This window comes from Oncorhynchus mykiss, chromosome 25, assembly GCF_013265735.2.
Source record: "Oncorhynchus mykiss isolate Arlee chromosome 25, USDA_OmykA_1.1, whole genome shotgun sequence".
In the NCBI taxonomy this organism is placed as follows: domain Eukaryota; kingdom Metazoa; phylum Chordata; class Actinopteri; order Salmoniformes; family Salmonidae; genus Oncorhynchus; species Oncorhynchus mykiss.
Window position 1 is genome coordinate 37,443,823 of NC_048589.1, and position 72,089 is coordinate 37,515,911.

General features: G+C 43.7%; 2 protein-coding genes across 3 annotated transcripts; one reads left to right on the forward strand and one right to left on the reverse strand.

The window, feature by feature from the left end:
- Window positions 1-4,036: 4,036 nt before the first annotated feature.
- LOC110505884 (FERM domain-containing protein 6) lies at window positions 4,037-56,164 on the reverse strand. Of its 2 annotated transcripts, none has more exons than XM_036962645.1 (14): window positions 55,706-56,164; window positions 27,012-27,331; window positions 26,583-26,673; window positions 23,886-23,965; window positions 21,981-22,057; window positions 21,366-21,552; window positions 19,584-19,739; window positions 19,444-19,509; window positions 19,270-19,338; window positions 14,267-14,441; window positions 13,519-13,830; window positions 10,472-10,609; window positions 10,066-10,157; window positions 4,037-7,601 (listed from the first exon to the last, which is right to left on the reverse strand). In XM_036962645.1, the coding sequence occupies exons 2-14, from the start codon at window positions 27,111-27,113 to the stop codon at window positions 7,305-7,307; spliced, it is 1,842 nt and encodes a 613-aa protein (XP_036818540.1). In that variant the 5' UTR covers window positions 27,114-27,331; window positions 55,706-56,164; the 3' UTR covers window positions 4,037-7,304. The 2 variants fall into 2 exon arrangements, with proteins under 2 accessions (XP_036818540.1, XP_036818539.1); XM_036962644.1 differs by having other exon boundaries at window positions 10,421-10,609.
- On the forward strand, window positions 28,634-31,750 carry LOC118944270 (adhesive plaque matrix protein-like). The gene has a single exon (XM_036962735.1). The coding sequence runs from the start codon at window positions 28,634-28,636 to the stop codon at window positions 31,748-31,750; it is 3,117 nt and encodes a 1,038-aa protein (XP_036818630.1).
- Window positions 56,165-72,089: the final 15,925 nt, after the last annotated feature.

The following is a 72,089-nucleotide window of genomic DNA, read 5'->3' on the forward strand; positions in this document are numbered from 1 at the left end:
CAGACAGTTGTAATTTTCCAACAACTGTTTACAGACCTATTATTTAACTTATAATTCACTGCATCACAATTCCAGTGAGTCAGAAGTTTACATACATTAAGTTGACTGTGCCTTTAAACAGCTTGGAAAATTCCAGAAAATTATGTCATGACTTTAGAAGCTTCTGATAGGCTAATTGACATAATTTGAGTCAATTGTAGGTGTACCTGTGGATGTATTTCAAGGCCTACCTTCAAACTCACTGCCTCTTTGCTTGACATCATGGGAAAATCAGCCAAGACCTCAGAAAAGAAATTGTAGACCTCCACAAGTCTGGTTCATCTTTGGGAGCAATTTCCAAACTCCTGAAGGTACCACATTCATCTGTACAAACAATAGTGCGCAAGTATAAATATCATGGGACCACGCAGCCGTCATACCTCTCGGGAAGGAGACGCCTTCTGTCTCCTAGAGATGAACTTACTGTGGTGCAAAAAGTGCAAATCAATCCCAGAACAACAGCAACGGGCCTTGTGAAGATGCTGGAGGAAACAGGTACAAAAGTATATATATCCACAGTAAAACGAGTCCTATATAGACATAACCTGAAAGGCCGCTCAGCAAGGAAGAAGCCACTGCTCCAAAACCGCCATAAAAAGCCAGACCACAGTTTGCAAATGCACATGGGGAAAAATATCATACTTTCTGGAGAAATGTCCTCTGGTCTGATGAAACAAAAATAGAACTGTTTGGCCATAATGTTTGGCCATCGTTATGTTTGGAGGAAAAATGGGGAGGCTTGCAAGCCGAAGAACACCATCCCAACCGTGAAGCACGGGGGTGGCAGCATCATGTTGTGGGGGTGCTTTGCTGCAGGAGGGACTGGTGCACTTCACAAAATAGATGGCGTCATGAGGTAGGAAAATTATGTGGATATATTTTAGCAATAGCAAAGACATCAGTTAAAGCTTGTTCGCAAATGGGTCTTCAAAATGGACAATGACCCAAAAGCATACTTACAAAGTTGTGGCAAAATGGCTTAAGGACAACAAAGTCAAGGTATTGGAGTGGCCATCACAAAGCCCTGACCTCAATCCTTTAGAAAATTTGTGGGCAGAACTCAAAAAGTGAGTGTGAGCAAGGAGGCCAACAAATCTGACTCAGTTACACCAGCTCTGTCAGGAGGAATGTGACAAAATCCACCCAATTCATTGTGGGAAGCTTGTGGAAGGCTACCCGTAACATTTGACCCAAGTTAAACAATTTAAAGGCAATGCTACCAAATACGAATTGAGAGTATGTAAACTTCTGACTCACTGGAAATGTGATGAAAGAAATAAATAAATAATTCTCTCTACTATTTTAACATCTTGGCCATGCTCTGTTATAATCTCCACCCGGCACAGCCAGAAGAGGACTGGCCACCCCTCATAGCCTGGTTCCTCTCTAGGTTTCTTCCTTGGTTCTGGCCTTTCTAGGGAGTTTTTCCAAGCCACCGTGCTTCTACACCTGCATTGCTTCCTGTTTGGGATTTTTGGCTGGGTTTCTGTACAGCACTTTGTGACATCAGCTGATATAAGAAGGGCTTTATAAATAAATGTGATATTATACTGACATTTCATATTCTTAAAATAAAGTGGTGGTCCTAACGGACCTAAATTAGGGAATTTTTACTTGGATTAAATGTCAGGAATCGTGAAAAACTGAGTTGAAATGTATTTGGCTGAGGTGTATGTAAACTTCCCACTTCAACTGTACATACTGACTAGAAATATTGGCCACTTTAATAAATGGATCACTATAATTCCACTTTAATAATGTTTACATATCTTGCATTTCTCATCTCATATGTATATACTGTATTTCATACCATCTATTGTATCTTGCCTGTGCCGCTCCAGTCATCGCTCATCCATATATTTAGATGTACATATTCTTATTCCATCCCATTAGATTTGTGTGTATTAGGTAGTTGTTGGGGAATTGTTAGATTACTTGTTTGATATTACTGCACTGTCAGAACTTGATGCACAAGTGTAACAATTGCTTAACACTAAAGCTTAAACCCTATTGGACCAGTTAGGTTCTCTATTGGACCAGTTAGGTTCGCTATTGGACCAGTTAGGTTCGCTACTGGACCAGTTAGGTTCGCTACTGGACCAGTTAGGTTCTCTATTGGACCAGTTAGGTTCGCTACTGGACCAGTTAGGTTCTCTATTGGACCAGTTAGGTTCTCTATTGGACCAGTTAGGTTCTCTATTGGACCAGTTAGGTTCGCTACTGGACCAGTTAGGTTCTCTATTGGACCAGTTAGGTTCTCTATTGGACCAGTTAGGTTCGCTACTGGACCAGTTAGGTTCTCTATTGGACCAGTTAGGTTCGCTATTGGACCAGTTAGGTTCGCTATTGGACCAGTTAGGTTCGCTATTGGACCAGTTAGGTTCTCTATTGGACCAGTTAGGTTCGCTACTGGAGCAGTTAGGTTCTCTATTGGACCACCAGTTAGGTTCTCTATTGGACCAGTTAGGTTCGCTACTGGAGCAGTTAGGTTCTCTATTGGACCAGTTAGGTTCTCTATTGGACCAGTTAGGTTCTCTATTGGACCAGTTAGGTTCTCTATTGGACCAGTTAGGTTCGCTATTGGACCAGTTAGGTTCGCTATTGGACCAGTTAGGTTCTCTATTGGACCAGTTAGGTTCTCTATTGGACCAGTTAGGTTCGCTACTGGAGCAGTAGGGAGAAATGAAAACCGCACAACTGAATCATTTAGGGGAAAAAATGCCAACGTGTATATTGTAAATAAAAATACTTACAAAAACATGAATCACCTTGAGTAAATATTGATGTGTGAAATTTGTACAATGAGCTCAATATGAATTAAATACATCAATAGTACAATAGACTTAGATATCCTGCCTATAGTTTACTAGGGTCACCCAACTCCATCTTAATCCGAGGGTCTCTCAGATGTCAACGTTCAAAGTTCAATAGCAATACAATAAACATGAATCCACAGAAAAACACAACCCAATTCACAAATACTGACTTTCCCCTCAATCCCTTCACAGCATGTGAAGGGATTAATATCCAGTTCTCTCAGTTTTATACAACTTCTCAACATTTTGAAACTTAGTTTTTCTTCATGGAAAGGCGGTAGCTATTCACGTTACGTTCCAGCTCTTTTTTTTTCAGAATGTTGGCGCCAATTGGTGTATAACTTGAGGTTAGGAGACAGACTAAGAGCATATTGAGTTTTGATTGGCTCAAGATAAACTGCTCGTCATGCAGCTTCTGACAGCTAATTTGTAATAGCTGTCAACTTAAACATATTAATAGCAATATAGTATAATATGATTGGTTACTGGAATCCCACGAGTAACGATAAGTATTCAACATTAGTTGACCTGCGTTACACAAGCATTAACATCTGCTAACCATGTGTATGTGACCAATAACATTTGATTTGTACCTCCCCCTTTTGCCCTCAGAACAGCCTCAATTCGTGGGGACATGCACTCTACAAGTTGTTGAAAGCGTTCCACAGGGATGCTGGCCCATGTTGACTCTACAAGGTGTTGAAAGCGTTCCACAGGGATGCTGGTCCATGTTGACTCCAATGCTTCCCACAGTTGTGTCAAGTTGGCTGGATGTCCTTTGGGTGGTGGACCATTCTCGATACACATGGGAAACTGTTCAGCGTGAAAAACCCAGCAGCTTTGTAGTTCTTGACACACTCAAACTGGTACGCCTGACACCTACTATAATACCTCGTTCAAAGGCACTTAAATATTTTGTCTTCCCCATTCACCCTCTGAATGGCACACACACACAATCCATGCCTCAATTGTCTCAAGTCCTAAACATCCTTCTTTCACCTGTCTCCTCCCCTTCATCTACACTGATTGAAGTGGATTGAACAGGTTAAATCAATAAGGGATCATAGATTGACCAGGTGAAAGCTGTCATGGAAAGAGAAGGTGTTCTTAATGTTTTGTACACTCAGCGTATAATGTCTTGCACAACATTGACCAAACAGAATATCAAAGAGGGCAGGACAGCTTAGACAAATAAATGTACTTTTTTTATTGAATATTGTTCCACTACAACAGGGTTTGACAAAACAACTAAATCATTCATTTTTTTCCTGAAGGGCGATCCTTTCACAGAAAGGACTATGGATACTTAGTTGCAGACATACAGTAAGGGTGCGTGTAGAAGCTAAGCCACCAAAGGAGAGAGTTTAACAAAATGCTAAGGTTTTTCAGGTTGTTGTTCTGGTTTTATGGCGGTGCACCTGGACACACACTGGCTTTATACAGCATAGAACATCAATGATCTACCAGAAAAATAGTTCAACTTGTGAACAAGTCTTTGTTTGCTCGGATACCCAATATTAATAAGTATAAATTATAAGAGTAAAAAAGAGAAGCTAGGAACATGTCGTTAGAAGTAAAATGTTACAGTATGCACTGTTACTTTGAAATCACACAACAATATCAATTTTATAAGTGTATTCATTATTACACATCTCTTTCCAACAATCACGTCTTGCTGCCTTGGCCTGATCTGTGGTTCTAGATCAAGACACCTTGCTCTGTGGTTCTAGGCCGACGTGTCCAGCTGATGAGACCAGCTGTGAAGAGAAGTGGAACTGTCAGGTCTCTCCACTGTACCACAGCAGAGCTGTTTCTAGAACATTCTAAAAAAAGCAGCAATGGAAGAGCTCAGCTAGAATGTTGATCCAAAACAATTACTTAACTGAGGGACATAGTGGTCTATAATTCCAAATACATCAGGAAGTCGCATTTTGTTTATTTCTCCAGAGATATTAGGTAACACAAATGAGGGTAGGATTACAAATGTACATGCAGAATGTACTATTACCATACATGAAATGAAGAGGTTAATGATACTGACACAGCCTTCTCAATAAGGTTTTACTGAGTTGGGAAGAAATGCAAAAGTACTGTGTGAAAGACATTTGGAAGACAAACTCTACTTTCCATTTCTATTGAGAAGGTATGGTTTGGAGATGTATTAGTTAGAACTCTAAGAGAATAATAGATCATTGGAAAAAAAAGAAGAACAAAAAGAGGCCAGACAGCCTTGTCTGGATCCACACACAGGAAGATATAATACAGCCATCCTTATATGAACATGACTTGTGTAGTTGTGTGTTTCAAACCTTGTGAAAATTGTTTAGCTCTTGGCCAATTAACTGAACATCATTAGGCATCAACTTTCTTCAGCTACTGTAAGATGAAATGAGACTATCGCTGAGTAAAAAAAAAAAAAAAGGGCACAATATATTTTTTTAAAGTGAATGTGATTTCACAGGTTTGTAATACTGTCACATAAATGTGCACTGCTTATAATACTGACTGACATCAACCGCACACAAAGAATAACTTTTCCAAAAATACAACGCATCTCATTGTTCTAAAAATGCTGCATTCCAAAAGTATTACTTAAAACTTCCAAATAGCTAAAATGATCAAATAAAAAGTAACAAAAATGTTGTAACAAGTTCCAGTTTGAAATAATAAATTGAGACAGAACAAACACGACAACACCCAAAACTAACAAAGACAGCTGAGTGAATAATAATATCATAATGCTTCAGCATACAGAAAGAAAAGTCTAAATCCCAGTTTGAGAGCTGGCCTAAACACTACCAAACTCCATTTTGTCTGTGTGTGGATTACGTCTAGGATTTTCTCAGCTCTGCGCACACAGACAGGTGAGGGCATGTAGAAACTCATCCTGCCCCAAGCAACAGAGCAGACCTGAAACAGCCAATGACGTTGCCCGATCTACACGTGGCATGACAGGAAACTAACTGTCACAGATTCAAATATGTCTGTTATAAGGATGGTAGGATAGGGATGGTAGATGACATCATTATAGAGGTAATCCCCTTCAATGATTACTGGTTAATAAACAGACTGTTTGAATAATGATTTTTAAAGTCTGATGTCAATGTTTAAATACCAAATATACTGCTGACCAACAATAAAGGTAGAGGGGAGCCTTATGACATAAAAACTGATCTCCGTGATTCGTGTGGGCAAGTGTTGCTAAGCGAGAAGCTGGGATTGATTGTCAAGGCACGGTTGTGGTTCAGGACTTGCATAGGTGTAATGAAGGCATGTGGGGTGTGTTCCTAATTTCAGTCTACTCCCCACACTAGCAGACAGCTCTACAGAGGAACTGTTGGCACATTGCACTTCCTGGCAAAGAGAGGAGAAATGGCGTGTCATGTCTAATCTCAGACTAGCGCATGCTGGATTTGGTTCTGGGCTCCGAGATGATGTCATATCATGTCATACAGACTGCATACTGGAGACCGAGGGAAGGGAGATGCAGGACATCATCAGTGTTTCTTCTTCTGGATCAACCTCTAGATTCTGGATCAATCCAGATCCTGCTCATTGTGACGTCATAATGTCCTGTCATGGACTCACAAAGCTGTATCATGTCATTGATTGGTTACTCACTACAATAATAATACGTGGACATGACATTTTTTATTTAGTTTAATGCAACTTGTCTTTGGTTCATAGCACAAATAGCTTCACTATGTATTTTTGTAGGGGAAGGAGTGGGATCTACTCTTCATGGCAGAACATTTTGATAATGGCTCTGTGTGTTTTATGGTATGTGTGTACTGCGTTAGTAAAGTCATAGTAGGCAAACACAAGACGTTGATTTTAGTTCTGTGAAAGCATTATTTTGCTTAGCACACCCAAGGTTCAGATCCAAAAGAACATTCTGGATAAAGTACATGCTTTGGAAACACAGAAGGTCAGAGGTTGTATAAATAGCAGGGTGATGGTGAGATATTCCTCGACGTTCCTTAACTTTTCCCTTTACTCTCCCAACCAGAGTGTCACTGTGGACTATTATCAGTCCGATTAAAAGATGCTGTCAGCTTTTCTTGAAACCCAGAAAAGGTTTATCCTTTTATTTTTTCTATATTTGTTATTATACCCCCGTTTTGGCAAAAGATTCCTCTGAAAGGGCTTTCGTTATCAGTTATCTGTCTCTCCGGTGTAGGTCATCTCAGGTGTTACCATGGTTACGTTGACTGGTGATGTCATTCTGGTGGATATAGGGCTTTTAACCTCCATCTGACTCTTCCCAGTACGGTGCAGATGGCTGTTATGGCTGACAGGTTATGGCAACAGACAGATAAACCAAGCATCACCTCTCCAAACCTCAAACGCTCTTCTCTCGTCCCATTCTGTTTCCTGAGGCACCTACAGGTCTGAGCGGTGGAGGCAGGGGTCATGAGGCCACCCTTTTTTGCCTCCCCCATCCATCCATCACACCACAAACTCTGGGACCTCATCGCTGGTCAGCTCCAGAGAGAAGTACTTGCTGGTCCTCTTGATGGGGAAGCCGTCAAGCTGATCACCGCGGATCCCGGCGCACTGCTCGGCAAGGTTGCCCTGGTAACCACTGCTGTCGCTCAGCTCCTGGGCACAGCCGAAGGTGTAGCTGTGGGCGGTGTCCTGGCATAGCTCCGCCCATTGGAGGCAGCCCTTCTGGTAGAGACGCACATCGTCCAGGGATTGGCTGTGGCGGTCCGTCGCGGTCTGAGGCTTCCTGCACACCGTCGTCTGGGGAACAGAAGGAAAACTAAAGCATCAGACGATGTATTCCATTTTCTTTACCATGTAAAAACTGCTGTACTTGCCTTTTCCCTTACTATTTCTGCCAGAGAGCAGATGTTTTTTGTGAAGGTTTTACTTGATAATTTAAAGGAATAAGTTGTTGTTTTATCTTATTTAGTTCAATGCACTGATTGTAAGTCATTCTGGATAGGAGGGTGTAACAGTTTCCTTCCGTTGAAGGAGAGGAGGACCAAAATGCAGCGTGGTTAGTGTTCAACATGTTTAATATAGACGATAAACGAGAACACTACAAAACAACAAATGTGAAAACCAAAACAGTCCTACCTGGTGCATAGACACAAAGACAGAAGACAACCACCCACAAAACCCAACACAAAACAGGCTACCTCAATATGGCTCCCAATCAGAGACAACGACGAACACCTGCCTCTGATTGAGAACCATATCAGGCCCAAACATAGAAACGTGAAAACTAGACACACAACATAGAATGCCCACTCAGCTCACATCCTGACCAACACTAAAACAAAGAAAACACAAAGGAACTATGGTCAGAACGTGACAGAGGGTCTGCTAAATAACTCAAATGTAAAATGTCAGTACTAGGGATGCAAATTTTGGTCAATTTTGATGCAAAGTAACCAACCTTCATTAACCCGGTTAACAAACGGTTAAATTTGTTCCAAATAGTTAAATGACCAACAAAAAAATACAAGGAACAGACATCTAAAGATGCAACAACTAGGATGGGGGTTGTTAATATGACTAGGATGGGGGTTGTTAATATGACTAGGATGGGGGTTGTTAATATGACTAGGATGGGGGTTGTTAATATGACTAGGATGGGGGTTGTTAATATGACTAGGATGGGGGTTGTTAATATGACTAGGATGGGGGTTGTTAATATGACTAGGATGGGGGTTGTTAATATGACTAGGATGGGGGTTGTTAATATGACTAGGATGGGGGTTGTTAATATGACTAGGATGGGGGTTGTTAATATGACTAGGATGGGGGTTGTTAATATGACTAGGATGGGGTTGTTAATATGACTAGGATGGGGGTAGTTAATATGACTAGGATGAGTTGTTAATATGACTAGGATGGGGGTTGTTAATATGACTAGGATGGGGGTTGTTAATATGACTAGGATGGGGGTTGTTAATATGACTAGGATGGGGGTTGTTAATATGACTAGGATGGGGGTTGTTAATATGACTAGGATGGGGGTTGTTAATATGACTAGGATGGGGGTTGTTAATATGACTAGGATGGGGGTTGTTAATATGACTAGGATGGGGGTTGTTAATATGACTAGGATGGGGGTTGTTAATATGACTAGGATGGGGGTTGTTAATATGACTAGGATGGGGGTTGTTAATATGACTAGGATGGGGGTTGTTAATATGACTAGGATGGGGGTTGTTAATATGACTAGGATGGGGTTGTTAATATGACTAGGATGGGGGTAGTTAATATGACTAGGATGAGTTGTTAATATGACTAGGATGGGGGTTGTTAATATGACTAGGATGGGGGTTGTTAATATGACTAGGATGGGGGTTGTTAATATGACTAGGATGGGGGTTGTTAATATGACTAGGATGGGGGTTGTTAATATGACTAGGATGGGGGTTGTTAATATGACTAGGATGGGGGTTGTTAATATGACTAGGATGGGGGTTGTTAATATGACTAGGATGGGGGTTGTTAATATGACTAGGATGGGGGTTGTTAATATGACTAGGATGGGCGTTGTTAATATGACTAGGATGGGGGTTGTTAATATGACTAGGATGGGGGTTGTTAATATGACTAGGATGGGGGTTGGAACATTATTGAACTTTTATGATGAAAACATCCTAAAGATTGATTCTATACTTAGTTTGACAAGTTTCTTCGACCTGTAATATAACTTTTTGAACGTTTCGTCCGACTGGACCAGATCGCGCTTTTGGATTTGTTTACCAAACGCCCGAACAAAAGAAGCTATTGGACATAAATGATGGACATTATCAAACAAAACAAGCATTTATTGTGGAACTCCGATTCCTGGGAGTGCATTCTGATGAAGATCAAAGGTAAGTGAATATTTATAATGCTATTTATGAATAATGTTGACTACCCAACATGGCGGATATTTCTCTGGCTGGTTTGGGCTCTGAGCGCCGTTCTCAGAATATGCTTTTTTCGTAAAGTTTAAAAAAAATCTGACACAGCGGTTGCATTAAGGAGAAGTGTATCTAAAGTTCCATGCATAACACTAGAATTTTCATCAACATTTATAATGAGTATTTCGGGGAATTTATGTGGCTCTCTGCACAACCACCGCATGTTTTAGAACTACTGAACGTAACGCGCCAATGTAAAATGGGATTTTTTTGAACGGGGTTCCGCTAGACAGGTTAACATCCCTAGTCAGTACCAAACAGGATAAACTGTCACTGACCTGAGGAAGAGACTCAATGCTCTGGCCTCTCATCTTCACAACGGTCTCAGAGGAACTGGAGGTGGATGAGCTGACGTCCTTCACTATGAGTCCTACAGCGCAGACAGAGAGGATGACATTCATAAAAACAACAACTAATACAACACCATCTGTTGACCACCCAGCCAAGTTCAATTCAACCAGTCTCACTGAGATAGGAGGCTGTCCTAAATGAGTGAATGAAGACAGCAAGACAGTAAGAGGTTGTATGTACCAGAGTCTGGACTGGGTAGAAAAGCTAAAACAGTGGTTATATGTACCAGAGTATCCGTTGGTCTGGTGTGGGTAGATAAGATAAGACTGTGGTTGTATGTACCAGAGTATCTGTTGGTCTGGTGTGGGTAGATAAGACAGTGGTTGTATGTACCAGAGTATCCGTTGGTCTGGTCAGGGGACATGGTCAGCATGTCCTCAGTGATGTGGATGCACAGGTCCTGGTTCAGGTCCAGGGTCAGCTCATGGAGCTCCTCATAGTCTTTCGGGTCGTCCACTAACATCTCAATCTCTGGAGGGAAAGACAGACACTAATATTAACCTCTGGAGGGAAAGACAGACACTAATATTAACCTCTGGAGGGAAAGACAGACACTAATATTAATCTCTGGGGGGACAGTCAGTCAGACACTAATATTAACCTCTGGAGGGAAAGACAGACACTAATATTAACCTCTGGGGGGACAGACAGACACTAATATTAATCTCTGGGGGGACAGACAGACACTAATATTAATCTCTGGGGGGACAGACAGACACTAATATTAATCTCTGGGGGGACAGACAGACACTAATATTAATCTCTGGGGGGACAGTCAGACAGACACTAATATTAATCTCTGGGGGGACAGTCAGACAGACACTAATATTAACCTCTAGGTGGACAGTCAGACAGACAGACACTAATATTAACCACTGGGGGGACAGACAGACACTAATATTAATCTCTGGGGGGACAGACCGACACTAATATTAATCTCTGGGGGGACAGTCAGTCAGACACTAATATTAACCTCTGGAGGGAAAGACCGACACTAATATTAACCTCTGGGGGGACAGACAGACACTAATATTCATCTCTGGGGGGACAGACAGACACTAATATTAACCTCTGGGGGGACAGACAGACAGACACTAATATTAATCTCTGGGGGGACAGACAGACACTAATATTAATCTCTGGGGGGACAGTCAGACAGACACTAATATTAACCTCTAGGTGGACAGTCAGACAGACAGACAATAATATTAACCACTGGGGGGACAGACAGACACTAATATTAATCTCTGGGGGGACAGACCGACACTAATATGAATCTCTGGGGGGACAGTCAGACAGACACTAATATTAATCTCTGGGGGGACAGTCAGACAGACAGACACTAATATTAACCACTGGAGGGAAAGACAGACACTAATATTAACCTCTGGGGGGACAGACAGACACTAATATTAATCTCTGGGGGGACAGACCGACACTAATATGAATCTCTGGGGGGACAGTCAGACAGACACTAATATTAATCTCTGGGGGGACAGTCAGACAGACAGACACTAATATTAACCACTGGGGGGACAGTCAGACACTAATATTAATCTCTGGGGGGACAGTCAGACAGACAGACACTAATATTAACCACTGGGGGGACAGACAGACACTGATATTAACCTCTGGGGGGACAGTCAGACAGACACTAATATTAACCACTGGGGGGGACAGTCAGACAGACAGACACTAATATTAATCTCTGGGGGGACAGTCAGACAGACACTGATATTAATCTCTGGGGGGACAGACAGACACTAATATTAACTTCTAGGTGGACAGTCAGTCAGACACTAATATTAATCTCTGGGGGGGACAGACAAACACTAATATTAATCTCTGGGGGGACAGTCAGACACTAATATTCATCTCTGGGGGGACAGTCAGACAGACACTAATATTAATCTCTGGGGGGACAGTCAGACAGACAGACACTAATATTAACCACTGGAGGGAAAGACAGACACTAATATTAACCTCTGGGGGGACAGACAGACACTAATATTAATCTCTGGGGGGACAGACCAACACTAATATGAATCTCTGGGGGGACAGTCAGACAGACACTAATATTAACCTCTGGAGGGAAAGACAGACACTAATATTAACCTCTGGGGGGACAGACAGACACTAATATTAATCTCTGGGGGGACAGACCGACACTAATATGAATCTCTGGGGGGACAGTCAGACAGACACTAATATTAATCTCTGGGGGGACAGTCAGACAGACAGACACTAATATTAACCACTGGGGGGACAGTCAGACACTAATATTAATCTCTGGGGGGACAGTCAGACAGACAGACACTAATATTAACCACTGGGGGGACAGACAGACACTGATATTAACCTCTGGGGGGACAGACAGACACTGATATTAACCTCTGGGGGGACAGTCAGACAGACACTAATATTAACCACTGGGGGGGACAGTCAGACAGACAGACACTAATATTAATCTCTGGGGGGACAGTCAGACAGACACTGATATTAATCTCTGGGGGGACAGACAGACACTAATATTAACTTCTAGGTGGACAGTCAGTCAGACACTAATATTAATCTCTGGGGGGGACAGACAAACACTAATATTCATCTCTGGGGGGACAGTCAGACAGACAGACACTAATATTAACTTCTAGGTGGACAGTCAGACAGACACTAATATTAATCTCTGGGGGGACAGTCAGACAGACACTAATATTAATCTCTGGGGGGACAGACAAACACACACTAATATTAATCTCTGGGGGGACAGTCAGACAGACACTGATATTAATCTCTGGGGGGACAGTCAGACAGACACTGATATTAATCTCTGGGGGGACAGTCAGACAGACACTAATATTAACCACTGGGGGGACAGTCAGACACTAATATGAATCTCTGGGGGGACAGTCAGACACTAATATGAATCTCTGGGGGGACAGTCAGACACTAATATTAACTTCTAGGTGGACAGTCAGTCAGACACTAATATTAATCTCTGGGGGGACAGTCAGACAGACACTAATATTAACCTCTGGGGGGACAGTCAGACAGACACTAATATTAACCTCTGGGGGGACAGTCAGACACTAATATGAATCTCTGGGGGGACAGTCAGACAGACACTAATATTAATCTCTGGGGGGACAGTCAGATAGACACTAATATTAATTTCTGGGGGGACAGTCAGACAGACAGAGGGCCCGTAATGATCACTAGTGGAGCAGGGGAGAAGGCATGACAAGAAGAGAAGGCCTGCCCCGTGTGCGCATCCCTTGCCTCGTGCGCGCGTCCCTTGCCGCGTGCGCGCATCCCTTGCCGCGTGCGCGCGTCCCTTGCCGCGTGCGCGCATCCCTTGCCGTGTGCGCAATTGATTGCCTTACCATCATCGTCCAGCATCCGCTCCTTGCCCCCGCTCTCGACCCCCGAGGTGTGTGAGCTCCCATGGCTAGTAGTTGAAGAGCTGCAGGTTCTCAGGGCCCTGTGTAGGGCCCCTCCAGGGGCCAGGAAACTGTCTGTCTCCACCCCAGAGGTTCGTGAGCTGCTGTGGCTGGCGGTGGAGTGGCGAGAAAGGCGTTTGAGGTGAGACACGGTGCTGCCGGCGCTGCTGCCGCTGGCCCGGGAACGCTTGTCCAGCCGGTCCATATCCAGCTCCAACGCATCGCTGATGTACGACTCACGGTACTGCTTCTTGTCTGGAGAGGAGGGATAGACAGAGGGTTAGACACAGCAGTACCACAGATAAAGAGCCTCACAGGAGCTGGTCAGAATAGAGAATTCACTCCTGAGGAATCATGGATATGCCCTACAGGTATATGTGGCGGCAGGTAGCCTAGTGGTTTAAGAGCGTTGGTCAGGTAACCGAAAAGGTAGCTGGTTCAAATCCCAGAGCAGACTAGGTTAAAAATCTGTCTGTGCCCTTGAGCAAGGCACTTAACCCTAATTGCTTCTATAAGTCACTCTGGAAAAGAGTGTGTGCTAAATGGCTAAAATGTAAATATCACCATTACAACTGGCTAAGGGAAGGAATGCTGAATTACAGAGACAACAGGAGGATCCTGGGAGTCAAATTTCTCCAGTATGGCAAGATGGCAGCATGGCCAGGTAGGTGTGTCCAGGTATGTAATGTACCTTCGTTCTCCTCCAGCCTTCGGACTTGTTTGAGAACAGGCTGCAGGTTCATGTAGAGGCGATGGCTGTTGCTGAGTAACTGTAGGAGGTGGCGGGACCGCAGGGGACAACCGGTGTAGTAGATCAGTTTACGGGCCGACGGGAGACCATCCGGCAGGATCTCAAACTTCTTACCCTGAAAACAGACAAGAGAGAGGAATAGGAGTTAGAATCATTGTAGGATATCTTTATGCTATCTACACGTCATCCAGCTGACGTAACACTATGGTCATGGAAGATCTTGGTGTCTGAGATACTAATGGAGCGACGACCCTGTGTGATTCAACAGACACCAGTGTGAGTGTTGCATCTTTTTGAATGATCAGTTTGTTTGCAGAGGGATATACATGAGAGGATTCAGACACTTCGCCAGAGAGCCAGATATCCCCACAGGCAAAAACACACAATGGGGGGCAGGGGGGGGGGGCGCAGAACCGTCTCTTCTTTGAAAACTATTCTGCGGCACTTCTTACAACCAAAACAAGAGCTGAATCTCCAGATTGAGGGACACAAACCAAACTGCAGACACGTTTCAAAGTTTTCTTATTTGTTTATTAGGATCCCCATTAGCTTTTGTAGCAGCAGCTACTCTTCCTGAGGTCCACAAACAACACAAAGCATGACAAGTAACAAAACACTGATACAGTGATAGACGAGGACAGTCACACAAACTCAAAATACGATAAGCAATAATACTAAAAAATATATGAGCATTAATAAAAATATATATAAACAATAAAACTAAAAAAAGTGTGTGTGTGTCTCTTCACAGTCCTCGCCGTTCCATGAGATGTTGTTTAATCCGATTTTTAAAAGGTCATTTTGCCGTTTGAGTAATTGGAGATTGAAGGGAATTGCATGTGACCATGGCTCTGTATATTACGGTGCGCTGCTGTGAATTCAATTTTAACATTCTGATCAGAATGTTAGTTGATTACGCAGACAAAAATCTGGAATTTTCATCACAGTAATATTTATCATTATAACTAAGAGAAGCAGTTCATCTCTTTTCAACACTCAACCAGGAAAGAATGGCACGCATGCTGTTGTTGTTGTTTGTTCTGTATGTGAGGTTAAGGGCGAGGCGTGCTGCTCTGTTTTGAGTCAGCTGCAGCTTTGCTAGGTCTTTCTTTGCTGCATTTGACCACGTTACCGGACAGTAATCAAGATGGGACAAGACCAGAGTCTAAACAACTAGTACCGTTGATTTGTGTCAAAAACGCAGAACATCTTTTTTATAAATAGACATAGCCCTCCCCATCTTCACAACTACTTTGTCAATATGACTTGACCATAATTGACCATCCAATGTTATACCTAGGAGATTAGCTCCCTCAATGGGCACACACTTTACACACAACTCCAGTTGAGGTTTACTTCTTTGAGAATGTATTTGGTTCAAAACAATGTTATTCGTTTTAGATGTATTGAAGATCACTTTATTATTAAACCATGAGTCTCAGCCGTGTCTAAGCTTGGAGAGTGTCTACTAGGCTATATGAAATTGTTTTAAGAAGGTCATACCATGGATCATTTGGCTATTTGATTTTAAATCTTAAGACCCGTATCGATTTAAAAGACAATTAAAAATGGTATTTGGCCTTACTGCTATTAGCCTATACAAAAGCATTGAATAACAGATTCACTACATAGAACAACTGTCATGTATACTCCCACTCCCCTCCGGCGCCCGAGGTAGTCAGGCTGCTCATTATTACACACACCTGTCACCATCGTTAAGCGCATCATCAGACCTAATCACCTGCCTGATTAACCTTCCTGATTAACATGTCACTCCCTTTGGTTCTTTCCCTAGGCGTTGTTTCTGTTCCTTTGTTTCATGTCTGTACGCTACTAGTGTTTCTTGTTTTGTTCCTTGTGTATTTATTATAAAGTCACTCCCTGAACTTGCTTTCCGACTTCCAGCGAAGACGTTACAACAACAAATAGCCCCAAATGAAAAGTGCATGTCCTATATCTGAGAGATATAAGAAAGATCAGAAAACATGTATTTAACCCCTTATTTTGAGCACTTTTCAACTGATATCAGGGGACCTTCAGACGAGTCGTGAGGTCTGTGGGTGTCCTAGAGAACAACAGCCGGCATGTTTGTGTTCGTGAGAGTCTCACCTTTATAAGGAGGGGTCATACTAGTGTGTAGGCCAAACTGTTAGGACGCTACAGACAGAAGTTGGCAGTTCAACTGAACCAAATTCAGACGAGTTCCATGCAGAAGTTCAAAGCGGAGAACACCATCTTGTTCGTGAGAGTCATCTTTCTCTAGAGGGGTCATAATAGTCTGTTTGCCAAACTGTTCGACAACACAGATGATTTTGTGAGAACACTGATTTGCGGTATGTCTCGTGGTCTAACAAACACAGCTCTAGCTCTGTCACAGCAGATGCACGACATAAAACAGATCTCCAGCTTAAACTGACATGTTGATTTTTGTATTATTTTTGTTGTTGTTGTACTATTCACCTGCTTGTGTTTGGTGTTAACAGATGTTTGTTTTCTGGTTGACCTGAACATTGACTAGTTGGCAACTAGCTATCCTCCCAAGGGGTAGTTTCTATCCATGACTAACGCCAGTAATATGACTCAGGTTATCACTAAACCAACTAGAGTTTATACCAATAGTGTTGGTTCTATAACATCCAGTTGTATCGATCATATCGTCACTAATGCTGCAGAGCTTTGCTACAAAGCAATATCAGTTCGCATTGGCTGTAGTGACCATAACAAGGAAATCCAAAGTGCCAAAGGTTGGATAATTATTAAAGAGATCATACAAAATGTTCTCAGGACTCTTTTGTTGAAGATGTAAAAAAATGTATGTGGGTCTGAAGTGTATGAGGAAGTGAATCCAGATGTGAATGAGGAAGTGAAACCAGATGTGAATGAGGAAGTGAAACCAGATGTGAATGAGGAAGTGAAACCAGATGTGAATGAGGAAGTGAAACCAGATGTGAATGAGGAAGTGAAACCAGATGTGAATGAGGAAGTGAAACCAGATGTGAATGAGGAAGTGAATCCAGATGTGAATGAGGAAGTGAATCCAGATGTGAATGAGGAAGTGAATCCAGATGTGAATGAGGAAGTGAATCCAGATGTGAATGAGGAAGTGAATCCAGATGTGAATGAGGAAGTGAATCCAGATGTGAATGAGGAAGTGAATCCAGATGCAGCACTGGAAGTATTTGTAAAATGATTCATGCTAATGATTGACAAGCATACACCTGTTATGAAACACGTGCCACCTTTCCAACTAGTTAGTTCATCCAATTTATGCCCTGCTAGAGCTGCCCCGGGTCAAATGTAAGTACTGTTATTGTAAAGTGGAAACGTCTAGGAGCAACAACGGTTCAGCCGCAAAGTGGTAGGCCACACAAGCTCAACAGAACTGTCGAGTGCTGAAGCGCAGAACGTGTAAAAATCGTACGTCCTCAGTTGCAACACTCACTACCGAGTTCCAAACTGCCTCTGGAAGCAACGTCAGAACAGGAACTGTTCATCAGGAGCTTCATGAAATGGGTTTCCATGGCCGAGCAGCTGCAAACAAGCCTAAGATCACCATACGCAATGCCAAGCGTCGGCTGGAGTGGGGTAAAGCTCGCCGCCATTGGATTCTGGAGCAGTTGAAATGCGTTCTCTGTAGTGATTAATCATGCTTCACCATCTGGCAGTCCGACGGACTAATATGGGTTTGGCAAATGCCAGGAGAATACTCAGTTTCATCAGCTGTCCGGGTGGCTGGTCTCAGATGAATATGCCAGATGAGGAGGTCCTGGGCTGGCAAGGTTACACGTGGTCTGTGGTTGTGAGGCTGGTTGGATGTAGTGCCAAATTCTCTAAAACAACATTGGAGGCAGCTTATGGTAGAGAAATGAACACCGGCAAATGCTCCCCTTCGATGGCCAATGGCACGCTGGAGAAATGTGCTCTTCACAGATTAATTTAGGTTTCAACTGTACGGCATTGTGTGGGCGAGCGGTTTGCGGATGTCAATGTTGTGAACAGAGTGCCCCATGGTGGCGGTGGGGTTACTGTATGGGCAGGCAACGAACACAATTGAATTTTAGCGATGGCCATTTAAATGCACAGTGATACCATGACGAGATCCTTGTCATCCCATTCACCCGCTTCCATCACCTCATGATAATGCACGGACCCTTGTTGCAAGGATCTGTACACAATTCCTGGAAACTGAAAATGTTTCAGTTCTTCCATGGTCTGCATACTCACCATACATGTCACCCATTGAGCATGTTTGGGATGCCCTGGATCGGTGTACGACAGCGTGTTCCAGTTCCCGCCGATAACCAGCAACTTCGCACAGCCATTGAAGAGGAGTGGGACAACATTCCACAATCAACATCCTGATCAACTCTATGCGAAGGAGATATGTCGTGCTGCATGAGGCAAAGGGTGGTCAAGCCAGATACTGGACTGGTTTTCTGATCCACGCCCCTATCTATTGTGCATGGGAATACTTTGGAACAGATTTCCAAAATTGAAATCGATTTGAGATGATTTTCTGTAGTTTAAACAACATTTTCTGTCCAACAATAATAAAAATGTTTTTAAACTTGTGGTCCCAAATAAAATTACCTGCGGGCCCCTGCCTTTTGGTAGTGAAGTGACTGTAGCAGCTAGGGGTAAGACCCAACAGAGAAGAGGAGCTCTGTGTCACTATTTCCACAACTATAGTCTGTGTAGGAGCTGAACTTTCACTAACCACTGCCATAAGTCAAGACTGGCTTCAAGTTTCAAAGACGTCACCGCTGGGATCATGAGAGAAAGAAACAGAACTTCCAAAAAGAGAGAGACTCCCCTAGGCCCTCAAAGTGCCTAATGACGTCCCACTTCTGACATTTCCTTGCCACGATCCTAACAAGTATCGCGATACTGGCATCGTCTCAGCCTTACCTCTTAGTATATACCATCTCCATGGCTCTACTCACCACAAATACCAGTTTGCCCACATTGGTCCAGGGGAAATCATACAGGAGCTCTTTCACTGTCCCCACATTCTGAGAAAAACAGAAACATGATATAAATCGTCATAGAAACAATACATATTAATAACACAATGACCTAGACACATTTATCCCTCACAGCCACCCTTCCTACTGTACCTGAAATATTTGGATCCCACGCAAGGTCAGTCCTAAAGTCATGGAACCCTCCACATCCTTTTTGTCCTGGGGAAGAGATAGAAGTTTATTAGTAATTATATGTTTGTGTGTGTGTGTGTGTGTCCAGGTTGACCTCTGACCTTATAGAGTCTGTAGTAGTGGACTGTAACATCATCCAGCTGGGCACACTCCTTGATGTATTTGAGATGAGCCTCTGAGGCGGTGAGGGAAAACAGGTCTTTGTGCATGTTGGGGATGTGTCTCAGGATGTAATCCCGGCCTCGCTTGGCCCTCACCTGCAAGAGACAGGGACAAATAGGCTGGTTTCAGTAAGGTGACAACGGAATTCTCTCATACAAGCATCTCAGTAGAGTGAACTCCATCTGCTGGTTCTGATGTCAGCTCACTGGCAGAAGGAAGGAAGGCTTGCCAGTTGGGTTAATGGAGGTTGATGAAACCCCCGCCCAGGGGAAGACAGATGCCTCATATACTGATAGTACATCCCAAAAGGCGTCGTCCAGCTGGGCACAAAAGGCGTCGTCCACCTTATTTCCTGTACATTGAGTATACAAAACATTGCACTAGCCATAACATAGATTTCACCTGGATTCACCTAGTCAGCCTATGATCCCTTATTGATGTCACCTTTTAAATCAACTGCATTCAGTGTAGACGAATGGGAGGAGACCGGTTAAAAAAGGATTTTTAAGCCTCGAGACATTTGAGTCATGGATTGTGTATGTGTGCCATTCAGACGGTGAATGGGCAAGACAAAAGATTTAAGTGCCCTTTGAACAGAGTATGGTAGTAGGTGCCAGGCGCACCGGTTTGTGTCAAGAATGGTCCACCACCCAAAGGACATCCAGCCAACTTGACACAACTGTGGGAAGCATTGGAGTCAACATGGGCCAGCATCTCTGTGGAACGCTTTCGACACCTTGTAGAGTCCATGTCCCGACGAACTGAGGCTGTTCTGAGGGCAAGGGAGGGGGGGTGGGGGGGGGGGGGGGAGGTATTCTTAAAGTTTGGGATACTCAGAGCCCTATGGACCATGGTCAGAGTAGTGCACTATATAGGCGATAGGGTGCTATTTGGGAGGGACCCACAATCCCACTGGACTCAGTCAGTTTCAGGTCTAGATTTGGGGCGTTTCTCCGGAACCCAGCCACTCACTCAGAACCAGTTAGAGAACACCCTGGGAGGATGTATTTATGTACCATTCCTGAATGTACAACCATTTCCTGACCCTGTGGCTTCAAAGTGGATATGGGACCAATGGGACGGCAACAGACTAATCACAGGAAGTGGTTGGTAATTAGAGGGGTGGGGCATCGTCATGTCCGGGAGGGGAGGGGGGCATGTCGAATAGGAGAGGAGAGGCAGCAAGTTTAGCCAGCTCGCATGCAGATCATTTCTCTAAAGAGTCAACCGTGCTGTGTGCCACTACCAGGGACAAAAATAAAACTAGCGTCCTAGATCCAGCATGCTCCAATGAGGTAGCGTCCTCAAATTGTTGGAGCTCAGTGATTAATGAAACTGGCCACAGACCTACATTCAGGCTGTGTGCTAGACTACACTTAGCCGGTCCCAATTTACTCCTTATCCCTTTCCCTCGGTCCTAACCCTTCCATGTTTTCATATCTGTAGCAATATGGTGGAAATTTCAACACTACACTGACTATACCCATTTTCAGGTCTGCAAACAATGAAGGGTTATGGGGGCTAAGGGGGATGGAGAGGAAGGCCATAATACTGCCTGGGCAACTCCAATCAATCACATTTATAAAACCCTTTTTACAGGAGCAGTTGTCATAGTGCTTTACAGATACCCAACCTAAAACAAAAAAAAGAGCAAGCAATGCAGATGCACAGTGAAAAACTCAATTTGGTACTGGTTAGGTCAGAAGGATAGATCTACTTACCCATGGAGGGAAGTAGGCCTCAGGTTCAAAGTACTTTCCAAAGTGCTTGTTGCGTTTGAAGTTGCCCAAGTCGGCCTGGAGGGCGAAGGCTGCCAACAGGAAGTAGGCCTCTTCTCTCTGCATACACTGCGATAGCAACACCTGTTTCCTCAGGTGCCAGTAGTAGTAGTACCGGGCTGAGCGGTCACTGGAAGTGAAGAGAGAATAAGGCATGATACAAACACATCCCACTAGGCTAGATCACCATTCTCAGGTTCCTGTAGTACAGTAGGAGAAGACGTTACCCTGGGGGAGGAGACGTTACCCTGGGGGAGGAGACGTTACCCTGGGGGAGGAGACGTTACCTTCGTAACGTACTTACTTAATCCTTTTAACCCCCATTGGGACCTTATGCCACAATGAGCTCCCTCACTTTTCTATCCTCGTCCTCAGAAACACGTCATCATATTAGATCTAATCAAGCAGCTTAAGTATCAATCAATCCAAACCACTTATTCAGAATGATTTCACACTTGTCTCTGATTGTTAAACTTAAGTATGTGTAAGAGGAGATTACTCACATAATTGCATACAGAATCAAATAGTAATTCATAGGATCTCTGTGGGACTACTTGCCTTATTAATCTCCCATTCTCAACGTAATATTGAGCCCTGAAGTGGATGATCATGGGAGGCCCAAATTGATCGATGCCCTGAAAACAACAAGATACAAATGAAAAACATTGGTTTTGTTATTTTCTAGCAAATCAAACCATCAAGACAGTATATTCATTCTACAAATATAAAATCAAAAATGTCCATCATGACAGCGAAAACAACAGCAGTCGCTCACAAATTTGAATTGAATTTTGACTGTCTGTTGGGGGGTAATCTTGCAAATCTTGAAACCCTGATAGACCGCTTGCTGTTGAAACGATAGTTTAATAAAGGATTCAGTCGGTGCCATAGAGTCATACAGTTAAAGTCGGAAGTTCACATACACCTTAGCCAAATACATTTAAAAACTCAGTTTCAAAATTCCTGACATTTTATCCTAATAAAAATTCCCTGTTTTAGGTCAGTTAGAATCTCCACTTTATTTTAAGAATGTGAAATGTCAGAATAATAGTAGAGAGAATGATTTATTTCAGATGTTATTTCTTTCATCACATTCCCAGTGGGTCAGAAGTTTACATACACTCAATTACTATTTGGTAGCATTGCCTTTAAATTCCTTAACTTGGGTCAAACATTTCGGGTAGCCTTCCACAAGCTTCCCACAACAAGTTGGATGAATTTTGGCCCATTCCTCCTGACAGAGCTGGTGTATCTGAGTCAGGTTTGTAGTCCTGTAGCTTTTTCAGTTCTGCCTACAAATTTTCTATGGGATTGAGGTCAGTGCTTTGTGATGGCCACTCCAATACCTTGACTTTGTTGTCCTTAAGCCATTTTGCAACAACTTTGGAAGTATGCTTGGGGCCATTGTTCATTCGGAAGAAGCATTTGCCATCTATTTTGTGGAGTGCACCAGTCCCTCCTGCAGCAAAGCACCCCCAAAACATGCTGCCACCCCCATGCTTCATGGTTGGGATGGTGTTCTTCGGCTTGCAAGCCTCCCCCTTTTTCCTCCAAACATAACGATGGTCATTATGGACAAACAGTTATATTTCATCAGACCAGAGGACATTTCACCAAAAAGTACGATCTTTGCCCCAATATGCAGTTGCAAACCGTAGTCTGGCTTTTTTAAATGGTGGTTTTGGAGTAGTGGCTTCTTCCTTGCTGAGCGGCCTTTCAGGTTGTCGATATAGGACTTGTTTTACTGTGGAAATAGATACTTTTGTACCCGTTCCCTCCAGCATCTTCATAAGGTCCTTTGCTGTTGATCTGGGATTGATTTACACTTTTCGCACCAAAGTACATTCATCTCTAGAAGACAGAACGCGTCTCCTTCCTGAGCGGTATGACGGCTGCGTGGTCCCATGGTGTTAATACTTGCGTACTATTGTTACTATTGCATTTTGAAATTGCTCCCAAGGATGAACCAGACTTGTGGAGGTCTTGGCTGATTTCTTTTGATTTTCCCATGACGTCAAGCCAAAGAGCCACTGAGTTTAAAGGTAGGCCTTGCAATACGTCCACAGGTACACCTCCAATTGACTGAACAATAAGGAAACGTTATGCTGAAGTACTGAAATTCCTAAATAAGGTTGTTAATAAACTATTTGAGAACATTCCCAATGTCAAACCATCTGTAGAACGTTCATAGAATATTACCATTTGTCACCATTTGAACTTTTGGGAAACATTCTGTTGGAAGTAATGAAATACCAACTAATTAAAGTTAATTTTTTTAGTCAAATTCCTTACATTTGCTGAGCAAAGCCAAGCAACTATCCTGCACCTTTCCCAGAAAGTTGAGGGAGGTTTTATGCAAAATAACCATAGGACAACCACGCTCACACCAAGCCCTAAGAAACATATGGTTCTCAGAACGTTATGTGCTTGCTGGGTACTATTTGGTTGTGCAGACTGACTCACCTTGCTGGCCTCTCTCTTCCACTCCTTGGGACAGTACTTAGACAGCTTCTGACCCAACTCCATGTAGATGTGCTCATTGTCTGGAGGGACACACACAAAGGGTTAACTTAAGTCGCTTTATGATGACAGAGTTGTCTCTGCGTCGGTGATATGCATGGAATGAGTCACTCCTGTATAGCAGTATAGCAGACAGACATAGGTAGTTGACAGACAAAGGCAGTGACAATTGCAAGCAGCTGCAAAGGAAAACAAATCACAGCAGGGCCAGTTAGCCAGTGCTGTTCTGAAAATTGGTTCATCTCATCTGATGGCAATCATATGCCCTGCAGGACAGGTCTATTGACCAGGAACCAGTGGGGCTGATTTAGGGACATTCCTCAGCTGCTTGTCAGAACAGCGCAAAATCACAAGGCAAACAGTGACTAACCACCCACACTAACCCCTATCCCAAACCCAGTTCTATACCTACCACCCATCCCCAACCCCCTGCTCTACCCCCAGCTCCAACCCCCTCGCACTGACCAATCACTCTACCCACATACTTCTGTCACCCCACCCAACCCTCGATCTAGCGCAACTAGGTAGCAGACTAGTCAGCTAGTCCTCCTCTCTCCCTCCCCCTACCTCCCTCCCTCAGAGACACATGCCATTCAAGATCCTATGCCATTCAAATCAAAATTCCAATTAGAATCTGGCTCAAAATTGGAAACTGGAAACTGGAGACTGTACCTACCTTTGAAATGTGGTTACGGGATTTAGGGAAAATAATACATATGGAGAAGATACGATACAATGCCTCCAATAGAAGTCCAATGTTTTACAAAATATGGCAGCCGATACTGAATAAATGGTCTAGTCCCGCTTCATAACTGGGTTGACGATCTGCTGCTACTCTGTGCTGTACTCCACTCAATATTTAGTTTTGGCTTAACTACACTGCTTGTAATGACTATATGCTGTCTTCTTATACATGTACCACCTAATAGGATTTAGTTTTATTTTGTGTGAGTTAAGTTTTGTTTTGTCCTCTAAATTGTCCATCCCATTCAACAGTACAATGAATGTCATTGTTAGTATTGCTGTCTTTTTTATTAGATTTTTTATTGTAAAATAATAAACATATTATAAAAAATAAATTATCATTAAGTTTTATAACCAATTGTTTTATATGGCAGCAAAGTATGGGGTCCACTCTCTAATAATGAATTTACCAAAGGGGACGATAATCCAATGGAAATACAGCACGCAGAGTTCTGCAAGACTATTGTAAATGCAAAGAAATCCAAGAAATCCCAGATTTGATTTGTCAAATTAACAAATAGTCCTTCGTTGATTTTATGTAACATTCCAAACTTGTTTAGCATGATCTACATACTTTTATTTTGAAGGCTAACCGCAAAGTCCACTACTGTGGCTAATCCTTATTGTGGCTAGCGTCACATAGATGGGTCCGACCACCATTAATCAAAGAAGAACTGTGTTATAAATTAGGGTTATTTTAGACGACACATATATTTAGCTAGCTAACTATAGCTACTGAAACAGATTGATGTTTTGCTGTTTTTGGGGAAGGACATTGTTTGTATCCATGAGCTAGCTAGCTTTTTTTTTTAAATGACCAGCACTGTAGGTGCACGAGACAACTTTACCAGCATCACAGCCTACATGTCGATGAATCGTTGTCACATATGAAATACGAGTGATAGTGTAATCAATGTGAAATAACTACGTAAATTATGAATGAACGCGTTAAATGATGTGACGTGCGGTCGTTCAGGTCCAGATTGGTCAAAGAGTGTTATTAGATGTGTATCTTTCTTTGACACACAAAGACCCAAACGGCGTTCCATAGAAATCCTGGTTGAGAATGAAACGACTGAACAAATGAACAACGAAACAGCACAGCAAGTAAGTGAAAGAAACACGTTTTGATTATATTTGACTGGTAATGTGGACATACGTAAATGCCCCAAAAAATAACTTTTCGGTCAGTGTTGTGTGTGTGTGTGTAACCTTTATTTAACTAGGCAAGTCAGATAAGAACAAATTCTTATTTACAATGACGGCCCGGACGATGCTGGGCCAATTGTGCACCGCCCTATGGGACTCCCAATCACGGCCGGATGTGATATAGCCTGGATTCGAACCAGGGACTGTAGTGACACCTCTTTCACTGAGATGCAGTGCCTTAGACCACTGTGTCCATGTGTGTGTTAACTATTTAACTGTACTAGAATGCTTAAAAGGCTGCTAAAATGTTAAATATCGGTATTGTTTTTTTTGGCAAGGAAAATATTGGATATCGATATCATCCAAAAATGCATCACTAACAGAGACAGAGAAACCGACAGACAGAGAAACCGACAGACAGAGAGACAGACAGCACCAGAAGGACTGGTTAAGGCTGTCTGACAGAGATGGCTCCTCCCATGCATACACACCAATACAATGTTGTTCAATGTGTGGGGAGAAGTGCACACTTCTGGAGAATTGAGGCGTAACTCATTGGGACTGTACAGAGGGAAGGCTAACTGCTCATTGCGCTGATATAACACACAGTAAACTATGCTGTGACTTTAACCACAGAGACAATGGGCCCCATTCAGTAAGGCTGAGATGGGAAAAGACATTACAGTGAGGTGAGAGATGTCAGACACAGCAAACAGAGACACACACAAAATGGTAAACCATTCTTACTCTGAATGACGCTGAGTCCAAACAGGTGACAGTCCTTCAGTCGGAGCAGGTCACACACCTGGACCAGCAGCTCCTGACACAATGTCTTCACCTGAGCAGAGAGAGAACGCACAGCATGGGGTTAGAGGTCAGGACATACAGGAGGAGATCAGAGAGTCATTTAGACACACTGTGAAACAACCATGAATGGTATTGCCAGTTTGAAAACAATTACTGCCATTCCTGACCCTGGCTTTTGGACAATACACTATAATGTGTGTTACTCACAAATATAATCCAATCATACATAACTGTTTCCCTGCTGCAGTCTTCATACCAGTGGTCTTTTCTCATATGTACCTGAGTCATTTAGCAGACGGTCTTATCCAGAGCCACTTACAGTAAGGCCATTCATCTTAAACAGCTAGGTGAGACCCCCACAGTACTCACATTGACAATTACGTTGAGAGTGTCGTCGTTGGGGAGGAAGACGCAGACACAGCGGCGGTCCTGCATAGCTTTGTTGTTGTGGAAGCTGGTCAGTTTGTTCATCTTCGTGTGTCTGGGAGGTGGTCCGGAGAGGCCCCTTGGCCCAGACGGACTAGGCTCCTCCAGGCCCCTGGGATGGGACACTCACCAGCACCAGTAGAAGCCCTGGTTCAGCTCTAGCCCAAGCCCAGCGAGCAGACACCAGACCCAGCAGCAGCCACAGTCTCAGCCTCAGCAGACCAGGACATGGGAGGCACCAGGACACAGGGCAGTCCCACACACTGTAGAAGACAGACAGAGGGGACATCACATTAGCACTGCTGCATGGGAATGTAGAGTTCGGGGAACCCCCAGTTGTTCTATGTATTTCCAGAGCTAGCACACCTGATTCCACTTGTCAACCAACTACCAAGCCCTTAACTAGGTGAATAAGGTGAGCTAGTTCTGGGCTACAACACAATTGTGAAACATCTGGGGGTTCCCGAGGAGAGGTTTGAAAAACAATGAGTTTATACTAGAGGTCGACCGATTAATCGGAATGGCCGATTATTTAGGGCCGATTTCAAGTTTTCATAACAATCGGAAATCGGTATTTTTGGACACCAATTTTGCCAATTAAAAAAATAAATAAATAAATAAATAAATCGGCCCTAAACACCTGTATTTAATCTTTACTTAACTAGGCAAGTCAGTTAAGGGCACATTCTTATTTTCAATGACGGCCTAGGAAAGGTGGGTTAACTGCCTCGTTCAGGGGCAGAATTACAGATTTTCACATTGTCAGCTCGGGGGATTGTTGTAATTGTCATTATTACAAATAAAATATATATATATATATTTGTTTTAAAATCGGCCGATTAAATCGGTATTGGCTTTTTTGGGCCTCCAATAAATCGGTATTGGTATCGGCGTTGAAAAATCATAATCAGTCGACCTCCAGTTGATACACAACATAATAAACCGATAAAATAACATATTACACACATATCAGGGACTATAAAATGGTATGTCTCCCTCCAACAAGTTTGGGAAAACAACGTAACAAATTACCTTAAAGTTTAAAATAAAAGCACCAAACTGTAAAATGGACAGAGCTTTTTCACAGCTTAACTGTGACGAGTATATTTGAGAAGAGCGTACAGTTCAGTAAACAGCTGAAAACAGACTTCGTCATGTGTGATCTCACAGAAGAATATCATGTTGCCCTATTCCCTATATAGTGCACTACTTTTGAGAATTAGTAGAGAGCGCAGGTAAAAAAGTAGTGCACAATATAGGGAATAGTGTGCCATTTGAAACATAACCCTGACTGAGTCCAGGGGAACATCTGTCGGTCTCTGTCTGGAGAGGAACTGGATGAAAGTTGATGATGGTGATGGTGTGGCTGGGAGGGAGGAAGATGAGGGTGGGTGTGCCGTGCAACCAATGATGTATATAAATCCTGGATTGCTGATGCTACGCATTGACCATTAAGAGGCTTTGAAAATGTCAAATCATTTTGTGTAACTGATTCCCCTGCTTAGTGCAACGATAACACAACTGTTCTTGGAGATCTGTTTCATCTCTATTCAAAACGTGTTCTGATGTACACAAACACACCTCTGAGCACACTCAACAAAGAGCTTTTGATGGGCCATGTCCAGGAGGTGTGTGTGACTGGTGAAGTACCATCACTTCCTTCCTGTCTAAAACAGAACAGCCATCCCGACACTACAGAGCAGAACAGCCATCCCCACACTACAGAGCAGAACAGCCATCTCCGCACTACAGAGCAGAACAGCCATCCCCGCACTACAGAGCAGCACAGCCATCCCCGCACTACAGAGCAGAACAGCCATCCCCCGCACTACAGAGCAGAAGAGCCATCCCCCGCACTACAGAGCAGAAGAGCCATCCCCCGCACTACAGAGCAGAACAGCCATCCCCCGCACTACAGAGCAGAACAGCCATCCCCGCACTACAGAGCAGAACAGCCATCCCCGCACTACAGAGCAGAACAGCCATCCCCACACTACAGAACAGCCATCCCCACACTACAGAACAGCCATCCCCGCAATACAGAGCAGAACAGCCATCCCCGCACTACAGAGCAGAACAGCCATCCCCACACTACAGAACAGCCATCCCCCGCACTACAGAACAGCCATCCCCCGCACTACAGAACAGCCATCCCCCGCACTACAGAACAGCCATCCCCCGCACTACAGAACAGCCATCCCCACACTACAGAACAGCCATCCCCACACTACAGAGCAGCCATCCCCACACTACAGAGCAAAACAGTCATTCCCACACTACAGAGCAGAACAGTCATTCCCACACTACAGAGCAGAACAGCCATCCCCACACTACAGAGCAGAACAGCCATCCCCCGCACTACAGAGCAGAACAGCCATCCCACGCACTACAGAGAAGAACAGCCATCCCCCGCACTACAGAGAAGAACAGCCATCCCCCGCACTACAGAGCAGAACAGCCATCCCCGCACTACAGAGCAGAACAGCCATCCCCACACTACAGAACAGCCATCCCCGCAATACAGAGCAGAACAGCCATCCCCGCACTACAGAGCAGAACAGCCATCCCCACACTACAGAACAGCCATCCCCCGCACTACAGAACAGCCATCCCCCGCACTACAGAACAGCCATCCCCCGCACTACAGAACAGCCATCCCCCGCACTACAGAACAGCCATCCCCACACTACAGAACAGCCATCCCCACACTACAGAGCAGCCATCCCCACAATACAGAGCAGAACAGTCATTCCCACACTACAGAGCAGAACAGTCATTCCCACACTACAGAGCAGAACAGTCATTCCCACACTACAGAGCAGAACAGCCATCCCCACACTACAGAGCAGAACAGCCATCCCCCGCACTACAGAGCAGAACAGCCATCCCACGCACTACAGAGAAGAACAGCCACCCCCCGCACTACAGAGAAGAACAGCCACCCCCCGCACTACAGAGCAGAACAGCCATCCCCGCACTACAGAGCAGAACAGCCATCCCCACACTACAGAACAGCCTTCCCGCACTACAGAGCAGAACAGCCATCCCCGCACTACAGAGCAGAACAGCCATCCCCGCACTACAGAGCAGAACAGCCCTCCCCGTACTACAGAGCAGAAGAGCCATCCCCACACTACAGAACAGCCATCCCCCGCACTACAGAACAGCCATCCCCCGCACTACAGAACAGAACAGCCATCCCCCGCACTACAGAGAAGAACAGCCATCCCCCGCACTACAGAGAAGAACAGCCATCCCCCGCACTACAGAGAAGAACCGCCATCCCCCGCACTACAGAGCAGAACAGCCATCCCCCACACTACAGAGCAGAACAGCCATCCCCCACACTACAGAGCAGAACAGCCATCCCCGCACTACAGAGCAAAACAGCCATCCCCGCACTACAGAGCAGAACAGCCATCCCCGCACTACAGAACAGAACAGCCATCCCCACACTACAGAACAGCCATCCCCGCACTACAGAGCAGAACAGCCATCCCCCGCACTACAGAACAGAACAGCCATCCCGCACTACAGAGCAGAACAGCCATCCCCCGCACTACAGAACAGAACAGCCATCCCGCACTACAGAGCAGAACAGCCATCCCCACACTACAGTGCAGAACAGCCATGCCCCGCACTACAGAGCAGAACAGCCATCCCCACACTACAGCGCAGAACAGCCATCCCCCGCACTAGAGCAGAACAGCCATCCCCCGCACTACAGAGCAGAACAGCCATCCCCGCACTACAGAGAAGAACAGCCATCCCCCGCACTACAGAGAAGAACAGCCATCCCCCGCACTACAGAGAAGAACAGCCATCCCCCGCACTACAGAGCAGAACAGCCATCCCCCACACTACAGAGCAGAACAGCCATCCCCGCACTACAGAGCAGAACAGCCATCCCCGCACTACAGAGCAGAACAGCCATCCCCGCACTACAGAACAGCCATCCCCACACTACAGAACAGCCATCCCCACACTACAGAGCAGAACAGCCATCCCCCGCACTACAGAGCAGAACAGCCATCCCCACACTACAGCGCAGAGCAGCCATGCCCCGCACTACAGAGCAGAACAGCCATCCCCACACTACAGCGCAGAACAGCCATCCCCGCACTACAGAACAGAACAGCCATCCCCACACTACAGAAGAGCCATCCCCAGCACTACAGAGCAGAACAGCCATCCCCCGCACTACAGAGCAGAACAGCCTTCCCCCGCACTACAGAGCAGAACAGCCATCCCCGCACTACAGAGCAGAACAGCCATCCCCCGCACTACAGAGCAGAACAGCCATCCCCCGCACTACAGAGCAGAACAGCCATCCCCGCACTACAGAACAGAACAGCCATCCCCACACTACAGAACAGCCATCCCCAGCACTACAGAGCAGAACAGCCATCCCCCGCACTACAGAGCAGAACAGCCATCCCCCGCACTACAGAGCAGAACAGCCATCCCCCGCACTACAGAGCAGCACAGCCATCCCCGCACTACAGAGCAGAACAGCCATCCCCCGCACTACAGAGCAGAACAGCCATCCCCCGCACTACAGAGCAGCACAGCCATCCCCGCACTACAGAGCAGAACAGCCATCCCCCGCACTACAGAGCAGAACAGCCATCCCCGCACTACAGAACAGCAGGTGTGTGTGTGATGGCATGAAGGTTAATTAGGGGAAATATTGACATAATTGGATCACACTCTCTCTCTACAACACAGAGAGAGAGAGAGAGAGAGAGAGAGAGGTAGAGAGAGAGAGGTAGAGAGAGAGAGGTAGAGAGAGAGAGGTAGAGAGAGAGAGGTAAAGAGAGAGAGGTAAAGAGAGAGAGGTAAAGAGAGAGACAGAGAGAGACAGAGAGAGACAGAGAGAGACAGAGAGAGACAGAGAGAGACAGAGAGAGACAGAGAGAGACAGAGAGAGACAGAGACAGAGAGTGAGAGGGCGTGCTAACAACCACCATTATCCATCATGTCTGACCTTTTCTTTACCTTCTGTCTCTAGTACCAAACATAAATAAAATCAATGACTTACGGTATGTAATAAAATATGTATCTTTATGTACGAGATCCCAACTGTGTATATAAATGTATATACAATATAAATAATCATATTATCCTGTTTTTCCTTAAGGTCATGAGATGTATTTTTAAAAAATATATGTATTTCACCTTTATTTAACCAGGTAGGCTAGTTGAGGACAAGTTCTCATTTACAACTGCGACCTGGTCAAGATAAAGCATAGCAGTGTGAACAGACAACAACACAGAGTTACACATGGAGTAAAAAATTAACAAGTCAATAACACAGTAAAAAAAAAAAAGAGTCTATATACATTGTGTGCAAAAGGCATGAGGAGGTAGGCGAATAATTACAATTTAGCAGATTAACACTGGAGTGATAAATGATCAGGTGGTCATGTGCAGGTAGAACTGGTGAGGTAAGAATTCCATTAGTTATTAATAGCATCCTGTAAGTTGTATTATCTTGTTAAGTAAAGAAGTTAGTCGAATGCTGTGGTTTCAGCTGTGTCCTCTATTAAAATCACATCCTTTTACACTTTCAGGTGGGAATATAATCCTCACTCCCAACGTAGTAATAACACCATTCAGCGACAAAGGCATTTCACTCTACTTGTGCACGTGACAATAGAAGAAAAGGGAAACTACAGTTGAGCTAAATGATGAGGATGCCTGTGTTGGGCGGGCCGGGTGAGGAGGGGTAAACCGTCAGTCATTAAGACACTGTGTGAGAGAGGGGTGAGTCATCAGATCACTAATGGTTTAGAACCCGATTGTGTCATGTCTCATCAACACATTAGACATCCCAGTGTTCCATAGACTGTGATGTAGACACACTGCTGATATGCTCATTTTCACCATGGTTTCAACTTGGATTCCAGGCTGGGGATTTTCCATCTCTGGCATGAAGGCTGGATAATAGTAGTACATTAGTACTGCCTTCCATCCCTTATTCAGCCACAGTAGCCCAGTAGACTAGTGATGAAACACCAGAACAGTGTCCCCAGCAGCCCAGTAGACTAGTGATGAAATACCAGAGCAGTGTCCACAGCAGCCCAGTGATGAAATACCAGAGCAGTGTCCACAGCAGCCCAGTGATGAAATACCAGAGCAGTGTCCACAGCAGCCCAGTAGACTAGTGATGAAATACCAGAACAGTGTCCACAGCAGCCCAGTAGACCAGTGATGAAATACCAGAGCAGTGTCCACAGCAGCCCAGTAGACTAGTGATGAAATACCAGAGCAGTGTCCACAGCAGCCCAGTAGACTAGTGATGAAATACCAGAGCAGTGTCCACAGCAGCCCAGTGATGAAATACCAGAGCAGTGTCCACAGCAGCCCAGTAGACTAGTGATGAAATACCAGAGCAGTGTCCACAGCAGCCCAGTAGACTAGTGATGAAATACCAGAACAGTGTCCACAGCAGCCCAGTAGACTAGTGATTAAATACCAGAGCAGTGTCTACAGCAGCCCAGTAGACTAGTGATTAAATACCAGAGCAGTGTCTACAGCAGCCCAGTAGACTAGTGATGAAATACCAGAGCAGTGTCCACAGCAGCCCAGTAGACTAGTGATGAAATACCAGAGCAGTGTCCACAGCAGCCCAGTAGACTAGTGATGAAATACCAGAGCAGTGTCCACAGCAGCCCAGTAGACTAGTGATGAAATACCAGAGCAGTGTCCACAGCAGCCCAGTAGACTAGTGATGAAATACCAGAGCAGTGTCCACAGCAGCCCAGTGATGAAATACCAGAGCAGTGTCCACAGCAGCCCAGTAGACTAGTGATGAAATACCAGAACAGTGTCCACAGCAGCCCAGTAGACTAGTGATGAAATACCAGAGCAGTGTCCACAGCAGCCCAGTGATGAAATACCAGAGCAGTGTCCACAGCAGCCCAGTAGACTAGTGATGAAATACCAGAGCAGTGTCCACAGCAGCCCAGTAGACTAGTGATGAAATACCAGAACAGTGTCCACAGCAGCCCAGTAGACTAGTGATTAAATACCAGAGCAGTGTCTACAGCAGCCCAGTAGACTAGTGATTAAATACCAGAGCAGTGTCTACAGCAGCCCAGTAGACTAGTGATGAAATACCAGAGCAGTGTCCACAGCAGCCCAGTAGACTAGTGATGAAATACCAGAGCAGTGTCCACAGCAGCCCAGTAGACTAGTGATGAAATACCAGAGCAGTGTCCACAGCAGCCCAGTAGACTAGTGATGAAATACCAGAGCAGTGTCCACAGCAGCCCAGTAGACTAGTGATGAAATACCAGAGCAGTGTCCACAGCAGCCCAGTGATGAAATACCAGAGCAGTGTCCACAGCAGCCCAGTAGACTAGTGATGAAATACCAGAACAGTGTCCACAGCAGCCCAGTAGACTAGTGATGAAATACCAGAGCAGTGTCCACAGCAGCCCAGTAGACTAGTGATTAAATACCAGAGCAGTGTCTACAGCAGCACAGTAGACTAGTGATGAAATACCAGAGCAGTGTCCACAGCAGCCCAGTAGACTAGTGATGAAATACCAGAACAGTGTCCACAGCAGTAATTAGTGATGTGCAGTTTGCCAACAAGTCGTTCTTTTTGCATGACTCTTTACTGACCCAAGAGTCATCATTTGTTAATTTTAGTTGCACGTTTAACTTGCTGGAAAGAATGAATGCAATGAATTGATTATTGAATATTACGATGGACACAGCTTTGTAGAACCAAAACACACACAGCCTCTGGTCAACAAACTCAAACTAATCGTTCAGGTTGGGGGGAGGGGGGGGTTGCAGTGCACGAATAACTGTGCTTATCACCCTCGCGGCAGTCAAGCAATGCAAGAGTTCACAATCTAGTTCGGTAGCGACCACAACTAGACCTTGATTCAAATGTATCAAGAAATAATCGTATTTGTTTGCCAATTCAATCAACACATTTACATTGTTTAAACCACATGTTTACAAGTCTCATTCAAACAAATGACTGCTCCACGAGAGTCATGATTCTACGAGACTCAAGTTTTCAGTTTTTCGTTCGCCCCTAAGTGTTCCTCCTGCATGCTCTGGGCAGTAATGTCAGTAAAGTCAGTAAAAAGAGCTGAACTTCCCATCATTAAATAGTGATTCAACACCAGAGCAGTGTCCACAGCAGCAGCCCAGCAGTCAGACAGAAAGAGAGACCCACTTCCTGCCTTCAGCCCGGGATAGTGGCCAGGATGGAGTATTTCTGTCAACGTGGCAAGCTCGCGTCAGAGCCAGGCAGACCCGCGACACAGAAGAGCCCCGGAATACAACAGAGCCGTGGTGGAAAAAGTACTTCAAATGTCCTACTTGACTGAAAGTAAAAGATACCTTAATAGAAAATGACTCAAGTAAAAGTCACCCAGTAAAATACTACTTGAGTAAAAGTCCAAAAGTATCTGGTTTAAATGTACTTCAGTACAGTTGTGGAAAAAGTACTAAATTGTCATAATTGGGTAAAAAGTAAAAGCTATACAACAAACTCCTGATATTATGTAAACCGAACGATTCCTGTTTTGTTTTGTTTCTCGGACAGACAGGGGCACACGCCAACACTCAGACATCCTTTACAAACACACCAGTTGTGTTTAGTGAGTCCGCCAGATCAGAGGCTGTAGGGATGACAACGTGCTATATTGACAGGTGTGTGAATTGGAACATATTGCTGTCCTGCCTGAGCATTCGAAGCATAACGAATACGTTCAGGGTGTCAGGGAAAATGTATGTAAAGTAAAAAGTACATTATTTTCTTTAGGAATGTAGTGGAGTAAAAGTTGTCAAGAATAGTAAAGCACAGATAACCCCAAAAACGTAACAAAAAAATAATTGAAACTACTACTTAAGTACTTAGCACCATTGAGACAGAGAATTTTTAAATATCTTAATGTCTCGGTCTCTCCCAATGCCTTGTTTGACATCACAGTGGTGGGATGCTCCTCTATGAACCCCTCCAAAACTACAGACAGAGGTTGGGCCAGAAATCCCCTGGAACACGAACAGAGAGACTAAAACCAGAGGGAGGCTGAGAAATACATTTGAATCTTACAGAGAGAGAGGAGGAAGAGAGAAACTAACTGGGGGGAAAAATAACAGTTTTAGATAGAAAATACATGTTGAGATTAAGACAGGATAGAGAGAGGGGGGGGGGGGAGAGAGAGAGACACCGACAAGCGAAAGAGACATGGAGAGAGCCAGAGAGAGAGAGGGGGGGGGGGGAGACACCGACAAGCGAAAGAGACATGGAGAGAGCCAGAGAGAGAGAGGGGGGGGGGAGACACCGACAAGCGAAAGAGACATGGAGCATGGAGAGAGAGCCAGAGAGAGAGAGAGAGAGAGGGGGGGGGGGGGGGGAGAGACACCGACAAGCGAAAGAGACATGGAGAGAGAGCCAGAGAGAGAGAGAGAGAGAGAGAGAGAGAGAGAGGGGGGGGGGGGAGACACCGCCAAAGATAAGAGTGAGGGAGTGCGAAAGAGACAGAGAGAGAGAGAGAGAGAGAGAGAGAGAAACTCAAAGCACAGCCGTGAGAAACTGCTGCAGTCAGGAGAATTCCATTCTAACATCTGTTTCTCATTCCAACAACGGAGGCCTTTGACACCCACCCATGCTACATGTACCCTGACTCCTGCAAACACAGGCTACATGCACCCCGACTCCTGCAAACACAGGCTACATGCACCCCGACTCCTGCATACACAGGCTACATGCACCCCGACTCCTGCATACACAGGCTACATGCACCCCGACTCCTGCAAACACAGGCTACATGCACCCCGACTCCTGCATACACAGGCTACATGCACCCCGACTCCTGCATACACAGGCTACATGCACCCCGACTCCTGCATACACAGGCTACATGCACCCCGACTCCTGCATACACAGGCTACATGCACCCCGACTCCTGCATACACAGGCTACATGCACCCGGACTCCTGCATACACAGGCTACATGCACCCCGACTCCTGCATACACAGGCTACATGCACCCCGACTCCTGCATACACAGGCTACATGCACCCCGACTCCTGCATACACAGGCTACATGCACCCCGACTCCTGCATACACAGGCTACATGCAAAAACTCCTGACAGCTCCACGGGATAGGGAATATTTTGATTCAACAGGAATGTTAGGGATGTAGAGACATGTACAGAACGGTGGGGGAGCGAGCTACACGTTTAGAACCTTGTTCATCACCAACAACCCTTTTTATTCTATTCAGAACCTTTTAGTAATTACATGGAACCTTGTATTATCGAAAGGGTTCCACTTGGAACCAAAAATAGTTATTTTCATAAGGTCCTCCTATGAGGACAATTGAAGAACCTTCTTTCTAAGAGTGTTGCTAGTGGGAAAGGAAAGACCAGAATGTGGGGGACGATGGATGAACATGATGTTTCTACTATCCCAGTGGTTCCCAAACTGTGGCGTCGGCAGGGGGAACCCAGTCCGGCTTTAAACTTACTCTTGAATGTTGTAATAGTAGAATGCACAAGAAGCAATTTCCAAAATTGGGTAGCGCATCATCAGTTCCTCTTGTCATATTAGTGATTGCATACCTTAGTGAGATGTTTACTCAGGGGGCCAGAGTATTAAAGGTTGGGAACCCCTGTACGATCCCTCTTTACTCCTCCACTGTGTTTAGAAGACATGGACTGTATATTGAGCAAGAAAAACAGTCAGTGTACCACGGAGCTCCAGGAAGTTATGGAAATAGAGACAGGAAGGACTGACAGACAGCACAACGATATCCCCAAGGCATGCTGTAATCGTAAACATTACACGATAGAGAGGACGAAGAAGAGGAATATGAAGAAAAGAAGTGCGGAGAAGAAGAGTCATGAAGATGCTAGGTCAATACAGACAGGATACAGTAGTGTCGTCAGACTGAGGTGACCTGGCCAATAACAACATCGTTCTGTTTTCCCTCTCCAGTTGGAAGTGCTGTTCTCAGCAGTCATACAGCTGGACCCTGGTACAGGTCAGTGTGGCCCTCCCCTGGTCTCACTTGGTTTTTGCATTTGGTAGGGAAATGTTGCCCTCAATCATACACTGTATATCAGCTGCATCTCAAATGTATATAGTCCCGGATGTGTTTGTGCTCTTGACAAATCCATTGTCGTTGTCAGACAAAACATGTTTGTTTTGGCACACAGACTGACTCCGGCTAGAAATCACCTCTGTGGACCCCCAAAACCACTTCCTACTTCTTCCTAGCATCTGTCCCAGATCAAACACAGCGGCCCAAAGAGGATATGACTATTTAGTGTGGTCCTCTGGCCAACTCTGGTTTATCAGGGGCGGCAGGTAGCCTACTGGTTAGAGTGTTGGACAAAAAGGTTGCAAGGTTGCAATATCAAATCCCACCGAGCTGACAAAGTTAAAAGCTGTCGTTCTGCCTCCTGAACAAGGCAGTTAACCCCAATTTCTAGGCCATCATTGTTCATTGGCCAAATTTGTTCCTAACTGACTTGGCTAGTTAAATAAAATAAAGATGTATATAAATAAATATCAGCTGAGTAGCTTACAATCTGCAGTAGGCCTGGCTGGCAGAGCTCCACTGGAACAGGGAGAGAGGGAAGATGTAAACTACTCAGCTGAAGATGGATCAGAAATGTGGGCGGGGCACTGGGCAGATTGTATCATATCATATGAACCAATGTGATGCAACGCTTTGTAATAAGGGGAATGGCCCATTATACTACATCCACTCTGTATCTATGCCAGCCTGCAGGAATAGCAGTGAGATCAAACTTCACGTGGTCTTCTACACCTCAGAGCACCAGGATAAGCCTCAGACAAATAACTGTTGATATGAAAAGAGGTTATGACAAAGTGTTTCCTTGGCAATCAAATATCACTCATCGTCTCCAGCACCTAACAATCCACTCATACTGCCAAGGGCAGGCATCCGAGTAGAGGTCAGAGGTGCCTTTGCCAAGCATGTCATCATTGTGTTTCACTATGAAACGTTGTAACCAACTGTGTTATTACCATGGTTACCAGTTACCACTTTATTCCGTGCTGTCAGTGCTGGTGTAAAAAAGACATTCAGGTCAATATCAGCGTAAAATTCCATCCCACATCCCACTCCATAAGATCAGCCTCCAGACATGTTTGTTTGTCTGCCGGGGAAATGACAGCCTATTTTAGGGTGCTATGTAGGACGCAGACTGACTGGCCCCAACTAGATTTCCATCAGCACGGCCTAACTGAAGTAGAAAGTTGTGAATGGTATTAACTATATACTACAGGGCATCAAGGTGCTGTGTTCATGACATGCGAATGGTATTAACTATATACTAGAGGGCATCAAGGTGCTGTGTTCATGACATGTGAATGGTATTAACTATATACTACAGGGCATCAAGGTGCTGTGTTCATGACATGTGCATGGTATTAACTATATACTACAGGGCATCATGGTGCTGTGTTCATGACATGTGAATGGTATTAACTCTATTAACTACAGGGCATCATGGTGCTGTGTTCATGACATGCGAATGGTATTAACTCTATACTACAGGGCATCAAGGTGCTGTGTTCATGACATGTGCATGGTATTAACTATATACTACAGGGCATCATGGTGCTGTGTTCATGACATGTGAATGGTATTAACTATATACTAGAGGGCATCAAGGTGCTGTGTTCATGACATGCGAATGGTATTAACTCTATACTACAGGGCATCAAGGTGCTGTGTTCATGACATGTGAATGGTATTAACTATATACTACAGGGCATCATGGTGCTGTGTTCATGACATGTGAATGGTACTATATACCACAGGGCATCATGGTGCTGTGTTCATGACATGTGAATGGTACTATATACTACAGGGCATCATGGTGCTGTGTTCATGACATGTGAATGGTACTATATACTACAGGGCATCATGGTGCTGTGTTCATGACATGTGAATGGTATAATGTACCTATGATGAAAATTACAGGCCTCTCATCTTTTCAATTGGGAGAACTTGCACAATTGTTGGCTGACTAAATACTTTTTTGCCCCACTGTATGTATGTATGTATGTATGTATGTATGTATGTATGTATGTATGTATGTATGTATGTATGTATAATCACATCTGTTATGTTTTATTTGTATTTATTTAACTAGGCAAGTCAGTTAGGAACAAATTGTTATTTACAATGACAGCCTACCCCGGCCAAACCCTAACGACGCTGGGCCAAATGTGCGCCGCCCTATGGGACTCCCAATCACGGCCGGTTGTAATACAGCCTGGAATCGAACCAGGGTCTGTGATACAGAGCCTTAGACCGCTGTGCCACTCGGGAGCCCCTATGATGATAGCAGCAGTATAATGATGTATGATAAGCAGATGGTGGGAAACTGACACCTTCGTTAAGGTATAGAACTATGAATGATAAGTGGTTTATAAACTAATGTATTAGTGTATAAATAGTTAACACATTGGTTAATATTACCGGGGGGGGGGGGGGGTGTGTCATCATCACCATCAAGTGTCATCATCAGAATCCAACAAATCTTCTAAGTTAATTTGGGTATTCACGGAGGTGATAATTTGGGTATTCACGGAGGTGATAATTTGGGTATTCACGGAGGTGATAATTTGGGTATTCACGGAGGTGATAATTTGGGTATTCACGGAGGTGAGTATTCACGGAGGTGATAATTTAGGTATTCACGGAGGTGATAATTTGGGTATTCACGGAGGTGATAATTTGGGTATTCACGGAGGTGATAATTTGGGTATTCACGGAGGTGATAATTTGGGTATTCACGGAGGTGATAATTTGGGTATTCACGGAGGTGATAATTTGGGTATTCACGGAGGTGATAATTTGGGTATTCACGGAGGTGATAATTTGGGTATTCACGGAGGTGATAATTTGGGTATTCACGGAGGTGTCACGATACCTGATCATGGAGGTGTTTTATTAAAATACAGAGCCAGTTAAGCCAAGGAATCAAGAGACTCAACAGTCTGTAGCAGTCTGAACGCCTGGGCTACGTCCCAAATGGCACCCTATATAGTGCCCTACTTTTGACCAGATCCCCTATATAGTGCCCTACTTTTGACCAGATCCCCTATATAGTGCCCTACTTTTGACCAGATCCCCTATATAGTGCCCTACTTTTGACCAGATCCCCTATATAGTGCCCTACTTTTGACCAGATCCCCTATATAGTGCCCTACTTTTAACCAGATCCCCTATATAGTGCCCTACTTTTGACCAGATCCCCTATATAGTGCCCTACTTTTGACCAGATCCCCTATATAGTGCCCTACTTTTGACCAGATCCCCTATATAGTGCCCTACTTTTGACCAGATCCCCTATATAGTGCCCTACTTTTGACCAGATCCCCTATATAGTGCCCTACTTTTGACCAAATCCCCTATTGCTGCTGGTCAAAAGCAGTGCACTCTATAGGGGATAGGATGCCATGCAGTGGTGTAAAGTACTTAAGTAGTTTTTTGGTCTTTGACGACTTTATACTTTTACTTCACTACATTTGAAGAAAATAATGTACTTTTTACTCCATACATTTTTTTCCCTGACACCCAAAAGTACTTGTTACATTTTGAATGCTTAGCAGGACAGGAAAATGGTCTAACTCACACACTTAAAGAAAACATCTCTGGTCATCTTCTGTTTCTGATCTGGCAAACTCATTAAACACAAATGCTTTGTTTGTAAATTACAGTGCCTTGCAAAAGTATTCACCCCCCTGGGCATTTTTCCTATTTTGTTGTATTACAACCTGGAATTAAAATAGATTTTTGGGGGGGTTTATATAATTTGATTTACACAACATGCCTACCACTTTGAAGATGCAAAATATTTTTTCTTGTGAAACAAACAAGACTTAAGGAAAACAAACTGAAAACTTGAGCGTGCATAACTATTCACCCCCTAAACTATATACTTTGTAGAGCCACCTTTTGCAGCAATTACAGCTGCAAGTCTCTTGGGATATGTCTCTATAAGCTTGGCACATCTAGCCACTGGGATTTTTGCCCATTCTTCAAGGCAAAACTGCTCCAGCTCCTTCAAGTTGGATGGGTTCCACTGGTGTACAGCAATCTTTAAGTCATACCTCCGCTGTTGAGCTTTGCAGCTCCTTCAGGGTTATCTTTGGTCTCTTTGTTGCCTCTCTGATTAATGCCCTCCTTGCCTGCTCCGTGAGTTTTGGTGGGTGACCCTCTCTTGGCAGGTTTGTAGTGGTGCCATATTCTTTTTAATAACGGATTTAATGGTGCTCTGTGGGATGTTCAAAGTTTCTGATATTTTTTTATAACCCAGCCCTGATCTGTACTTCTCCACAACTTTGTCCCTGACCTGTTTGGACCTCCTTGGTCTTCATGGTGCCGCTTGCTTGGTGGAGCCCCTTGTTTAGTGGTGTTGCAGACTCTGGGGCCTTTCAGAACAGGTGTGTATATACTGAGGTCATGTGACAGATCATGCAAAGGGGTGAATACATATACACCCCACTTCCATTTTTTAGAATTTTTTGAAAACCTTTGGACTATTTTGTGTATGTCCATTACAAGAAATCCAAATAATCATCTATTTAAATTACAGGTTGTAATACAACAAAATAGGAAAAACGCCAAGGGGGATGAATACTTTTGCAAGGCACTGTATGTCAGTGTTGGAGTGTGCCCCAGTCTATCCATAAAACAACATAAAAAAAAAAGATTCGTTAATAAGGAATTTGAAATGATTTATACTTGATTCTTAAGTATATTTAAACCAAATACTTTCCCTCAAGTAGGATTTTACTGGGTCCTTTTTTCCACCACTGGGGCCATGTAAGAGTAAATGTTGTAACATAGCCGACAGCCAGACAACATCATCAAGGTGTGTTTGAAGTCATGAAAGGTGACTAACGGTTATTATGATTGACTAAATGAATAGCAATTTCCTGTCATAGTTTGACTCAACTTGTCTACACATTCATGGTGATAATTTAATCGTCGTAGTGAATTAACAACAAAAATTTTTAAACGGTGCTTCTGGACAGGGAAGGTGTTAATCATTTTAAAACAATTTTGTTACCTTTCACTACCTTTAGATAAAAAAATAATAAGAAAATGTCACCATTACGATTCTTGCTGAGCTGGAACAGACCAACAGTTTTAGAGTGTTAATAATAACGTTAAAAAGGTTAGGAATAATATATATATATTTTTAAAAGGTTAGGAGTAATATATATATATTTTTAAAGGTTTCAAATCATTTCACATCTGGTTCCCAGATTCATTCGATTTTATGGTTTTCGGCACGTTATTCCCAATGCCTGTATCACAATAATCTAGTTGTGTTTTTCGTTTTAATGAGTGTTTATGTCCGCTTGTTCTCACGTTGTCTTTTGTGTCGTCGTCGCCACCTTCCCATTAACACACACCAAGCCCCTCCACATGCCCCTCCACATATTTTGCAGATGTTAGCAGGTGTAGCAAAATGTTGATGTTCTTCCAACAGTTCTTCCTCTCGGACAAGTGGTTTTAACTTGCTATTGCATTTGAGGTTCTATAATGCCTGCTAGTCATTATTAGTGAATGTACATTATGTATGCATGGTTCTGGTTAAATATATCTTCAAAATTGCATTTTTCATAGACAAACCTGTAAGCCAGAGCAGTGATTTTTGCAAAAAAATAATCACGTTGCGGAAGGCTTATATTTAGCCTAGGTATAATTTCACAAGCCCTGAATTACGTATATTATTGCTGACTGTTTGAAATGCACTAAATTTGACCTTTAAATATTGTACAACAAAGTTTATTTCAAGATTTGTTTTAAGCGAGATACTCTACATATAGTGAATCGGCCATAAGTTTGAAAACAATATAGATATGATTTATAGGCCATATCGCCCAGCCCTACATACTACACTCACACACACCCCAAACACACATCCGTAGTACACACACACACACACACAACCTCAAACCGCCCGAGCTTCCAGGCATGTTTAAACAGTCAGCAGCAGTCTCTCTTCCTCACCTCGCGCTTTCACCTGCTCCTCTCTCGCTCCTCACTCCCTCTCTCCCTCCCCTCCCTCCCTCCCGCCCTCCCTCGAGGCTCATCATGGAGCTCTGTATTCAGCTCTGTGACATGCTAAACTAGCACAAGAAGACCTATGCTCTGAGAAGAGAAATCCCCTCAACCGTTATATCCGCTCAGAACAGAGTATGTGGCCTTAAATAAAAGGGTTGGGAAAAACAAACTGGTATTACTCATATACAATACACCCACAGCCTGGCGTTTTGTTTTAAATGAGGCAAATCCTTCTGTTAAAAACAACTTAGCTGATGAAAGGTATTGTATGACACAACAGGATATGCACAGACATATCAATACAAAATCTGGGATACTCCCCTGGTTCTGAAAATCATGTTTACAGCCACAGTCAATAGAAGCCTGGGATACTCCCCTGGTTCTGAAGATCATGTTTACAACCACAGTCAATAGAAGCCTGGGATACTCCCCTGGTTCTGAAGATCATGTTTACAACCACAGTCAATAGAAGCCTGGGATACTCCCCTGGTTCTGAAGATCATGTTTAAAACCACAGTCAATAGAAGCCTGGGATACTCCCCTGGTTCTGAAGATCATGTTTACAGCCACAGTCAATAGAAGCCTGGGATACTCCCCTGGTTCTGAAGATCATGTTTACAACCACAGTCAATAGAAGCCTGGGATACTCCCCTGGTTCTGAAGATCATGTTTAAAACCACAGTCAATAGAAGCCTGGGATACTCCCCTGGTTCTGAAGATCATGTTTACAGCCACAGTCAATAGAAGCCTGGGATACTCCCCTGGTTCTGAAGATCATGTTTACAGCCACAGTCAATAGAAGCCTGGGATACTCCCCTGGTTCTGAAGATCATGTTTACAACCACAGTCAATAGAAGCCTGGGATACTCCCCTGGTTCTGAAGATCATGTTTACAACCACAGTCAATAGAAGCCTGGGATACTCCCCTGGTTCTGAAGATCATGTTTAAAACCACAGTCAATAGAAGCCTGGGATACTCCCAGGGAGTTGAACATGATGTGAGACACTATGGCTGCGTCTAGCACCGCTGGTAGTCTAGCACCGCTGGTAGTCTAGCACCGCTAGTAGTCCAACACCGCTGGTAGTCTAGCACCGCTGGTAGTCCAGCACCGTTGGTAGTCCAGCACCGTTGGTAGTCTAGCACCGCTAGTAGTCCAGCACCGCTGGTAGTCTAGCACCGCTGGTAGTCCAGCACCGTTGGTAGTCCAGCACCGTTGGTAGTCTAGCACCGCTAGTAGTCCAGCACCGCTGGTAGTCTAGCACCGCTAGTAGTCTAGCACCGCTGGTAGTCCAGCACCGCTGGTAGTCTAGCACCGCTGGTAGTCCAGCACCGTTGGTAGTCTAGCACCGCTAGTAGTCCAGCACCGCTGGTAGTCCAGCACCGTTGGTAGTCTAGCACCGCTGGTAGTCTAGCACCACTGGTTGTCCAGCACCGCTAGTTGTCCAGCACCGCTAGTTGTCCAGCACCGCTAGTAGTCCAGCACCGCTAGTTGTCCAGCACCGCTAGTAGTCCAGCACCGCTGGTAGTCTAGCACCGCTAGTAGTCCAGCACCGTTGGTAGTCTAGCACCGCTGGTAGTCTAGCACCGCTGGTAGTCCAGCACCGTTGGTAGTCCAGCACCGCTAGTAGTCCAGTAGTCTAGCACCGTTGGTAGTCTAGCACCGCTGGTAGTCCAGCACCGCTAGTAGTCCAGCACCGCTGGTAGTCTAGCACCGCTGGTAGTCTAGCACCGCTGGTAGTCTAGCACCGCTGGTAGTCCAGCACCGTTGGTAGTCCAGCACCGCTAGTAGTCCAGCACCGCTGGTAGTCTAGCACCGCTGGTAGTCCAGTAGTCTAGCACCGCTGGTAGTCCAGTAGTCTAGCACCGCTGGTAGTCCAGTAGTCCAGCACCGTTGGTAGTCTAGCACCGCTGGTAGTCTAGCACCGCTGGTAGTCCAGCACCGCTAGTAGTCCAGCACCGCTGGTAGTCTAGCACCGCTAGTAGTCCAGCACCGCTGGTAGTCTAGCACCGCTAGTAGTCTAGCACCGCTAGTAGTCCAGTAGTCTAGCACCGCTGGTAGTCTAGCACCGCTGGTAGTCCAGTAGTCTAGCACCGCTGGTAGTCTAGCACCGCTGGTAGTCTAGCACCGCTAGTAGTCCAGTAGTCTAGCACCGCTGGTAGTCTAGCACCGCTGGTAGTCTAGCACCGCTGGTAGTCTAGCACCGCTAGTAGTCCAGCACCGCTGGTAGTCCAGTAGTCTAGCACCGCTAGTAGTCCAGTAGTCTAGCACCGCTAGTAGTCCAGTAGTCTAGCACCGCTGGTAGTCTAGCACCGCTAGTAGTCCAGTAGTCTAGCACCGCTAGTAGTCCAGTAGTCTAGCACCGCTAGTAGTCCAGTAGTCTAGCACCGCTAGTAGTCCAGTAGTCTAGCACCGCTAGTAGTCCAGTAGTCTAGCACCGCTGGTAGTCTAGCACCGCTAGTAGTCCAGCACCGCTAGTAGTCCAGCACCGCTGGTAGTCCAGTAGTCTAGCACCGCTGGTAGTCTAGCACCGCTAGTAGTCCAGCACCGCTGGTAGTCCAGTAGTCTAGCACCGCTGGTAGTCCAGTAGTCTAGCACCGCTGGTAGTCCAGTAGTCTAGCACCGCTAGTAGTCCAGTAGTCTAGCACCGCTAGTAGTCCAGTAGTCTAGCACCGCTGGTAGTCTAGCACCGCTAGTAGTCCAGCACCGCTAGTAGTCCAGCACCGCTGGTAGTCCAGTAGTCTAGCACCGCTGGTAGTCTAGCACCGCTAGTAGTCCAGCACCGCTGGTAGTCCAGTAGTCTAGCACCGCTGGTAGTCCAGTAGTCTAGCACCGCTGGTAGTCCAGCACCGCTAGTTGTCCAGCACCGCTAGTTGTCCAGCACCGCTAGTTGTCCAGCACCGCTAGTTGTCCAGCACCGCTGGTTGTCCAGCACCGCTAGTTGCTCAAGTTGACCATCCTTTCTCATGGTGCCATCAGTCTTACGTTACTGTGCCATATTGTCCTCAGACACTTACAACTCTAGGAACACAGTTCACAGATAAGATATGACTAAAGGGTAAAGTATACTCATGGACTGTCCCCCAAATAGCGCCACATTACTTATATAGTGTAGGACAAGTAACAGACTTAAAAATGGCCGGTGCATTCGGAAAGTATTCAGACCCCTTGACTTTTTCCATATTTTGTTACGTTACAGCCTTATTCTAAATGGATTAAATTGTAGTTTTTTTCATCAATCTATACACCATAATGACAAAGCAAAAACAGGTTTAGACATTTTTGCAAGTTTACATATGTATTCAGACCCTTTACTCAGTACTTTGTTGAAACATCTTTGGCAGCAATTACAGCCTCGAGTCTTCTTGAGTGTGACGCTACAAGCTTGGCACACCTGTAATTGGGGAGTTTCTCCCATTCTTCTCTACAGATCTTCTCAAGCTCTGTCTAGTTGGATGGGGAGCATCGCTGCACAGTTATTTTCAGGTCTCCCCAGGTTAAAGTCCGGGCACTGGCTTAGCTGCTCAAGGACATTTAGAGACTTCTCACGAAGACACTCCTGCGTTGTCTTGGCTGTGTGCTTAGGATCATTGTCCTGTTGGAAGGTGAACCTTCGCCTCAGTCTGAGGTCCTGAGTGCTCTAGAGCAGGTTTTCATCAAGGCTCTCTGTACTTTGCTCTGTTCATCTTTCCCTCGATCCTGACTAGTCTCCCTGTCCCTGCCGTGGAAAAACATTCCCACAGCATGATGCTGCCACCACTATGCTTCACCATAGGGATGGTGCCAGGTTTCCTGCAGATGTAATGCTTGGCATTCAGGCCAAAGAGTTCAATCTGGGTTTCATCCAGAGAATCTTGTTTCTCATGGTCAGAGTCCATTTTGGTAAACACCAAGTGTGCTGTCATATGCCTTTTACTGAGGAGTGGCTTCCATCTGGCCACTACAATAAATGGTTGTCTATTTGGAAGGTTCTCCCAACTCCACAGACGAACTCTGGAGCGTGACCCGAGTGACCATCGGGTTCTTGGTCACCTCCCTGACCAATGCACTTCTCCCCCGATTGCTCACAGCGGCCAGCTCTAGGAAGAGTCTTGGTGGTTACAAACTTCTTCCATTTAAGAATGATAGAGGACACTGTGTTCTTGGGGACTTTCTATGCTACAGACATGTTTTGGTACCCTTCCCCAAATCTGTGCCTCGACACAATCCTGTCTCGGGGCTCTATGGACAATTCCTTTGACCTCATGGCTTGTTTTTTTTATTCCCACGTAAATATCCGCTCCGAATTAAGATTCAACGATGTCTGCGGAAAGAAGGGGGTGTCAGCTACGACGTGACACAATGAAAAACATCCATTTTGATGATTTAAGTGGATTTACATCCTGTAACGGAATTGCGAAAAAAAGGAATTTCATCATGGGTTCCGGATCTGTACAACAAATAAATGCATAATGATGGATATGAATGTCATTCTCTTCACGGAGAAGTATCCTAAATAGATACACAAATATAAATATGCAAAATCCTCTTTGTATATATGGGTATTATTCTACACACCTGGCTATTATTTTAATGAGCTCTGACCCCAAAGAAGACCAAATTTGGATGGCCCAGACCAAATCTGAACCAATCCTAGAAGTTAAGAATATTTTGAAGATAACGCAGAGACAGAGGACGACAGAGGACGACAGAGGACGACAGAGGACGAGAGGTCAATAAAGTACTAAGGATCAAGGGAAATTGTGGATTTTCTGTAACAGGGGATTAATGCAGAGACATGGGAGGAATTTGTCTATATATTGAGTCTGAAACAGGATAGTTGGTATTTGGCCATTGGCCCAGTTTTATTGCAAGAATTCTAATTGGTCCAGGGGTTAGGGCGGGGTTATAAACTACATCCCGTCTCTTTGTTCAGGAGAGAATCACTGAACACATGAACATCTACCTCTCCGCATGATTTGTCCTATTTGAATAAGAATAAATCCATTTCCTTTCCCTAATTTGCTTTGGGGGTCTGTGTTATTGAAGAGTAACATCATCTGCTAACAAAGTCTACCTTTTTACAAGTTTGAACATCAAAGTACAGCACAGTAGAGTTCAGTATAGTAGAGTTCAGTATAGTACAGCACAGTAGAGTTCAGCACAGTAGAGTTCAGCACAGTAGAGTTCAGTATAGTATAGCACAGTAGAGTTCAGTATAGTACAGCACAGTAGAGTTCAGTATAGTACAGCACAGTAGAGTTCAGTATAGTACAGCACAGTGGAGTTCAGTATAGTACAGCACAGTGGAGTTCAGTATAGTACAGCACAGTAGAGTTCAGTATAGTACAGCACAGTAGAGTTCAGTATAGTACAGCACAGTAGAGTTCAGCACAGTATAGTTCAGTATAGTATAGCACAGTAGAGTTCAGTATAGTATAGCACAGTAGAGTTCAGTATAGTACAGCACAGTGGAGTTCAGTATAGTACAGCACAGTAGAGTTCAGTATAGTACAGCACAGTAGAGTTCAGTATAGTACAGCACAGTAGAGTTCAGCACAGTAGAGTTCAGTATAGTACAGCACAGTAGAGTTCAGTATAGCACAGCAAAACACAGTAGAGTGTAGTCCATTATAATATATTCAACTTGAAATCATTGGTCACTTTAATAAATGAAACACTAGTTACTTTAATAATGTTTACATATCTTGCATTACTCATTTCATATGCATATACTGTATTTTATACAATCTATTGTATCTTAGCCTATGCCACTCTGTCATTGCTCATCCATATATTAATATATTATTATTAATTTCCTTTACTTAGATTTGTGTGTATTAGGTATTTGTTGTGGAATTGTTAGATATTACTTGTTAGATATTGCTGCACTAGAAGTACAAGCATTTCGCTACACTCGCAATAACATCTGCTAACCATGTGTATGTGACCAATAACATCTGCTAACCATGTGTATGTGACCAATAACATCTGCTAACCATGTGTATGTGACCAATAACATCTGCTAACCATGTGTATGTGACCAATAACATCTGCTAACCATGTGTATGTGACCAATAACATCTGCTAACCATGTGTATGTGACCAATAACATCTGGTAACCATGTGTATGTGACCAATAACATCTGCTAACCATGTGTATGTGACCAATAACATCTGCTAACCATGTGTATGTGACCAATAACATCTGCTAACCATGTGTATGTGACCAATAACATCTGCTAACCATGTGTATGTGACCAATAACATCTGCTAACCATGTGTATGTGACCAATAACATCTACTAACCATGTGTATGTGACCAATAACATCTACTAACCCTGTGTATGTGACCAATAACATCTGCTAACCATGTGTATGTGACCAATAACATCTGCTAACCATATGTATGTGACCAATAACATCTGCTAACCATGTGTATGTGACCAATAACATCTGCTAACCATGTGTATGTGACCAATAACATCTGCTAACCATGTGTATGTGACCAATACATGTCATTTGATTTCAACTCGTGTGCTGTACTGTACAGTACTATACTTTTCTTTACTCTACAGAACTCTACTTTGGTTTGTGACTACTATGACCTCTCATTGTAGCCGATTCAACTGCAGAAATTCTGTTAACAATTTTTCAGAAATTCCATTACTGATTTTTCAGTTATTGCCTTACCGATTTTGTAATGGAATTTCGAGGTTTAAACACTTATTAATTCATAAACAAAATTGATATCAGTAAAAACACTAACTAATTGATAGGCCGACCTTTACTTGTTACTTTGTGAACTTTCATTATCCCTCTCCTCATGAGGGAGAGAAATCAGACAATATCTTCAAGATGTGGGTTTTTGGTAACAGAATTTCAAGGCACAAGGTAATGTTTCTTAAACTTACAGAATGCAGAAAAATGTATCCAAACGAAATGTTAGTGTTGATATTAGTTGGCAAGGGTCTTCACTTCACCATTGTGTTTTCATGTATACCCAATAACTTTTAAGACTTTTTCTGGGAGAATTTTTCTAAGACCCATTTTTCATCTGTTTGACCCAGAAATCAAAGACTTTACTTATTCCTAAATGGTTGAAAAATTGACATTACCACATTTAAAAAAAGGTGCGTGGTGTACTAGAACAGTCTGCAGAGCCCGGCCTCACCCTAGTAGACTCTGAAGTGAAATGTCTACTGTTTGCAGATGATCTGGTGCTTCTGTCCCCAACCAAGGAGGGCCTACTGCAGCACCTAGATCTTCTGCACAGATTCTGTCAGACCTGGGCCCTGACAGACCTGGGCCCTGGCAGACCTGGGCCCTGGCAGACCTGGGCCCTGGCAGACCTGGGCCCTGGCAGACCTGGGCCCTGACCGTTAATCTCAGGAAGACAGAAATGATGTTCTAAAAAAAAGTCCAGTTGCCAGGACCATAAATACAAATTCCACCTAGACACTTCTGCCCTCGAGTACACAAGAAAGTATACCTACCTCAGTCTGAACATCAGCACCACAGGTAACTTCCACGAAGCTGTGAACGATCTGAGAGACAAGGCAAGAAGGGCCTTCTACGACATCAAAACGAACATAAAATTTGACATCCCAATTAGGATCTGGCTTAAAATACTTGAATCAGTTATGTAACCCATTACTCTTTATGGTTGTGAGGTCTGGGGTCCACTCAACAACCAAATTGAGACTCTGCATGCAGAATTATGCAAAAACATTTGTGTACAACATAAAACACCAAATAATGCATGCAGAGCATAATTAGGACGATTCACGCTAATGATCAAAATCCAGAAAATAGCCATTCAATTCTACAACGACCTAAAAATAAGTTCCATAACAAATCCCACACCTACAGAGAGATAAACAGGACAGCAATACAATCAGACCCAACCAAGTCATGAGAAAAACAAAAAGATAATTACTTGACACATTGGAAAGAATTAACAAAACAACAGAGCAAACTAGAATGCTATTTGGCTCTAAACAGAGAGTACACAGCGGCAGAATATCTGACCACTGTGACTGACCCAAACTTAAGGAAAGCTTTGACTCAGTAAGCATAGCCTTGCTATTGAGAAAGGCCGCCGTAGGCAGACATTGCTCTCAAGAGAAGACAGGCTATGTGCACACTGCCCACAAAATGAGCTGCACTTCCTAACCTCCTGCCCAATGTATGACCATATTAGAGACACATATTTCCCTCAGATTACACAGACACACAAGGAATTTCAAAACGAATCCAATCTTGATAAACTCCCCTATCTATTGGGTGTAATACCACAGTGTGCCGTCACAGCAGCAAGATGTGTGACCTGTTGCCACAAGAAAAGGGAAACCAGTGGAGAGACAACACCATAGTAAATACAACCTTTATTTAGCTGTATTTATTTTCCCTTTCATATTTCAGCTATTTGTACATTGTTACAACACTGCCAACAACCTTTAAAATGTCTATACATATTGTTTTTACTTGTGTGTGTAATATTTACTGTTCATGGTTTATTTTCCCTTTTCTTTTTTTGTCTATTTCACTTGCTTAGGTAATGTAAACATATGTTTCCCATGCCAATAAAGACCTTTGAATTGAATGGAAGAGTCTATGTCAGCTTTGCGAGCTCCAGTTCCAGCACCCAGAACTATGTTTTCTGGTTATCACTGCAGAATAGATTGCGACAGTAGCAGTGAAAGAGAGAGAGAGCCCTGAGGTTATGGTCTTTGGTGTGGAGGAGGAGGAGTCAGTGAATCAGTCAGGTTTTACACATAAAACCAAACAGCAAGTGTAACTCCAAACTGAAGATCCTCAGGAGGATAGAGTGACCCAGGCTCAATAATTAAAAACAAAGGCAGGATGCTCCCTCACACAGAATGTCACCAAACTAGGTAGGATGACTTGGGCATGGGCAGAAACAAATAGGTTCAATTGAAACAGCACAAACAGCTGTTCAGAGGAAAACAGGTCTGTGCCGTGTAAAGCTGGAAGGCCCTGGAAAGACCTACTTACATAAATAATAATAAATATATATTTGTTTAAATATTTTTGTTGATACTTTTACCCCTTTTCTCCCCAATTTCGTGATATTTTTGTCCCATCGCTGCAACTCCTGTACGGACTCAGGAGAGGCGCATGACCAATCAAAATATAATGTTCTACTACAAGTGCTGCTGGTGCTGGCACATTGGCAGATCAAATACAGAGGACGTAGCCTACATTGGCTGACGTAGCCTCTCAAGCTAATCGCAGAATGTGACGACAGAACTGAAGCGAATCATTCAATCTGGTCAGGTTGATATCAAGATTTTAATTTAGTAACATTGCACAGTGTGACGTGATGATCGTAAAAGACTGAATCCGACGTACAGTCTGCAACGGCCTTTAGGGGGCTGCATGCCTATCCATCAAGCTACCAGATCCTGTCAGCCATAAGGCCTAGTGTTACAGCTGATCCCAAACCAGGTAGAGCAACGAAGGCATAAACTACAGCTTCACTAGTAAACTATTAGGCATAATTGTGTGGAGGAAACTACCACTGGGTAATTGGATCAGTCTACAAGGGTAAACTTCTTTTCCAGGTAATTCAATCACACAGGTATTCAGGTCGAAATATGGAAAGGAGTTATACAGTATGTCAAATTGAGTTATATAAGAAAATATGACGATATCATCTGCACAAAGTAATTGTATGTCTTTAGTTCAGAATAAAACGTGCAGAGATTTCCCCTGCCTCTTGTCCATGATAGAAATTAAATGGAAGGAAAGCCACAGGGAGGGAATTGTTGGCATTCCTGAATACTGAAGCAAACAGGAAGAAAGGTCCCCAACAAGCAAACATATAGACCTGCTGCAACCTGGTCTCAGAGCATATCCTATTATTCTGTATGTAAATCCGAGACAATCCATTTAGTATGATATGTTGTTTTGTATGGTATGTCCATCACATGTATCTTATGATATGTTACAAATTACAATTTGTATTATATACTGAACCAGAATATAAAACACAACATGTAAAGTGTTGATCCCATGTTTCATGAGCTGAAATAAAAGATTGCACAAAAAGCTTATTTCTCTCAAATGTTGTGAACTAATTTGTTTACATCCCTGTTAGTGAGCATTTCTCCTTTGCCAAGATAATCTATCGACCTGATGAGTGTGACATATCAAGAAGCTGATTAAACAGCATGGTCATTACACAGGTGCACCTTATGCTGTGGACAATAAAAGGCCACTAAAATGTGCTGTTTTGTCACACAACAAACAATGCCACAGATGTCGCAGGTTTTGAGGGAGCGTGCAATTGACATGTTGACTGCAGGAATGTCCACCAGAGCTGTTGCCAGATAACTGAATGTCCATTTCTCTACCACAAACCGCCTCTGTCATTTTAGATCATTTGGCAGTACGTCCAACTAGCCTCACAACCGCAGACCACATATTTCCACACCAGCCCTGGACCTCCACATCCGGCTTCTAATTTCAGTCTCCCAAATGTATATTTACTATGTTACGTCTAGGTTATGAGACCAGGCTGGACACACACACACACACACCTCTCTTCTACCACATTTCCTAGTTTTCCTAGTTCTATGCTAGTTGTATCCTTCTATACCCATTTCTAATATTCTATTCGATTTCTATACAGTCTCCCCTTCAATAGCCTACATGTCTCTCCGTACAGAGTCATTTCATTCCAGAACAGTATTATAGCATGGTTATAATCGAATGCCAGATTCCATTCCAGAGGACAGGAAGCCTAAAATAAGAAGTAAAAAAAAAGTGTGACCCCTTCCAGAATGGAACAGTGATGATGTTCTAGGGAAGACATTTAAGTAATGCGCAACTTAATCACAAATTGAGCATGCTGGCTGCTGTTATTAGGTTTGAAAAACATACCACTTCCAGGTGGCATTTGACACAAGAGACTGCATCCTACAGTAAACTTAGTGCCAGTCTTTTTTTTTTACGGAAAGAACGACTATAGCCAACTGTAACGATAACAAGTACTGCACTAGCTGGTGTATGTAAACGCATTGGAACGAAACAGTGAGGGGAGGGTCATATAAAAACAATACGTCGATGAGCCAGAGGCATTAAATAACGATGAGAGGGTCAAATTAGTGCTCACAAAATGTAGAATAAACATCAGCCATTATAGTGAGAAAGATCGATACATTGTTGCAACAAAATGCATCTCTGTCTCAAGTTCGTAATGTTGCCTAGAACGGACAGCGGCAACATTCTGACAGCATCGCTAGCTAAATTGTAGGCACAGGAATGGATCGGTCCGGGTTGTTTTGAACAACCAACCGTTGACCACACTTTAATCAGTTTTGAAATACTGTTTGAAAACATATATTGCAAACATAGAACGAGTGAATACATTTTATAACATTCGTGTAGCCTAATATAGTTTAGAAATGTTGGAATAGCAGGACAGAATAACTTCGTCCATGCGCGCAGAGGAGGTGGATCAGTTAAATTAGTGGCAAGAGAAATGACAAAGAACGAAAGCAGAGATGTAAAATGCAGCTTTTGAAATAAACTTACCTTTCATGAGAAAAACTAATCCCAACTCCTTTAAAACAAAAATTATTATCCGATGAAGTTGTATCCAAACGGTTTAGTATATCCAATTTATTGTCAGCAAATGCAGGCTAAAGTTTGAAATATAGACGGGGGCAGAGCTGCTTCGTCGAGCGTCACATTTATATGCCTTTGGATCAGTAACAAGTAGCCTAGGATTACATGTGCAATTGCTGGAAAGACGGCTTCAAATCACGGATGGCGGGGGTTCGTTTAGATTTGACATCATTTCGTTTTTGTTTTAATAGCAAATGTTCTTCAGTGAAAATATACTTAAATTCATGTTAATTATAACAATCCAAACATTATCGTACAGATGTTCCGTTGCTCTTTTGATATGTAAGAAAAATACTATATAGAACGTACTGATACCCCTCAACGACCAATAGTTGGTATCGCTAACGGCTGCCTGTCATTCCATTCCTCCCGTCCCATTCCCGACTGTAGCAGTGCAGCAGTATTTTGGAAGCCTGGTGGCAGTGAAGAGGGAAATACTACCGGCGCTTAGAATACCCATTCGTAGGAAGCGGGTTCAGCCTAGGGACATTAACGCCCTATAGGTTTAGAGTTTCACACAATAAACGGGTCCGCTTGGTTTTATATGCATAAATCATAGACTTTGGATAGGGAGAAGAAAGTAACAAACTACCTTTTCCAACAAAGAATAACAGAATGTTTTCAGAATGTAGACGTTCTACTACAGTAAGCTTACCCACTTGGGAGAGTAGGAGGCTACAGACTACACAAGTCTGAGCATTGTAGAAGTGGATCAGTTTGAGAGAGAAGGTGTCTGTCTGTATTTTCCCATTGTGGAGAAGTGACATGGTGTGGCCCTACTACTCTTGTTACATAGGGCTCTGGAGGGCCATAAGACTTTCTCCTGCTAGGCCAGAGCTTCTTCCCTTACAGCAAGTCAAGAAATAATATGCAACAGAGACAGTATGCCTCCTACATGGTACCCTGTTCCCTATATAGTCCACTACTTTTGACCAGAGCTCGATAGGGCCCTGGTTTAAAGTAGTGCACTAAATAAGGAATATTGGATGACATTTGGGACACAAACAGAGTTAAGGAACCGTATTGTGGGGACTCTTAAACTCTTAAGGTGAAACAAAGACGTAGTTTGAAAATAATGCAACAACATCCTGCTAGTGCACATAACCTACACAGTATGCTATACATGTGACAGTATTTGTATGTGTCCAAGACTGGGTTAAGGCTCATGCACCAGATATTCTCCCCAAGCTCTGTGCAAAGCCTGGGGATGAGTTTAGACTGAGTTTGATGAAAAGGAACCCTCGAGGAGTATGTCAACACATGTGTAATACTTCCACGGCATAGAGTTAGTCGTTCTATGAATCATCTCACAGCCCTAGCTGCAACACCTACCTAAGAGAGAAAATGTCTGCAATACCAAATGGCACCCTATTCCCTACATAGTGCACCTGTGGGCCCTGGTCAAAACGAGTGCACTATATAGGGAATAAGGTGCCATGTGGGATACAGACATCCCCTGTCTTGCCCTTTCCAGTATGATACCATCCTGTCAGTAGTAATGGGATTAAGCATTTGCAACGTTGTCAACAAGGAGTGGGTTGCATCACAAATGGCTCCTTATTCCCTATATAGTGCACTCGTTTTGACCAGGGCCCATAGGGTAGTATGTAGTGCACTATATAGGGAATAGGGTACCATTTGGAAAGAACTGCGATCTCTGATTGGGACGCACTGTGATACCGTTGTTGCTCTGTTGACCTGTAATTAGGGTTAGGAGTTGAGGTCCAGACCAACCATAGAAATATAATTACCAGAACAGGCAAAGCCCCTCAGACCACCATTAATTTATACATTATTGGGAGTGCTCGTACTAGTAATTCAATTTCTATGGACCCAATCAAATGCAGACAGCCTGCCTGTCAGTTTAGAGAAATAGAGTGGCCAACATTAAAGGGTCATGGACTGAAGTACGCCTTCTAAGGCCTCCCTAAGCCCCCTTGGCTCTGCTCGGGTCACAATGCTTTGATGTGACTGTAGAAAAGCTGAGACCTTAGAACTACAAAAGCCACCGAGACGATCCACCCCCAGGACCCATAGATCACAAATATCCAATCTCTGTCCTGTCTGTCTCCACCACGGAACTCGTCAGGTTACTCACTCTGTTATGTCGAGGGAGGGAGGGATGGTAACAGGTCAGGAACACAAGCTAATTCATTAGAACAGGATCCAGTGACAAGATGAGAGAGAGAACTTGTAGTTTCCCTGTCAATACAGTTGTTTTCTACCATATTCAACAGACTTTTACAACAGGCTTACTGTCCTGCAATGCACACACACAGACATGCACTCTACACACAGTACATTGTAATTTTGTTGTATGGTGGTATTATATTTGTATTTGTATGTATTATGGATCTTCATTAATTGCCAAGGCAGCAGCTACTCTTCCTGACATCCAAATGCATTAAGACGGTTACATCACACAAACAACAAAAAATACATCATATAACACTATTACACCACTAAATATTTAGAAGACAAAATGTATACCACCAACAAAATACAACAAAATTGCAATGTAGTGTGGAATAGAGTTTGATGTAGTCATGGCTCTATGTAGTACTGTGTGTTTCCTGGAATGTGTTCTGGACTTGGGGATTGTGAAGAGACCCCTGGTGGCATGTCTTGTGGGGTATGCATGGGTGTCCAAGCTGTGTGCTAGTCATTTGAACAGACTTTCAACACGTCAATACCTCTCACAAAGACAAGTAGTGATGAAGTCAATCTCTCCTCCACTTTGAGCCAGGAAAGATTGACATGCACGTTATTGATGTTAGCTCTCTGTGTATATTTAAGGGCCAGCCGTGCTGCTCTGTTCTGGGCCAACTGTAATTTGTCTATGTCCCTCATTGTGGCACTTGACCATACCCAATTGAAGTCGGAAGTTTACATACACCTTAGCCAAGTACATTTAAACTCAGTTTTTCACCCCCCCAATTTTTTTTTTAAATCCCTGTTTTAGGTCAGTTAGGATCACCACTTTATTTTAAGAATGTGAAATGTCAGAATAATAGTAGAGAGAATGATTTATTTCAGATGTTATTTCTTTCATCACATTCCCAGTGGGTCAGAAGTTTACATACACTCAATTAGTATTTGGTAGCATTGCCTTTAAATGGTTTAACTTGGCTCAAACATTTCGGGTAGCCTTCCACAAGTTTCCCACAATAAGTTTGGTGAATTTTGGCCCAATCCTCCTGATAGAGCTGGTGTAACTGAGGCAGGTTTGTAGGCCTCCTTGCTCGCACATGCTTTTTCAGTTCTGCCTGCAAATTTTCTATAGGCTTGTGGTCAGGGCTTTGTGATGGCCACTCCAATACCTTGACTTTGTTGTCCTTAAGCCAATTTGCCACAACTTTGGAAGTATGCTTGGGGTCATTGTCCATTTGGAAGACCCATTTGCGACCAAGCTTTAACTTCCTGACGGATGTCTTGAGATGTTGCTTCAATATATCCACATAATTTTCCATCGTCATGATGCCATCTATTTTGTGAAGTACACCAGTCCCTCCTGCATCAAGGCACCCCCACAACATGATGCTGCCACCCCGTGCTTCACGGTTGGGATTGTGTTGTTCGGCTTGCAAGCCTCCCTCTTTTTCCTCCAAACATAATGATGGTCATTATGGCCAAACAGTTCTATGTTTGTTTCATCAGACCAGAGGACATTTCTCCAAAAGGTACGATCTTTGTCCCCATGTGCAGTTGCAAACCGTGGAGTATGTAGAGTATGTAACTTCCGACTTCAACTGTAGCTAGACAGTATTCCAGTTGCTACAAAACTAGGGTCTGTAGGACTTGTTTTGTTGATAGCAATGTCATGAAAGCAGAGCAGCTCTTTATTATGGACAGACCTCTCCCACATCTTAGATACTGCTGCATCAATATCAACCATGGCAGTTTACAATCTATGGTTACACCAAGCAGCTTTCAATTTCCACATTTTTCATTATAAGATTAAGTTGAGGTTTAGGGTTTAGTGAATGGTCTGTCCCAAATTCAATGTTTTCAGTTTTTGAAATATTTAGTACTATCTTATTACTTGCCATTCATTCTAAAACTGACAACAGCTCTTTGTTAAGAGTTGCAGTGATTTCACTTGCTGTGCTAGGTGATGAGTACAATGTTGAGTCATCAGCATACATAGACGCACAGGCTGTACTCAGAGCCAGTGGCAGGTCATTGAAAACAGTAAGGGGCCTAGACAGCTGCCCTGGGGAATGCCTGAATACCTAGATCATGCAGGAGAGGCTTCCATTAAAGAACACTTTCTGTGTTCTGTTCAACAGGTAACTCTCGATTCACGATATAGCAGGGGGTGTAAAGCCATAACACATATGTTTTTCCAGCAGCAGACTATGATCAATAATGTCAAAAGCTGCACTGAAGGTTAAAAAAACAGCCAATCATCAGTAATTGTGTGTAAGTGCCATACATGTTGAGTGCCCTTCCCTATAAGCATGCTGAAAGTTAATTTGTTTACTGTGAAATAGCATTGTATCTGGCCCAACAACATTTTTTCTCGAAAGATTTACTAAGGGTTGATAGCAGGCTGATTGATCGGCTGTTTGAGCCAGTAAAGGGTGTTTTGCTATTCTTGGGTAGTGGAATGATGTTTGCTTCCCTCCAGGCCTGAGGAAACACACTTTCCTCTAGGCTTAGATGGAATAGATGGCAAATAGGAGTGGAAATATAGTTCACTACCATCCTTCTCCTCACGCCTTCATCTACCTGTACATCACTTATCTTCTTACATCTCCTGAGTGATTAGACTCTCCAGCTAAACACATTACATCCCAGAGCTCCACACTAATGTGCTACAGACACCACACATCTCCCCTCCCTACTCCACCCCTCATGTCCGCCTCTCCTAGCCTCCTTCCGTGTCTGAAAAACAAATCTTGATTTGATTAGTTGTTCCAAGCCAGGCTGAGTCTGTGGAGGGAGAGGTGGTGGACTTTTTGATGAATTGTTCCAAGCCAGGCTGATTCTGTGGAGGGAGAGGTGGTGGACTTTTTGATTAGTTGTTCAGAGCCAGGCTGAGTCTGTGGAGGGAGAGGTGGTAGGCTTTTTGATTAGTTGTTCAGAGCCAGGCTGAGTCTGTGGAGGGAGATGTGGTGGACATTTTGTTGTGGCAGAATCCCACTAATTAAAATTTCTCCCCCCTGTGTCTCACTCCTGGCCCCCTCCTTCTGCCTCCTCCTTTCACGTTCTCTCTTTTGTCCCTCCCTTCCCCCATTCCTCCCCCTGCATCCTCTCTCACCTTTCCTTCTCCGGTAACTCCCCCTCTCTTTCCCTGCCTCGGGGGAGGTTCTGTCATTATGGAAAGCGCTTGCACAGAGCTCGGCCTTTAGCTGTAATGAGCGACGTGCTGCGTTTTCACACCTCAGAGCAACAGTACATCCGCTTCTCATTGAAATGTGGCTGTCACCTATACTGAGACATCAATACACATGTATAATTTAGTATTTTGGAAATGTTGGGGTGTGTGTGTGTGTGTGTGTGTGTGTGTGTGTGTGTGTGTGTGTGTGTGTGTGTGTGTGTGTGTGTGTGTGTGTGTGTGTGTGTGTGTGTGTGTGTGTGTGTGTGTGTGTGTGTGTGTGTGTGTGTGTGTGTGTGTGTGAGAGAGAGAGAGAAATGGGACAAACACCAAATTGAGACTCTGCACGCAGAATTCTGCAAAAATATCCTCCGTGTACAACGTAGAACACCAAATAATGCATGCAGAGCAGAATTAGGCCGATACCCACTAATTATCAAAATCCAGAAAAGAGCCGTTAAATTCTATAACCACCTAAAAGGAAGCAATTCCCAAACCTTCCATAACAAAGCCATCACCTACAGAGAGATGAACCTGGAGAAGAGTCCCCTAAGCAAGCTGGTCCTGGGGCTCTGTTCACAAACACAAACACACCCTACAGAGCCCCAGGACAACAGCACAATTAGACCCAACCAAATCATGAGAAAACAAAAAGATAATTACTTGACACATTGGAAAGAATTAACAAAAAAACAGAGCAAACTAGAATGCTATTTGGCCCTACACAGAGAGTACACAGCGGCGGAATACCTGACCACTGTGACTGACCCAAACTTAAGGAAAGCTTTGACTATGTACAGACTCAGTGAGCATAGCCTTGCCATTGAGAAAGGCCGCCGAAGGCAGACATGGCTCTCAAGAGAAGACAGGCTATGTGCTCACTGCCCACAAAATGAGGTGGAAACTGAGCTGCACTTCCTAACCTCCTGCCCAATGTATGACCATATTAGAGAGACATATTTCCCTCAGATTACACAGATCCACAAAGAATTCGAAAACAAATCCAATTTTGAAAAACTCCCATATCTACTGGGTGAAATTCCACAGTGTGCCATCACAGCAGCAAGATTTGTGACCTGTTGCCACGAGAAAAGGGAAACCATTGAAGAACAAACACCATTGTAAATACAACCCATATTTATGCTTATTTATTTTATATTGTGTCCTTTAACCATTTGTACATTGTTAAAACACTGTAAATATATAATATGACATTTGTAATGTCTTTATTGTTTTGAAACTTCTGTATGTGTAATGTTTACTGTTCATTTTTATTGTTTTTCACTTTATATATTCACTTTATATATTATCTACCTCACTTGCTTTGGCAATGTTAACACATGTTTCCCATGCCAATAAAGCCCTTGAATTGAATTGAGAGAGAGAGAGGGAGAGAGACTATAGGGAAAGTGTTTGGGGGAGTAGGACAGAGAGAGAGAGAGAGAGAGAGAGAGAGAGAGAGAGAGAGAGAGAGAGAGAGAGAGAGAGAGAGAGAGAGAGAGAGAGAGAGAGAGAGAGAGAGAGAGAGAGAGAGAGAGAGAGAGAGAGAGAGAGAGAGAGAGAGAGAGAGAGAGAGAGAGAGAGAGAGAGAGAGAGAGAGAGAGAGAGAGAGAGAGAGAGAGAGAGAGAGAGAGAGAGAGAGAGAGAGAGAGAGAGAGAGAGAGAGAGAGAGAGAGAGAGAGAGAGAGAGAGAGAGAGAGTGGGAAAGGGAAAGGGAAAGAGAGCTGGTTGGGTGATATGATCTGTATATATTTTTTAATGGTCATTACACTTGTTGTGACATGTTATCTGTCTTTGATGATTGTTGTACATCACTCACACATTCTAAATCCACAGCACCAGATATACTTTCTCTCCATCTTCACTTAATCAGTCGTTCCTTTAGAATAACAACAGTCACCAAGCTACCTGCTTGAAGTCATTCCCCTTCATGTGACACTGTATCCTTGCCTTGAGTGGGATTCTTTAGAGATGGCTTCTATCCTACTCTGACAACAACAGGCATCTGTTTTTCCAAACCCCGGGAGCTGGCTTTGAAATCGGAGAAGGCAAGCAGTATAAAAATGAAAGCTGAACAGATGTTCTCTAATTGCTGCTCTTTAGTGCTGGGTCTTATGTAAGAATGATGTCGAACACTCCTGGCTTCTCTGGACCAATCCAGGGTCAGGAAAAGGGAAAGGAAAAGGAAACCACACAATTCTGGCTGCCAGGTCAAACATCGTGGGCATCCTAAATGGCACACTATTCCCTGGCACCTACTACTGTGTTCAGGTAATAGGGTGCCATTTGTGATGCAACCATTACCACCAGAACTCTGAGCTCCAGAACTTTAACAGCCTTGTTAATCTAGATCTGTTAAAAGTCTCTGAGCTCCAGAACTTTAACAGCCTTGTTAATCTAGATCTGTTAAAAGTCTCTGTGCTCCAGAACTTTAACAGCCTTGTTAATCTAGATCTGTTTAAAGTCTCTGTGCTCCAGAACTTTAACAGCCTTGTTAATCTAGATTGGTTAAAAGTCTCTGTGCTCCAGAACTTTAACAGCCTTGTTAATCTAGATCTGTTAAAAGTCTCTGAGCTCCAGAACATTAACAGCCTTGTTAATCTAGATCTGTTAAAAGTCTCTGTGCTCCAGAACAAGCCCAGTAATGCTTTTCCTTGTTTTGGTTTGGGTTTGCTAATAGATTTTAAAATAACATTTTAATCTCTGTGTGTTCTGCAATCTCTCGTAACATCTTTCTCATGATGTCCCCTTTTACTGGGTGGAGCGTGGTGCTTGCAGCGCAATTGTTGTGGATTTGATTCCCACGGGGGACCAGTATGGAGAAAATGTACTGTATGTACTCACTACTGTAAGTTTCTCTGGAAAATAGTGTTTGCTAAATGCCTAAAATGTAAATATACTCAAGCCTGTGTCCCAAACGGAATTGTTTCACTATACAATATTGTGATGTTAAACAGAACAATTCAGTTATTGTGAAGGTGGGGAGTGAGTTTAGGATGAAGGAGGAGTAAATTAATGGGGGAGGAGGGGGAGACAGCAAGCTAAGGAGGTGAGTTTAGAGGGGGAGGATAAACAGTGTCCAGGGGTCAGGAAGGGTCATTGATCTGATTGGCCAGCTCTCCGCTAACTACTCTATTGTTATTAGGTTACCTAGCTACATGATTATGACACAATAATGAATGTCCTATACGACGAAAACTGTAAAAAATGATCCAACTGACTGGCGGTCACAAAGTACCTAGAGAGAAATGGACTCAAGGAGAATTGACTCCACTCAGGGTCACTTAGAGTCATGAAACTAAGAGCAGGTCAACAGTGTCACTAAGGAGGATCGATAGTGCACATTATAGTGCACTTTATAGGGCACTACTTTTGACCAGAGCCCTTTGGGAATAAAGGGCTGTTTGGGACGTGGACAAAGAGGTTATATGTTATATGAGTAGGTATCATGATGACAGTATAAGCTAAACCTACGAGGAGGGAGAAAACATTTATTGATGTGAAGAAGAGATTTCGTAATAGTCTCTTGGTAGTTTGCATTAGTTGTAGATAAAGTCCTTATCATCTGATGGAGATGTGAACTGAGGATGGTGATAATATAATGTAGAGCCCCCGGTGAATTGTACAGTATATCCTTCAGAGGCACACAGAAGTCTGAGGATCCCTGTAGAAAGAAAGAGGGAGGGAGGGAGGGAGGGAGGGAGGGAGGGAGGGAGGGAGGGAGGGAGGGAGGGAGGGAGGGAGGGAGGGAGGGGCATTGATTTTAGTAATTTTGCCAAAGACTTTTTCCTTCCTTTGCTGTCTGCAGAATCCATATGGCTGTCATTAGTCTTCATCCACAGCACTGATGTTATTATAATGCTACAAGTCACAAAATATGATATCTAGCTTCACAAATACAACCTGTTTTTATTGCAGTTATATTAAATGTACTGTATATGCCAGTGTTTATATAATTATTTATACATGTACTGTATGTGTTATTAGTATTATTATTATTTGAAAAAGCAATTTCCAGGGACCCTGGTTTAGAAAAGGCTTTACTGTATTTAAGTGGAGAGAAGTTTAACATTTGAACTGAGAAATTATTGTTTTTCATCATCAATAAAATACAACATTTGTAAGTTTTAGTAAATTAGCAGACACTCTCATCCAGAGAAACATACAGAAGCAATTAGGGTTAAACAAAAACAAATTCACCCAACACCACTCATTCCACTAATTTACAGTATTACAATTATTTTACCTTTATTTAACTAGGCAAGTCAGTTTAGAACAAATGTTTATTTTCAATGACGGCCTAGGAACAATGGGTTAACTGCCTTGTTCAGGGGCAGAATGACAGATTTTTTACCTTGTCAGCTCGGGGATTCAATCTTGCAACCTTTTGGTTGTTGTGGAAAATTGTTGTGGAAATCTGTTGCAGCTCAAGTCGACTACAAAATCCACAATGCAACGCTCTCTCTATGGGCTGGCTGACTAGCTAGCTAGCTAGGTTGCTAGATAGCAAACACAGCTACACATAATAGTAACAAAGTCAACATCAGCATGTAAAGTAGCTAGTTAGCTGTAAAATCACCTAAACAAACTTCACTATCAATTTAGGAGTCTAGAATCTCACAATGTTCAATCTGAAGATCGATTTGCCTCACAGAGTAGAGTCTAACATTCGCAACGGCAGATATTGTGAAGCCTAACTGGTTATTGTGAAGCCTAATTGGTTATTGTGAAGCCTAAAACTTGTTATTGTTTTTGTATAAAGTAAAGTTGATCCAAATGTGGAACAGGCTCTTTGTATTTCCATTATTATTGGACCTGATCTAGACATCCACAATTACAGAAAGTTTTATTTTCTTAACTAAACCGTAATTGGATATAATGTTATTGTTAACTGACAGTAAAAAAAAATATATTTAAAAAAAATAATCAAATAAATACTTTTGAGGAGATTGGAAACGAGCTACGCTATGGGCCGAGCAGTGCATTCTGGGCAATTCTGGGACAAGGAACATTCTCCTTCAAGGAGTGAATGGGAGTCTATTGGGCTCTAGCTCAAAAACCCAACATTAGCACACATTTTTCGTCAACAAAAAGTACAACACTTCAAATCTTTTCCGATGTGAGATTGCTTTTTGTGGTAGCGTGTAGCTTTGGAATCGTGACATTACGTATTTTCGAGGAAAATAGGCACATTTCTCCACATATACATACACTGACTTTGAGAAGGGATTGCGTGATGTTTAGCTTAGCAACCGCATGACGCAGCAAGACAACTCGAATGCGACAGACTGCTGAGTGGGGAACTACATCCAAGATGGCGTAGCAGTGCAGACGTTGTTTGTCGTTCTCCAGTGTACATTTGAGGGTTTTTTTTGTCTGTCTTTGTATATATTTAAATATATTTCAATCTCTTTTTCCATTTTTAAATTAAATATACCTTCCGGCAACCCACCTCACCCAAATGTGATACGGATCTTCTATTTTTAGACCTTATAGCCAGAACCTCCATTAAAAGCTAGCCATCAGAAGCTAACCAGCTACTAGCTTTTCAGTCATTGTAAGCCACAGATAGCGGCCTTTACCTGTAGCACAGACACCAGCCACGTTTAGCCTGGTTTTTCTCCACAACAACACCGGATTCCTGCCGTAAGCCCTGGACCATTACTCCTGTTCATCGCAGCTAGCTAGCTGCTATCGAGTGACCCAGCCCCGAAGCTAGCTTTGAGCCAGACCCATCTCCCGGACTGCTCAGCGGACCCTATGACCCCTCGGCTACACAGCTGATGCCTCCCAGACTCTTCACTAACACCTGCCCGCCCATCTAGCATCACTACTCTGGACGGTTCTGACTTAGAATATGTGGACAACTACAAATACCTAGGTGTCTGTCTAGACTGTAAACTCTCCTTCCAGACTCACATTAAACATCTCCAATCCATAATTAAAACTAGAATTGGCTTCCTATTTCGCAACAAAGCCTCCTTCACTCATGCTGCCAAACATACCCTCGTAAAACTGACTATCCTACTGATCCTCGACTTCGGCGATGTCATTTACAAAATAGCCTCCAACATCCTACTCAGCAAACTGGATGCAGTCTATCACAGCGCCATCCGTTGTATCACCAAAGCCCCATACACCACCCACCACTACAACCTGTATGCTCTCATCGGCTGGCCCTTGCTACGTATTCGTCGCCAGACCCACTGGCTCCAGGTCATCTATAAGCGTCTGCTAGGTAAAGCTCCGCCTTATCTCAGCTCACTGGTCACCATAACAACACCCACCCATAGCATGCACTCCAGCAGGTACAGAATATCTCACTGGTCATCCCCAAAGCCAACACCTAATTTGACCGCCTTTCCTTCCAGTTCTCTGCTGCCAGTGACTGGAATTGCAAAAATCATTGAAGTTGGAGACTTATATCTCCCTCACTAACTTTAATAAGCATCAGCTATCTGTGCAGCTTACCGATCGCTACAGCTGTACACAGCCCATCTGTATATAGCCCATCCAACTACCTACCTCATCCCCATATTGTTTAATGTACTTTTCTGCTCTTTTGCACACCAGTATTTCTACTTGCACATCATCATCTGCACATCTATCACTCTAGTGTTAATTTGCTAAATTGAAATTACTTCGCTACTATGGCCTATTTATTACCTTACCTCCTCACCTTATTTGCACACACTGTTTATAGACTTTTTCTATTGTGTTATTGACTGTATGTTTGTTTATTCCATGTGCAACTCTGTGTTGTTGTTTGTGTCACACTGCTTTGCTTTATCTTGGCCAGGTTGCAGTTGTAAATGAGAACTTGTTCTCAACTGGCCTACCTGGTATAATAAAGGTGAAATAAATAAATACATTCCTTCCTTTAATTGGATTCCTATCTCCTTTCTATAGTACTGTATCTCTGGCAATGTCACCATGCAATGCACCCTGGACTAAAGATGCAGAAAAAATTGAAAAATGTACTTGTACCTCCATTAAATGACACATTTCTAAAGGTAGGAATGTGTAAAAAAAAATATATATATATATATAAAAATATATATATATATATATATATATATATAAAAATATATATATATAAAAAAAATATATATATATATATATATATATATGATCAATGGCTCATTCAAGAAAAGACCTCCTCCTGAGTTATGACATCGGCCAGTATTGAAATATGATAGACGTTTTCACCATCCAGATGTTCCAGTGTAGCGAGAGAGACTTTATCACGGTGCTACGTAATACTGGCTGTATTTCTGCCTGCTTGAACGCCAAGAACTCAGGTACACATGAAATCATGACATGACCCAGGGAATCAACATAACATCACTCAGAGATGCACACAAACAATATAACTTTCAAATTGGGTGACCCTTTCCTTTAAGTTCCTTGCTCAAGGACACATTGGTAGATTTTTCACCTAGTCAGCTTGGGAATTCAAACCAGCGACCTGCCACCCTACTAATTCAGAAGAAAACAAGAACTACCTTGATGCTGCTATTGTTATTGTGAGGTAAAAACAAGTCCCTCTGTATTGCCTAGACAAAGAGGCCAGGCATAACCATCACTCACACACACACACACACACACACACACACACACACACACACACACACATAGGGAATAGGGTGCCATTTGCGACACATTGCATTCGGAAAGTATTCAGAACCCTTTGACTTTTTCCACATTTTGTTACGTTACAGCCGTATTCTAAAATTGATAAAAAAATTGTTTTTCCGCCTCATCAATCATTAGGAGTCTACAATCTCACCATGTTCAACCTGAAGATCGATTTGAGTCACGAGGTCGAAGGAATTGTAGAGCTCCAAGACAGGATTGTGTCGAGGCACAGATCTGGGGAAGGGTACCAAAACATGTCTGCAGCATTGAAGGTCCCCAAGAACACAGTGGCCTCCATCATTCTAAATCGAAGACATTTGCAACCACCAAGAATTCTTCCTAGAGCTGGCCGCCCTGCCAAACTGAGCAATCTGGGGGAGAAGGGCATTGATCAGGGAGGTGACCAAGAACCTTATGGTCACTCTGACAGAGCTCCAGAATTCCTCTGTGGAGACAGAGGAACCTTGCAGAAAGACAACCATCTCTGCAACACTCCACCAATCAAGCCTTTATGGTAGAGGGGCCAGACAGAAGCCACTCCTCAGTAAAAGGCACATCAGCCATCTTGGAGTTTGCCAAAAGGCACCTAAAGGATGCTGACCATGAGAAACAAGGTTCTCTGGTCTGATGAAACCAAGATGGAACTCTTTGGCCTGAATGCCAAGGGTCACATCTGGAGGAAACCTGGCACCATCCCTACGGTGAAGCATGGTGGTGGCAGCATCATGCTGTGGGGATGTTTTCAGTGGCAGGGACTGGGAGACTAGTCAGGATCAAGGCAAATATGAACAGAGCAAATTAGAGAGAAGTCCTTGATGAAAACCTGCTCAGGACCTCAGACTGGGGCAATGGTTCACCTTCCAACAGGACAACGACCCTAAGCACACAGCCAAGACAACGCAGGAATGGCTTCGAGACAAGTCTCTGAATGTCCTTGAGTGGCCCAGCCAGAGCCCAGACTTGAACCCGATCGAACATCTCTGGAGATAGCTATGCAGCGACGCTCCCCATCCAACCTGACAGAACTTGAGAGAAGAAGAATGGGAGATACTCCCCAAATACAGGTATTCCAAGATTGTAGCGTCATACTTAAAACTCATGGCTTTAATCGCTGCCAAAGGTGCTTCAACAAAGTACAATGACAACCTACACCAGCCAAACCCAGACGACGCTGGGCAAATCACGGACGGTTGTGAAACAGCCTGGAATTGAACCAGGGTGTCTGTCATTCAAGCACTGAGTGACACCTCAAGCACTGAGATGCAGTGCCTTAGCCCACTGCGCCACTTGGGCTTGGTGGTTACAAACTTCTTCCATTTAAGAATGATGGAGGCCACTGTGTTGGCAGACATTTTTTGGTACCCTTCCCCAGATCTGTGCCCCGACACGTCATCATTGAGTTGACTAGCTAAACAAACATTTAGTTTATTTGTGTGTGAGACAGAGAGACAGGGCCAGGAAGGTGGCCTTCAGGAGAGAACTGGTCACGAATCAGACGCATTCTAGCAAGAATACACTATAATATAACAATGACAATGTAGGAACCAGGGGTGACAGGCTAAGCAGTGAGAAGAATGGGCCAGGCTCTCATCTCATTCTTTTGAATTGGCTGAAGTGTTAAGTGGGAACTGTTTTTGCCCTCCACACCTACTGTATGTCCATTTCCTGTTTATGCTACAAAACACACTCTCTTTCTCTCTGTTTCTAAAGCCACATATTATCCGGTCGAAACATGACGCACCGTTTCGCACATAAATTGAGAGAGAGTTGTATCTGTCGTCACCTCATCCCATCAGTAAAGATGACATCACACACACAGGAATCCAGGTCACAACAAACCCATGCAAAAGTTTCAAACGTGTTCTTTTCATTTTCAAAAGTCACGTTTGGGCTTCATCAGACCATAGATACAGAGGAAACCCAAAGACTAGGGCAGCAAAAAGGCAGATATTTACTTCAGTCTTCTTCTCCATGTCCCTTCACTAAAATTAACAATCACTTCTATAGCCTACCACCTGAATCTATATCAGATATAACCTTCCCTTTCTCTTGTATCCTGTATCCTCTCTCCTCTCCTGTTAAGGTCAAGGGTTATGGAGATATTGCCGCTTTGCACACAGTATATCTGGCCTGTGGGACTGTTGTAATCCTGCCATAACCTTGTTCTTTGCTGCAGTACATTCAACATACTGTGTTAAAAACACTTGGCATGTGTGTGTGTTTGTCTGTGTGTGTGTGTGTGTGTGTGTGTGTGTGTGTGTGTGTATTATGTTAAACTACCTCACCATTTCACTGCAGAGAGAAAATACACTGAGTCATTTACGGTCAAAGTAAAGCTGCAATTTACTCTGAAACCTGCTTCTGTCCAACAGGATTTCCCTTCTTTAAAAATCTCTCCTTCTTTCCTCCCTACTTCACCCCTGTTTTATTACTGCAGGACGCATGGGGGATTGAGCAATGACCTCTTCTCTTCCCTTCCTCCTGTACTCTACCTCTTCTCTATTTTCCTCCTGTACTCTACCTTTTCTCTACTTTCCTCCTGTATTCTACCTCTTCTCTACCCCTCCTCCTGTACTCTACCTCTTCTCTACCCTCCTCCTGTACTCTACCTCTTCTCTACTTTCCTCCTGTACTCTACCTCTTCTCTTCCCTTTCTCCTGTACTCTAACTCTTCTCTATTTTCCTCCTGTACTCTACTTTTTCTCAACTTTCCTCCTGTATTCTACCTCTTCTCTACCCCTCCTCCTGTACTCTACCTCTTCTCTACCCTCCTCCTGTACTCTACCTCTTCTCTACTTTCCTCCTGTACTCTACCTCTTCTCTTCCCTTCCTCCTGTACTCTACCTCTTCTCTACTTTCCTCCTGTACTCTACCTCTTCTCTTCCCTTCATCCTGTACTCTACCTCTTCTCTACTTTCCTCCTGTACTCTACCTCTTCTCTACTTTCCTCCTGTACTCAACCTATTCGCTTCCCTTCCTCCTGTACTCTACCTCTTCTCTACTTTTCTCCTGTATTCTACCTCTTCTCTACTTTCCTCCTGTACTCTACCTCTTCTACTTTCCTCCTGTATTCTACCTCTTCTCTACCCCTCCTCCTGTACTCTACCTCTTCTCTACCCTCCTCCTGTACTCTACCTCTTCTCTTCCCTTCTCTTCCCTCTTCCCTTCCTCCTGTACTCTACCTCTTCTCTACTTTCCTCCTGTACTCTACCTCTTCTCTTCCCTTCCTCCTGTACTCTACCTCTTCTCTACTTTCCTCCTGTACTCTACCTCTTCTCTACTTTCCTCCTGTACTCAACCTATTCGCTTCCCTTCCTCCTGTACTCTACCTCT

What these genes read in the sequence shown, in the direction of transcription:
- LOC110505884 (XM_036962644.1), bottom strand. Translation starts at nt 27,113, where the DNA reads ATGAACAAACTGACCAGCTTCCACAACAACAAAGCTATGCAGGACCGC. An exon ending in ACTACTACAGACTCTATAAG is followed by an intron (nt 19,510 to 19,583) that starts GTCAGAGGTCAA and finishes TCTCTTCCCCAG; the next exon opens with GACAAAAAGGATGTGGAGGG. An exon ending in AAGGCTGGAGGAGAACGAAG is followed by an intron (nt 13,831 to 14,266) that starts GTACATTACATA and finishes CCTCCTCTCCAG; the next exon opens with ACAAGAAGCAGTACCGTGAG.
- LOC118944270 (XM_036962735.1), top strand. Translation starts at nt 28,634, where the DNA reads ATGTACACAAACACACCTCTGAGCACACTCAACAAAGAGCTTTTGATG.